We start from the raw sequence: 72,089 nt of genomic DNA, 5'->3' as shown, positions 1-72,089 counted from the left end.
GAAACAGCATACTCCTTCCCCTCCACCCCCGCCCTACAGTTAGTAACCTGAAACCCATACTGGAAATCCTGGGTTGGAGCAGAAATTCCAAAATAAACTTGGTCTTTAGAGTCTGACAAGAATGGGTGAAGCTCTGAGAGCTCAGGGATTCTGTGCAAATGAAGACCTGATATTCTTTACCAACTCCTGGGTCTCTGCAGCACTGCACTTGAGCCTTCAAAGACACAGTTCCTAGCTTTCCTACTACAGGGTACAGAAAACAGGCATGTGCACGTGCACACACATACACACACACACACACACACACACACACACACGCTCATTCAGGCCCTCAGCCATGGTGGATCATAGTTTGCTTGCTTCAGCTTGAGCCTAAATTTAAACCCTGAAAACAAAAAGTGTGGTGTTCAGATAGGCAAAGCAAAGCAGAAGACAAAAGCCCACTCTGGATTTGCCTAGTACCTCAAGACACATGATCCTTTTCAGTCCCTTCCCTCCTTTGATGCCACTCCCCAGAGTCACTCCTAGAAAGGCAGGCTCTCCCTTCATGGGACTGAACCAGGTCCTCTACATTTGGGAGACAGTTGTGTAGCTTTGTCTGAGGGGCCCTAGCACTGCGACCAGGATCTGTCCCTATGGCGGGCTGTCTTACTCAGCCTTGATGCAGGGAGAAGGGGGTTGGTCCTGTCTCAACCGAATGTACCAGACTTAGACTCCCCATGGGAGGCCTTACCCTTTTGGAGGAGTGGTGGTGGGGTGGGAGAAAACATGGGAGAGGGAGGCAGGGAGGAGTGGAAGGAGGGATGGGAGGGGAATTGTGGCTGGTATGTAAAATGAATTTAAAAAATAGAAAAGAAAGAAAGGCAGGCTCTCTCTGTGAGAACTTAGCAAAAAATGAGGATGATTTTCTTATGTTTAGCCCTTGCACTGACAGGAATAATAGACTAAGTAAATAAGTAAAAGACAAAGCAAATAAAAAAGTTCAGATAATACTAAAAGGTGCCTTCAGAACGATGGAACCAAACTGCAAACTAAAATTCAAAAGGTCAAATGTAACTTTTGACATTCCTCTGAGACTTCAAAGCAATGGCAGAGCCTTGGTCAGTTCAGCACTTGGAGGTTCAGCTGGGAGGCGAGGGAAGGCGCCCTGGGCCCAGAGCACAGCTCTAAAGGAGAATCTGGGATCAAGCAGGCAACTCCCTGCACAGCTGGCACTGAAATCCTGACTTCAGCTTCCACATCTGGGCAGCTGCAGTGCCTCTAGGGTAAATCTTCCGTGATATAGGTAGATTTTTTTCATTTACTAAACATTTTGAAAACAACTGCTAAATTATACTAGTTTTGCTTGGGCTTACGTCCCTATGCTGTTGTTACAAATGAGTGTGCAAATACCTCGTAGGCTCTTCGACTGCAGAAATGAGCAAATGGAAGTAGCCTCTGAGGGCTGTGGGAAGAATTCAGCATGATAATCTATGCAAAGCAGAGAGCATAATGATGCTCGACAGAATATGTTTTTAATTTTTAGTAATAAAAACAATATACAACGACTGCAGAAAATGCATCCAAGTGTTATAAAATAAAATAGCAATCATCTATAAATATATCCAATATAGTCACTGAACTCTTACAGGGTATTATATATTTCTCTAAATAATATTATGCGAAGCATTTTTGTGAATATTTTTCAGTTACACAAATATTAAGAGAAAACTTCAATGAACACTCTTATATTTTCTTCCCATAGTCCATAATTACACATTCTTTACAGTATTTGCTGTGTGCACGTCTGTGTGAGTGTGTGCAATGTGTGTGTGAGTAAGTTAATGCGTGTGAGTGTGTATGTGTGTGTGTGTGAAGATTTTTCCAATAATGTTCTGTGTTATTTATTGTCTGGGTGGCTGTTTAACGATACTAATTTCAACTACAAAATTTAAGGAGACTGTGAACAGAAACACGCATGTACATTACATTTAATTATAACATTTTGTCTATAAATATTTCAACATCTAGCTCCTAAAAATAAGAATATTCTGCCTCAAAATCATAATATAATTATCACACATGAATACCTATTATTTTTTGTTGTTGTCATTTTTAAAATGTATTGATTTTAGGTGTATAGGCATTTTTGCCTACCTGTATGAATGTGCACCACATGTGTGCTTGGTACCCATAGATGCCTAAGGACCGATGCCCTGGAGCTGGAGTGACAGATGACTGAGTTGCCATGTGGGTGTTGGGAACCCAAACTGGGTCCTCTGTGAGAGCAAGGGTTCTTAACCCCAGAGCCATCTCTCTAGACCCTCCTTGATGTCATTTAACATGCAATTTCTGCTCAAAACTTTAAATTGTTCCTCAAGTGACTTTGTTCTGTTTTGTTTCCCAAACCAGTTCAGGATGCTATGTTGATGCCGTTGTTCTAGGATGTCTGCACGGCTGTCACCCCAGGCATGTGACTTAGTGACGATGCACAGAAAAACCCAATGAAGGCGTCGTAGCCGCCCTTGGTCTGGATGTACAAATTGTTTTCTTTTCTTCTGTTACACAGCCTGCTAAGATGGGAAGTTTAGTGTGTTAACTTCTTTCACCTTTTCTAGTTAATCCTGAACATTAACATTTCTTACAGGATAAGAAAATATCCAGGTCTAGTTTTACATATAAGCAGGCTACTTTTCGAAAGCAAGCATGGCTGGAGAGCTGGTCCATTCAGCCGGTCGTCTTCCTCGGACTCTTTCCCCCAGAAAACATTTCTGGTCTCAGGGAACCAGCTCTTTCCCAGTGTTCCTGTGCTTCCCCAGAGTTCTTCCTCTGTCTTTCCTCTGTGGCTCCTCCCACGGAGCAGAGGACTCTCCCTGTGCAGGCTGTAGGTTTTTCTCGGAAATCAGGAACTGGTGATTGTGTTTTGAGTTATGCTGATTTTTTTTTTTTTACAATCTTTTAACATAAAATTCTGTTAATTTTTGCCAGACAATGCAGGTATTAGGCATCACTCTGAGCACTAACTAGCACTGTCAGTTTAAGGTGGGTGATGACACATCCCTTAGGAATCCTGTGAAATTCTTACTTTAAAATCCAGCAATCCAGATAACCAAAACTGTGCAAGTGGCCAGGTGACAGGCAGCAAGCAACAGACCTTTAAAATGGTGTTCCTGAAGACTATGAAATAGCACAGGAAGCATGGACTCGAACACACAGGGTGAAACATGGTGAATACAGCAGAGGAAAACTGGTAAGCAAGGAAAGACAGAGCCAGGGACAAGGGTGCTTGGCTCCTAGGTACAAAACCATCAAAGAAGAAAAGGGAATTAACTCATGGACACTTCTAACTTTCAGTCTGTACCACGCATTTAATATCAGTACTATTTCAACATATGAAAAGTCTGGCAAGAGTCAACAAATACATACCACAGTGTTTAATAATTCTCTATTTCCTTCTGAAGACTTTCAGGCACATTCTATTACAATAACATGGAGAACTATCCCATTTTTACTAACAATCCCCTTGACAGAGCTTATCAACACCTCCCTTAGGCGTGATGACACGTGCAGGAGTTGCCAAGCGTGCAGCAAACTCCGAGGCAGTTCTCTGTCTTCATTGTGAGCAGTCACTAAAGAGCATCGAGCACTTGAACCTGGCATTAAACTTGGCATTAAAACAGCTCGCCCTGCAGACCTGGGCTCAAACTACAGAGCTGCACAGCTAATGACTTGTGATCCATAGACTCATCTTTCCTCCAATCACATAACAAACCTCCTGGACCCAAAGCCAAAGGAATTTATGGTTTTCCAAGGAAACATGATATTCACTTTGACAGCTTCACATAGCTTTAACCTGAAAACAGACGAAGAGCTGAAGTTTCTCTTCAGTCGCCTTTCCTGGGATCAAGCCCTTTGATGGAAGGAGATCACTGGGAATCCATACCTAGGCCTGGAGGTGTCAGAGGCAGAAACCAGACATCCACATTCAGCTCTTCAGACCTCTGGGAAAATCCCTAGCATCGCTGCCCTGGCCTACCAGTCTCATCCTCCCTGTCGGTCTCTAATGTCAGCACGGTGCTGACTAGCAGCACCCAATGTGTCTGGGAGGGCAAGAGGCACGGCAGAGAGCCAGCTGGTGACGCCAGCTGAGAGCTCCAGTAGGTCTCACTAGACTCCAGCCACTCTGACCTATTTCACCCCTGCTCCTGCTGGCACCTAGACATTTAACATTTTGAGTTAATGTTCACACTCCGTTCTTCCCTAGAATCCTGCAGAGTGGGGTCTTTGTTTGCCTCATTGCTCCATCATGAACACTGCCTCCCTGCCCCCAGATGTAGATAGTCCTAGTGTCAAAGTATCTACAGTCAGAGTTAAACAAAGAAAGGAAGCATAAAATTCCGCGGACTGCAACCAGACACAATAAGCGTGTGTACTCAATGACCTAAACGGCCCGCACTGAACAGAGTCATTAGGTGCGGTGCAGACACAGACACAGAGGGGGAGTTGGTTTTTCTTAATTAGGAGCCCATAACCAAGTGACCTTCAGAAAGCAGTGCAGTTCAACGTAACAGAAGGGGCTGTGAGGCAGAATGGGAAGGGGCGTCTAGTTGTGCATCTCAGACACCTACTCAGAGAGAAGACGTGGCTTGTAGCATACTCGATATGATGTGGTCAGCCATGGAAGCTCCTCCGTCAGAGAGCAGGAGGAGGAAACAGAAGAGGCCAGAGAGGCTGGGATGCCCAGGAAAGGGTGGCGTAGGCGAGGTTGTACAGGCTGTGGTGGAAGCAGAGAAAGTTCAGCAAGAGCCCGAGGCTCTGCTCAAGAGTTCGAGGCTATTTGTATGTTCAACAAGTTTTCTGCAGAACCAGATCCATGCTTTTGAGATTCGACTCTTGTAGACATCGGGGAGTTGGAAACGCGAACAAAGTAGAAAAAAACCACTTGCCATATTGGAGAGGAGGTCAGCAGCCTGAGTGACGGCGATGACCATGAGGACTGAGAGGTATCAGGCCACATTAGGTAGAATAGGTAGGACTTGGTATTAGAGTAGGGAGATGTCATGAGGGGAACAGCGATGGATTAAAATAGCCCAGACGGCTGCTAGGTTTTGTTGTGACAACTGAGAGGAGCTGATACAGCAATGTAGGAACACCGAAGAAGGCTCATACTGAAAGAAACACTTCAGACTTAGGTAGGGTGCATCAAATGCATCTCCTGAAATTTTCAGTAAGGGTCTTCACTGGGTGCTTAAATATGTAATTCTGAAAAGAGTACTCAATATGGTACTGGAAGATGGTCAAGGAAGCTTTAGATGTATTGGGGGTGAAGATCTTGTCCTCTATTGAGAGAACAAAGGCATGCAAGCATGTTTGAATATTCCATTCATTCTTGGCTGCTTAGTGGAAATCTATTAGACTGATCCTGTCTCTGGAGGAAGATGGCATGTAACAGTGGCTCCAAAAATAAAGATAGCAAATCAATAAAGTAGGGGAAATAATCCTTAAAGTAACTTTCAATACTGAATAAACATGCCAGCCCCTGTGCTGAATATAACAAGCTTGCTAGCCAGCTTCCCAGTACTATAGCAACTAGCAGAAGGAAGCCCTTTGGAGAGAGGGGGCTTATTGTGGCTCACAGTCTGTGAAGCTTTAATCCATTCTTGTTGACCTGCTGTTCCAGGCGTTTGATGAGACGGGACATCCAGGGCAGGCAAAGAGAACAGGTACACCAATGTCCTTTGCAAGGGTAGAACCCCTAAATAAGCTAACTTCCTAAGATTTCCTAACAGTGCCACCATTTAGAGACTGAGCTTTCAACACATTGGAAGACATCCGGGATCCATGTGCAGCAATCACCGTACCATATGCCATTTAACTTCTACACAATCTAAATACAGGAACACATGGCTCGTGACTTTTAAAAAAAGCTACCTGTCTCGAGAAAAAAGCAAAACAAAACTGTGGCTTGAATAGTTCTGTGACCCTCTGAATTGTCCACCATAGAAGACAACTGTCAGTAGATATTAAAAACATGAAATATGCAATCAAGGGTAAATTACCTTAATATTAATTCAATTTTATGTCATTTTAATTCCTATATAATAACTAACAAAGGATGTGCTCTTGGAAAACATTTTAGAATGTTTAGAATGAACTAAATACAGATTAATTTTGATGAAAAATTGGTAGCTGCACTAACACATGCTCCAAGTGTTAAAATGTATACTGGGTTGTGAAGACAGCATGGAAAATATAAAATATCTCAATTGCTTACATAGATTGCATTTGAATGGCATTTTGGATATACCAGGTTAAATAAAGTTATTAAAATTAATTTCACCTATGTTTATCTTTTTACTTTTCTTACAAAACTAGTGGTGGTGGGGATTAATTCCCATGAGTGATAGCCACAGGTTCCCCCCTCACCGGCGTCAGCCTGGGCAGTCACAGTAAGCACGCGCTGGTTTGCGCCATTCCTGGGGTGGACTGACCCTCTTCAGTGCCCAGGACCAGCGGGTTTTCCTGTTTGCCTTTTTGAACTCTGTTTTCTCTGCGCCTTGGAGAGCCAGAGGCTGTGATGTCACTGTATAAACAGAGGGAAGGGTGGGGGCGAAAGAGCCCTGGAGAAGAGGGTGGAGGAGGCCGGGCTGGAGGATGCGGGTGGGGAGGGAAAAGGTGGCTAGGTCTAGAGCGCGGTGACTGCCAGGGACTTTGCCCTCCGTTTAAGAAGCAGGGAAGTATCCCAGTCCGTAAACTACGGGGCGGGGAGGAGGGGTTCGGAAAAGCACGGGTCGCCTAGAGCTAATTCCCCTGATTAAAAATGCATTAGTTTGGAGGTGTCAGGGACACGCAGCTGTTTTCAAGGCAAGCCTGGCTCCAAGAGGTCCTCCCCGGCCGGGCCGCCTGGCGGCTCCATCCCGGGCTGGATGTCAGGGAGCGCAGCCTGCCGACGCTTGTCCTCTCCCTGACAGGGCCCTGGCCAATGTCCTGCTGCTGAGGGTCGTGGTAATTTACATCCTCTCTGTGTACATTAACTTATCTGCAGCCGAGCTGGCTGCGCCGCTTCAGTCAGCCTGTCTCCTGTGCAGCCTGGGAGACTTCCCGCGACCCACCGACGGCCGGGGAATGCAGGGGGAGCTGGCCCCGCGAGCTCCCCAGCCCTGGGAACAGAAACCCACGACTGGTTCTGACCCGCAGCCCCGGGTGATGGGTCCCTCTGCAGGCCTGGCCTGGGGGACTAGGAGGGGACAGCCCGGACAGGGCAGGCGGCTAATTCATGACTCATGACTCATGGGCAGACTCCTCTTCAATGACAGCTGGGACAGTTCCTGGTTATTTGTAGCCCCCTCCCCTCCCACACCCCCACCCCGCTTTCTTTTCCCTGTATTAAACAGTCATTTGAGGGTCATTTCATACCGGTTATAGGTTCCCCGTTTTAATTATGCTCTAAGTTTCAATGGGGGCAACAGGGAGTGGAGGAGGAGGCGTGGAGGGCAAGAGGGTAATCGGCTCTGCGAACGCGTGCACTTTTCATAACTCTTTCTGGGTGACAGGCCCAGGGTGCAGGCTTGGCAGCCTGATGTTCTGTCTCAGCACAGGCTGAGCCCTCTTCCCTGACACCAGTGGTCTTCCCCGAGACAGGATCCGGCCCTGTTTGGAGGCAGATGTTGGATTTTCTTCTCTCCCCTCTGGCACCACACTAATCATTCTCTTTAATCACTGGGGCTTTTTAATGAGGCCAAGTAGGTATTTATGGAGCCGTCTACTCTTTAAATGTGGACGTTTGATAAGTCGTTTATAACTTATCGTGGGTCAAGCCAGAAGAAAGGAAGTGGGAATAAAATAGAGCCTGGAGCCTGCTAGGAAAACTCCGGCGTATCTTTACGTGCTAGACGGTACCAAGCCCTTGTGACAAATGTTCAATCCATCACGCATTAGCATCAGGAACGGCCAGGGTCTGTCCTGATTTGGTGAAAATCCCCTGGCTGGCATTCTTGAGTTTTGTTCTCTCTCCTCTCTCCCTTGGCTCCCTCATGAGTTCTTTGGACATCATTATAAACTTCCATCCTAAGGCCAATTCCACAAAGTTCCTCAAAGAATGCTGGTGGGACATGAAATAAAAGGTCTGGGGAAAACTAAAGCTGGGAAGTGTGATACGCCATTGCAGAGGATCATGGGCTCCACATTTTAGCCCATGTCAAAGTTAAAGCTGGAGTTAGCAGCAGCCGAGGTCAAAAGTGTAGTTACTTTGTTAACTCCCAAAACATTCTGTTGCTAAATACACCACACCTTTCTATACGACAACTCCTTCCAGGGAGGCAGCAAACAGCATATTGAGAGATCTTACAGAGTGAGAGGCTTGCGGTGGCTAAGGTTAAGTGTGAGTTAGGTGCACAGTCATCACCCCCTTATGAATTCTCTATGCTTCCAACATTTCTATTTATTATTAATAATAATGCAGTTAGTAACAATCATCAATAAACAGGATTTTACTTATGTGTTTCATGCAAGGCCCTGAGCATATAAAGACACAGCAGCATGAAGCCCCTAGTCCAGGCCTGCTAGGCCCTCGAAGCTTTGTTCCTTTACAAACATAGGGCTAGCAATGCTAAGACAAGGGAGAGCACCAACAAAGACGCCACTAGACCTCAGTGATCAAACAATGACGTGCATAGAAGAAAGCAGGGGACTAACCTGCTTCCTTTGTGGAAACTAAAGGAAATACAGGAGGCATCACAGACACCTCATTCAAATAACAATGAACTGTCTTCTTAAAATTTACCTGTATAACAGTGACAGATTATATATTCTGCAATCATAAAGGACTTACTGTGCACATAAGTCTGAGTGAGGAACAGGAGGTGGGAACTTTTTGAGGCAATTAGCAGGAGCTTATCCTTGTAACTCATGAGAACATGGCACAGCACTCAATAGATTCTCTAAATAATACACAGCTTCCAAGAATTTCTTTGTAAAGAACGAAATGCTAAGGGAAAGTCCCAGAGGACTATGAAAGGCTACCCGGATGCCCTCTACACCCCACCCTGACACAAATGTAGTTGAGGGGTGGCACAAACTGGAACACACACACATATACACACATACATATACACACTTATACACACACACACACACATATACACACATACATACACACTTATACACACATACACACACACATACACACATATACACACATACACATGCACACACACATATACACACATACACACACACACATACACAATCTGAAATCCACTGGAGTGCACCAAGGCATGAGGCAACCAACAGTGTTTGTTAAAGAGTTACCATTTCTCGTGCCAGTGATCAGAATCCAGACTCACATCCCACACATCTCAGTGTGTGCTGTGGTCCTTCCAGTCTTAGTCTCCCTAGAAAACAAAAACCTTCAGTTAAAGTTTCATATTGCCCTATTTTACTATAAATACTTGCTCTGAGGTTTATAATCCATAGCCCACATTTTACAAGTGTAAAAACTAAGTCCCCTCTGAAACAATTTACAGCAATAGCATCAAAGATCCACTGTCGTAGCAAGGAAAAGAAAGCTCTCGGCACCATACCATACAAACAGGGAAGAGCCAGTCCTTCTCGAAAATACAGACACATACATGTATACTGTATATACTTTCTTATAAACTTGTTTAATTTATATATTTATATAGATCTTTTTCTTAGCAAAATCAAAAAAGGAGGTACGACTCACGCCGTAAGTGTGGGGGAAATGTATAGTATACTCCCCTCCTCCTCTTGTGGGACCCCGACACCCAGCCATGTGCCTCTGCCACAGTCAGCCACCCCGAAGCCTATGTGCTTGTCACCCTCTAGTGGATGATCGATGACGATACTAGTCAGCCAACTCCTGTGGGGCACCGGCGTGAATCCCAGTCACCCAAGGCTGGATTATCTTAAAGGAGTTGATGACAGACAACTGTGCCGAAGCCCCTCAGTCCTGGGCACCTATTTCCTAGGAAAACGAGCCCTGAGCTCTTGATTCAGTGTTTACATTTCCTCCTGCTGTCCCTTTAAAGAACAATACATGTTTCCGTAGGCAGCCCTCTACAGTGGGATAGCCCTAGGCCATTGCTTCCCAGAGATTGTTTGCACTCAGACTGGCACTGGAAGCCTCTTTATGTGCAGGCCTACTGAGTGTGCCAACTATTTACACAGAGAGCTGGCTGAGTGTCAGTTCTGAGCTGAGTGATTTTATCGATGCACCCCCCCCCCCCATGCCAAACAATTAGTGCCTCAGTGTTAGGACTGTCCAAGGACCAAAACGTGACCTTGGAGACTCTGTTCAAGTTCTCAGAGGTAGAAATGACACTGTACATATTATCTTAAAGGCTTTAAGACTCCAGCATTAGATTGGAAGATGTAACTTTGTAAACTAACTCTAAAACCAAAGTGTGGGTTTACATTCCATTCTGTGAAATTCTAAGCACAATAGCAGTTTGCTTCCCTCCACTTCACCAGGTCACTGAAGAACTGGGTTTCTAAATCGGGGTGGGAAGTACATTTCTGTGTCGTAGACTGTTTCTCAGAGGGGAGGATTATGAGTTCAGGAAATACTCTGAGTTCTCAAAGGCCTGCCTTTGTGGAGGCTTGAGTTTGCTCTTGTGAGAACTTAGACCAAGAAACCCATTCCTCTGGAAGACAGGCTTAATTTTCAGATGATCCTGTTTATTCATCAGCAGAGGGCTGAGTGTTTAAGCCAAGGGTGAACTTGATTCTAAGAGTAAGTAAATCAAGAGCTAGGACATGCAGAAATGAAACGCCCCTCCCCGACCCTATCCATTTGATAGATGGAGAAATTAATGTCTGACCAGGTTAAGCAAAGTTCATGGGGCTCCCTGACCACAGCACTGCCACCAGACAGAAGCCCAGCACCCCATCTCTGGGCCCACACTCTTTCACCCACATCATTGGAGACTCATGGGTGGAATGTTCTCAGTCATTAAGTCAATTCCCTATTCCTATCCACAGAATCCAATATTATCTCGAAACAAACAAAATTTTTAAGTATGGTAAACAATAATGTAACCTAAGGTTAATCTGTTTTATAAACACAGTTCTGTGACTTTAAATGCATTCACACTGCTGTGAAACCACCATTGTCAATTCTTAGATGTTTATAAACTCTTTCCCAATTCTGCATCAACCAAACAATTTTCTATTCTCCTCTGTCCTATTTTGGGTAACCACCATTTTCCTTTTGGTGTCTGTGAATCTGAGTATTCTAAGCATCATGTATACATGGCATCATACAATTTTTTATATGTTTGACTTCCTTCAATTAGTCTGTGTCCCCAGGATTCATACATACTGAAGCATGTGTCAGAGTTCTCTATTTTCTTACAGTTGATTTTACTTACTATATATAATAAACTGATTGCTACAGTCAAATGGACGGAGCTTTCTCTTTGTTATGATTTATGGATATCTGATATATTTTCTCTAAGAAAACTTTTTATGATACAGGATTATTAACTGTGGCCATAATAGTATACATGATGCCTCTAGAATTTGTTTATCCTCCCCTATGTAAGAAAAATATTTTTAAAATTTTCATTTATTTCCAGTTTTTTGCACAAGTCCATATTGTATGTTGAGCATGCTCTCATGCTTTCCACACCCTCTCTTTCCTTACCCCACCTCTCCTATTTCTCTCTTTTTTTTCCCTTAAACGGCTTCACTTCTATCTTAATATATATATTCATGATTGTATACAATCACATAAAATCTAGAAACCAAAGATGAGGGGAAATATGTGGTATATGTCTCTTTTGTGACCGACAATACAGCTGATATGATCTGCAGTTGTATTAGTTTCTATGAAAATGGCTAACTTTATTCTTTTTCTGCCTAAGAATGAATTTCTTCATGTATATAAACTGCATTTTCTTAATCCATTTCTCTCTTATCAGACACCTTTGTTGATAGCTCAAAGTCTGTGCCTTTTGAACGTCTTCCCTCGACTCCTAACTACCTTCCAACTCTCTGCTTCTGTAAATTGGACCTTTTTAGACTCTATGAAGTCATGTTATGGGTTTCCTTTTTAAAATTTTTAAAAATTATTATTATTGTGAGTGTCTGTGCATATTGTTTCTTTGTGCTCGAACTATGTGGTACGTGTCGGAGGGCAGAGGGCAGAGGGCAGCTTGTGACATTGATTTTCTTCTTCCACCCTTTAGTGGGAGCCAGGGATTGAATTCAGGACATTGGGCTTGTGTACTGGTTGAGTCATCTTGCTGACCTAGGTTTTCCATTGATAATTCCAGTTTCCCAGACTCCCAGGGATCCCGAAAAAAAAAAAAAAAAGCAAGCTTGTAGAAAATATATTCTTCTGGAAGAATGATGTCAGCTAAGGTTTCAAGCAGCTAAGACCCCTTCTAATGCCTCAAAAGCAGAAGGAGTCTGCTGAAGGAATATTATGTAGTTCATGGAATTGCTGCATGTCTGGAAACAGGCTTGGCGGCCCAAACCTTGTCCAGAACTGACTAAGGAGGAAACAATGTGAAGATTGCCCTGTGCCAAGCAGTGGAGTCCTGGCAGCAGAGTTGCCAGGACTTCACTGTAACCAAAGTTTGCAACCCCTGCTGCCCTCCAAACTGGGGTCTGGTAACCTTGCCCACAAACCAGATGCGGTGCGGCCCTCTCCTCAAAACAACACAAGTAAAGTGATTGGTCAGGCACGGTCACACTCCTGTACAAAAACAAAATATTGGGAGGTACTGTGACATTTTTATTACTTGAGAAAAGTGGAACAAAGACAATTCTTCACTCACAGGAAGAATATTCAAGTATCGCTGAAGGTGAAGAAAATGTCTATCACCTCCAGTAAGAATCAGACAGAGAAGGGGATACAATCCTAGCTACAATGGTTGGATGAACAGAGATGAGCTTTTCAGATGGTTCCCAGATGAACCTAGTTCTTCCTGTCTTAGACCTTCCCTGCTTCCAACGCTGTCACACCCGCCAGGGAGAAAGCAGAGCAAGCTGGCGAGCCCTCAGCTCCAGCCAGCGCTGCATCGCAGCAAGACTTGATCCAGCCTAGACAGGGAAACCAGGCTCACAGACAATGGCCATGACCGCTGTAAGGACAGGAAGGTGCCGTAGCTGGTACCTAGATATCTGAATTACGGCTCTTATGTTAATTCTGTTTACTTTCTCTTATACTTTAATAATGAAAGTTAAGAAATGTATGCTTATGTTTCAAAAGTGTATTTGTTTTAGAAAAGAAGCTAGAGATGATATATTAGTCTTTTCTTCTATCTTCATATTTTATTAACTGATCCTTACAAATTCAACCAAATACTACTGGTACAGCAGATGCATATGTGATGGAAAATGTTCAAAGGTCCAGAGTTCCCGGCTGTAAACTACTAGAGATGACTAACACGACGGAAGTCTTGCTCGCATTAAAACAAAACTTGGAAAAATCAACATAAGAAAAGTAGTTGGTGTCATCAGAAAAGTGTTTTCCCCCAGATGACTTAAAATGATCTTGATTGGAAGCATCACAGGATCTCAAAAAGAAAAGAAAAAGAATGAATTGTAAGAAAATTCTGTATTCTAAAACCAATCAGAAAATCCCATCTGTTACCATTGCAGTCAGCAGCTTATCTAAGGTCAATGAAATCCTCCCACTGAGTGGTGCACTCAGATTTCCCCTTAGTGTCAGACCTTGTATATTCAAATAGCTATGATTATATATCCATAAGAAGGATTCATTACTTATACTAAATTTGATGGAGAAAAACATTTAAAGCTGTGTTTCAAGGGTATCGTGTATAAAACAAATTGATTGGCTTCATAAAATGCTTTTTAACAGGATTTTCTTCCTTTAAGAGCACTATATAAATTTTACTTTTAAAATATCCATAATCTAATATATGCACTAAAGAGAAAGGGGGAAGCAGGGAGAGTTTTACTGAGTAGGCTGAAGTGGAAAATAAAATTGTGGGTTGGGACAGCGTAATGTTTAACTTGAAATAAATCTTTCAGGTCATGGAATTCCAGGGCTAACAAATACATTGTCTAAAAATGGGCACTTTCCTCATTTCTGGCCAAGGCAGACATAAGTAATCAATTTCAGCAATTTCTAACTGAACCAAACATATACAGTGTCATAATTCTTAAGCAGAGTCTGGAATTTACAGAAGTGCGGTGGGACAGTGGTTACCAGAAGCTGGGGAAAAAGGTGGTCAAGAAAGGGGGGACCTGGATCAGTGGCTCCCAAGTTTCAGTAAGAACAGAGGCCTAATTTTGTTCTTCTGCACAGCGTGGTGACTGTAGCTGACAATTATATATCATTACTACATATACAATATTATATTTCAATATAATAAAAGGGGTTCAAATGGTCTCAGTACAAAGTTCTGATAAATATTTGAGATGCTGGATATGCCAATTAGCTTAATGGGGTAGTTTCATAATGTGTATTTAAATCAGTACTTCACACTATACCCCATAAACACATGTAATTATTACCTATCAATTAGATTTACAGTAATGGAGCCTGATCAACATCAAACCTTCACACAGCATTGGCAAGTGCAAAGAGACTATCTGCTGTGTGCACGACTTTCACCTCTAATTTGCCCCCAGGTGGAGACTGAAGAGGGCACAGTGATAGATTTGACGGATGGAGTCCTGCTGACAGCAGAATGACAACCCAGTCATAGAACACAATGCACAGCCCACCACCGTCCAGGTCCGAGCCAACACGTTCACGAGTGGTGATGTTCCAGGGTGTGGGTCACCAGCCTTCTATTTATCTTATGAAAGAAGAGACATAGACAAAAAGATTCTTATGGCTATGGCTATATATAAGTTAATTTATTGTTCATAAGAGTATAAGAGTATTTTTCTTATGATCAAAAGGAGAATGTTAAAGCATTTACTGCATTCAAAATCATGATTAAGATCTGATTACCAATGAAATGCAATGTCCTTAGAAACCATGCAGGAGATACCCAGAGGTTGAGGCAGATTTATTTTTTAAGAAAAGCTCTTTTGCAATAATTCCTCTTTGCAGCAGTAACAACAAAAATTCACAATGTGTCACAGTCCTCATAAATTAAAGCTGCTATTCACTTTCATAGAAAGGTGGTGACGGGTCTTCACTGGTGTCTTCCTCCTCTGGATGGCAGCGCTTAGCCCGTGTTCACGTGGGACAGACTTTCAGGTTCAGCTCACAGTGAAAGCAAACACAGAAATTCAATGCTTGGGAGTGAAAAATTTGGGAAAGAGCAAGAAGGGAGAGTGACCAAGGTCTGGGTACTATTTCTAGATTTTTTCCCCCTAAAATGCAAATTTTGTACATTTTAGTAAAAATATAATTACAGCACTTTCTTCCTCTCTCTTCTCCCTCCACTCATTCCAAAGTCCCCTCCCTCCAGCTCCTCCCATGACCCCTGCTCACTCTCAAACTCTCAACCTCTTCTTCCCTGCTTCTTAATATACACGTATTACATACATATACATATATACAAACAAACATAAACACATATATAAAATATATCAAAATAACCTGCCAACTCTGTTTTTGTCTGTGTATATATAATTTCAGGGATGACCACTTTGTATTGGACAATCAATTAAGAGGCTACTTCCAGGGGCTTTTGAGGACCTGGATCTCAGCAGAAAATCTGCTACTGCCATTCTGCTAGGCCAGCACAATTCCTTAGTAGATTCTAAATCCTATACTCAGATAGATGGAGCTGCCACTGAGCACCAAAGAAATGTCTCTTTCCATCTTTCCAGCCATGAGAAGCATCAGAGCAACCCCAACTGGACACTACTCAGCTCTCAGGGATGGTGGGAGCTCAGCATGCTGACCCTGAGGGGTGTGAGCCTCCAGGTCACACACCTGCACAAAGAACTATAGCAAAGATGGCTGCTGAGAGAGGAGAGGTAGCTTCTCCAGCGCTGACTTTTGTTTCTTTTTTATTTTTAATTATCAGTGCAGCTCATGCATTGTTTGTAACAAATTTTCTTTATAAGATTTTTTTAAAACAAAACAAAAAAAATAGCAAGCATTCCGTTCTCCCCGCTTACGCAGAAGCTCACTCACACGCAGATCTCGCGTCCCCGGTGGCCATTTCTAACATTTTCAGCTATCTCTCTGTCTGTGCTGATTCACCTTTGCTTTCCTAAACAACACAGCTATGCTTGTAGATTTGTCTATTTAGACGCTGCTCTTTATAGCAGTAGATATAAATTTAAACTTCTTTACATACTCATTTTCCCACCTTCCAACTTTGGTTAATGATTATCAATACCATGAGAAAACATTGTTTACTGTGCTTCTTGATCTCCCATGTTCTTTTCCTCGTTGTTCGGTCATTTCACACATGTGTGTAACACTTTTCAGTCATTCTCAGTCCCATTTCCCAATTCTCTCCTCGTCTTCCCCTGCCCTTAGAACTGTTCCTCCAATCGAGTCCATGTCCTAACATCAAACCTTCTTTTTGTGTGTGACCCACCAGGTTTAGTTAGAGTTTCCAGTCTAAGTGTGAGGAAGAAGTTCCGTTAGTGGCCTCATCACTGAATACAATTCAGCAGCCCTTACTAATCGGAAGCCTCCCAGGGAACTGTCCATGCTGACATGTTGACAAGCCCGGGCTTGTAGAGGTTTTGTGCAGACAGTCACAGTCGCAGCAAGTTCACGGGCGCAGCAGCTCTGTCATATCCAGACGTTTTTGTGCTGTGCATCTCTGTGTCCCCCGGTTTCTGTGATGTTCCCTGAGCCTTGGAAGCGGTGAGATAGACATCCTGTGTCAGCTGAGCTATCCAACATCACGTACTTTAGACACCTGGCTCAGTTGTAGATCTCTGTGTGGTGTCACCTGTTGTCATGATGTCAGCAGCACTAACCTCAGATGGCAGCAGAGTGTTGGGGCCAAAGTGTGGGAGTGTCCTCAGACATCAAATAGCAAACTTAACAATTGTTCTTTGACTTAACTTTCTGCCTTGCAAAATTTTTAAATTTTTACTTGGTTGCTTCATATTTTCATTTATTTAATTATTTTCAGTGCTCTGGGCTTCTACACTCTCCAAGAGCTCTACCAATCTCTTAGTACAGTCTTCCATCATAAAAGCTAGACAGTCTTCTATTTCCTGACCTTTCCCGGGATTTACTAGCTGTCAGATGGCCCCATGCTCCTGGCTTCTCTAGTGGAGATGAGATGGTTCACATCTCCCTGCCCCACGCTCCTTCCTGCCTTCTCTTGTCTCCAGTCCAGTTTTCACCTCTGTGTTATTGTGATTCCTCTCTTCAAAATTTTGTGTCCTTCTTCTTGGACTCCTGTGTTTCATCATGACATCCGTCAAGAGCTTCTTGAGAAAAAAGTGCAGGAGAAGCAACCTTTTCTAAGACCTTACTTGTATGAAAATACATTAATTCAGCCATTTTTCTTGATTGATTGGTGTAGGAGGATCTTCTATGTGTTGCTTTCATTGGTTGAATAAAGAAAACTGCCTTGGCCTTTTGATAGGGCAGCACTTAGGTGGGCAGAATAGAAAGAACAGAATGCTGGGAAGAAGGCAATGTTTGTAGCAGACGCCATGATTCTCCGGCCTGAGATGGACATAACTTAGAATCCTCCCAGTAAGCCACGACCCTGTGGTGATACACAGATTATTAGATATGGGTTAAAGCAAGATGTGAGAGTTAGCTAAGAAGAGGCTAGATGTAATGGGCCAGGCAGTGTTTAAATGAATACAGTTTCTGTGTAATTATTTCGGGAGTTAAGTTAGCCAGGTAGCGGGATGCAGCCCGCAGCTCCTTTTACTACAATTGATAATTTCACCAACTATCATATTTAAGTTAAAATTCTATACAAGAGGTAGTTCCAAAGCCACAGAAAAATCCTGTCTCAAAAAATCAAAAAATCATTGCTGACCACTGTTCCTCTTCCAGCCCAGGAATTGGCAAATTCATTGTCATCTTTGTTCCTGCAATTCTGAAAGCAATCCTCTATCTTTGGAAGATTTTAAAATATTACTTTTAATCCTAGAATTCTAAAGTTTCACTATGTTGTGCCATAGACGTAGTCTTCTTGTAACCTTAGGTTGTTGGCTTGACACTTGGTAATCTCTTTCTTACAACTTCAGGAAAGAAAATGCTGCATAGAGATGGTGTGCCAGTGTTCCCATAACGATTATTGATAGACTATTGGATTGCTTTTTTTCTTCTTCCCAAATTTTTAGATTTCCATCTTTGTGTTTGATTCTGTAGAGAAGCTGCGGGCTGTGTTCCTGCCGCCCCAGCTCCTGGTCGCCTGGCTAGCTTATGCCCCGAAATAACAACACACAAACTGTATTCTTTTAAACACTGCCTGGCCCATTATATCTAGCCTCTTCTGGGCTAATTCTCACGTATTAATTTAGCCCATTTCTAATAATCTGTGTAGCACCCCAAGGTGCGCTTACCAGGAAGATTCTAGCCTACGTCCATCCTGGGTTGGAGCTTCATCGCATCTGCCCCAGAGAGGAGAGCTATTGAGTCTGAGCTCACTTCCTCTTCCTCCCAGCATTCTGTTCTGTTTACTCCACCCACCTATGTTCTAACCTATGAAGGCCAAGCAGTTTTTTTATTTTTTAACCAATGACCTACCTCCATCATTTCCCCTTTTTCTGTTTAAACAAAAAAAAGGAAGGCTTTAACTTTAACATAGCAAAATTACATATAACAAAACAGTTATCAAGTAAAAATTACAATATTTACATCTATTTTATCTTTATCATAACTAAGGAGAACTATAACTATAACTAACTATTCTTCAACTCCATCAAAGACTCCAGAAAGATAAATATTACCTAAGCAAACAAGAAATAAGCAACTTTCAAACTCCAGAAATGACAGAGACATCTCGCTGCCTTGACAGTCACCCAAAGTTTCTCTGTACCATTGGGGCATCCATCTTCGGCCTACAGGCCCATAGTTTCCAGCAGACATTTCCATGAAGCAGGAAATTTCAAAGGCAGTTCAGTCACTATCTGCTGTGTCCTGCAGAATGTCTTACAGACTCTTTCATGAATCAGGAACCCCGAAAGATCATCTCACCTTTAGGCAAGTTCAGCAGTCCTCTCTCTGTGGGTTCTTTGTGTCCAGTTTATGCAACAGTCCAGGCAAGAGCAGTTTCTTGCCCAAATGGCTACCAAACTCCATAAGGATCCTCTTCGATGCCCATCTTCTTCTTGAAGTAGATTGGTGCTGCCAGGAGCAGAGTGTCTCTCATTGTCATCAAAAGTCCTAAGTTATTAAAACACTTAAAATGCCATATTTTATAATCTTTGAAAGATATGAAGAATGCCTATCTAAAATATATCTATGTACATCTAGAAAATCTAACTAACATGACTACAAACTTGACTATTATAGATGATTATCTATTAACAACCTATATACATTACATTTTTACATGAACTACACAATCACAATACCTTAATCAAGATCAGAAATACATATACCTATAACAAAATTGACCTTAAATTTAAATCACTAAAGCAAAATCCATATCAATGCAAATTATTCATATCTATATCATATCCCCCTTTAAATGTAAAAGAACATTTATAAACAATATATAAGAATGTGGGCACAGTTTTTCCTCTCCAAACTGCTTCTTGCTGAATGGGGGGCGCTGTATTCAGGTCTTTCACGGGATAACCTGTCTGCTAGTTTCATCTCAGTCAGCAGTTGAGCAAAGCAATTTTTTGAGGGTGTTCACAGCAACCTTTCAGGAGGGCATGGTCTATCATACCATATTGGGATAGAAACAATCCAGAGTCTCATCCTCTGTGAAAACAAAACAAGAAACTCTTTTCCAAATATCATATCCTTAGATCCAAATTCTGAAGTCAAGGTATTTTGAAAATATCTATGTTGGATTAGTTCAGCAGCATTTATAAACAAATACCTTTTAGCAGCTGTTGCTCTTTCCTCAGCATTCAAACAATAGCATACAGTATCAAAATTCTCTGTGTATTTTCCATCTTTGTGTAGTTTTGTTTTAACCTCTATTTCGTTTATTTTTACTTTTATTTTATATTCTCTGTATATCTTTGTCCTGGAATAACTCTGTAGACCAGGCTGTCCTTGAACTCTCAGAGATCCTTCTGTCTCTGCCTCCCGGGCATTGGGATTAAAGGCGTGTGCTACCACACCTTGAAGTCACAGAGGTCAATCTCCCTCTGCCTCCCAAGTGTTGGGATTAAAGGTGTGTACTCCCACACCCAACTACTTCCTTATTTTTGTTTTTTACCTTTAAGAACTTTAACTTTTAGCCTGCATATATTTTTAAACACACTGTAAATCATTTAAAGTTTCTTTTGTCTTTGAATCTCTCTTTACTGTATATCTCTCTTTTTCTGACCACACGAGTCTTTAATTTACCAAGCAATATTACTAGGACGAAAGCTGTGGCTTTGACGGCTGGATCCAGCCCATTCCTTAGCTTTCCAGCCTCATGGCGGAGATACTGGCTGTAGCCATTTTTATTGCCACAAGTCTAAGTCTATGGCGTTTCAAGGTCCCTGCCAGCAAGCAGGCTGCAACAGACAACACTCAAGTCCTCTCTCTGTAGTCGGCCCTTCTGCCTCAAACAGTCAGAGTTTGCCCTGGCAGGATGGCCCAGAAAGCCCGCATTTTAAAACAACACAACTTTTTTCCTGCTACGGCTGAAAACAAACAAGCATGCAGTCAGCTTTTATCAACACCGTTTTAAGTGTTTCGTGGCAGGACCTCTTAAAAGAGCTGCAGGGTTTTGCAGCTAAAGCTGAGTCAGGAAGCCTCTCTTATATGAGAGCGTTTGCTTGCCTCTAGCAAGCAGAGCAGACCCAAGAAATTGCTGCTACCACGTCGGGCACCATTCTGTAGAAGGAGCTGTGGTGGGCTGGGTTCTGGCCGCCCGGCTCCTGCATGGCTTCCCGCCACCCAGCTAGCTTTCCCCGAAATAATTACAAGGAAACTGTATTCTTTTAAATACTGCTTGGCCCATTATATCTAGCCTCTTCTTGGCTAATTCTCACGTATTAATTTAGCCCATTTCTAATAATCTGTGTAGCACCCCAAGATGCGCTTACCTTTACTCCACCCACCTATGTTCTAACCTATGAGGGTCAAGCAGTTTCTTTATTTTTTAACCAATGACCTTCCTCCATCATGATTATAATTTCTGGTTATGCTTTGTGATTGGACTTTCTAATTATTTTAAGTCTAGCATAATATTTTAATTAATTTTATATATCCTCAGCTGGTTCATGTATATAGTATCTGATAGTATTGATAATAATTGACTTTTCAGAAGAGCACTTCTCAATTGCTATGTGTTGTGGGCTCTCCAATTCTATTTTATTCCCAGAAACCACATCAGTTGGTTCATATGGTTCTGTAACTCCAGCTCCAGAAGATCCGATACCTTTAAGTTCTACAATCACTGGCTCTCTCTCTCTCTCTCTCTCTCTCTCTCTCTCTCTCTCACACACACACACACACACACACACACACACACACAGACACACACACACATACACACATACACACACATATACACACACAGAGACAGACAGACAGATAGATGATAAATAGATAGATAGATGATAGATAGATAGATAGATAGATAGATAGATAGATAGATAGATAGATAGATAGATAGATGATAGATTTTTCTCCTTACTTGTAAAGTAATAGGCCATCACCATCACTATCATTGTTGTCTTCCTATGCATCTGTATCTTGGTCAAACAATCCAGTGCACACAGAGAATGCAATACCGGGTCAGACAATTCAGTGTGCATAAAGGATACAATTCCAGGTCAGACAATCCAGTGTGCACAGAGAATGCTATTCTAGGCCTTATCTGTAAGTTAAGACCTGGATTCATTCTGAGCTTGAAAGATCCAGCTTTCCTTTCCCTCATCGCTCTCTGCTGGTTCTGTGTCTGTTGGTCTCAGATTTAGAACCTCTCCAATTCTGTTCCCAAGAGCCTGAACCCTTTGTCTCCTATTGCAGTAGCAAGTAGGGAAGAGACTATTGATCTGGCTATTGGCATTAGAAGAAGCAATTTTAGTATCCACAGATCCCCTTATGGATGTTTAAGGGATCTCTATTTTTATCACATTCCACCAAACTTTATCAGAACCTGGTGTTCCTCTCCCCAGTTTTCCTCTGGTGCTGTTGGGTAAATTGCCTTGTCTAATGAATGTAGACACTGCAAACACTCTTGCTTGCATTTCTGTCTCTCCTTTGCCAGGATTGATAGACTTAATCAGGTAGGCTCAAACAACACAGATGTGTTGACTCTCATTTTAGAGGGCTGGAAGTTCAAGTCTAACATAAAGACATTACCTACGGTGTTTTCTTCTGAGAGCTGTGAGGACCTCTCAGCCTTGTTTTCTGGAATTGGTGCTTTTTTGGCTGTCTTGAGTTTCCTTGGCTTGGGATGTATCACTTTGATCTCTGCCTTCATCTCCATCATGTTCACATTTCTCCTTTCGATTAGGACAGCATCATACTGAATCAGAAGCTATGCTGGTTTGAATGAAAATGCCCAACTGCAGGCTCAGAGGTTGAAGTCTTGGTCCCCAGTTTGTGGTGCTGTTTGGGGACCATTAGGAGGTTTGGTCTTGTTGGAGGAAGTGTATTACTGGATAAGGGCTTTGAGAGCTTAAAACACTTAGGGCATTTATAGCTCACACTCTTGACTTTGTAAGGTTCAGGATGTGAATCCTCAGCTACCTGCTCCTACTCCAATTTCACTCTGCTACTTTGAACTTTAATCTGCTAGATTCTAGAGTGTTCTCAACATGGGGGTCACGAGCCCTGAGACTCAAATGACTTTTCCACAAGGGTCCCATATCAGATATAAGTCAGAAATTTATATTATGATTCACAGCTGTAGCAAAATTAAAGTTATGAAGTAGTAACAGAAATAATTTTTTTGGTTGGGGTCACCATAACATGAGTAACAATATTAAAAGGTTTTAGCATTAGAAAGGTTGAGAACCAGTACCCTAGAATCATAAGTCCAAATAAACTTCTATAAGTTGCCTTGTTCACATGTTTTAATTACAGCAATAGACAAGTAGCTAAGGCAGAGTCCACTCCACACCACGATGAATTCATTTCAACTTTCTGTCTGCAGCAATGTCTATTTCCAATTCAGGCCACGTTCTGTAGCAGTGGGGTAAGTCTTGAGCACATGAGTATTTAGAATGCACAATTTAACCGATAATACCCGTATTTAATTTCTTCCAATTAGGGTCACCCTTAACCCCACACTGATCATCACAACATTAGCCCTACTACCTAGTTATTGACAGTACCTTCTACTTTCAGTAATGCTAGAATCCGAATTTAAAAAATTGTGTTCTTCATATATGTATATGTGTATATATATATATATATATATAGTCTTTTTCACTTGCATGAAACTATCAAAATTTAAAACCGTGCTGCAATTACCAGTATTCTGGAGCACAAATTTTGGGAAGTGACGTTTTTGAATTGTTCTATTTTCATTTTACATATGTATGTGGGTGTGTACATAATTTTATGAAATTATAAAATATACAATTTTATATAAAATATGAATATTCATATAGTTTTAAAAGTTACATTGACTTTTAAAAACCACCCAAATCTATTGTGATAGAATAATATGGTATCAAAACACAATTCTTAGTTTTTAAAAGCAACAACCTTTCTGAAGAAAATGAAAGCGAAATGAAACAAAGCAAAGTTTTGTGTTGCTAACAATAAACAAACAAACTTCCAGAAATTCAAGAAAATTGGAAACTTGGAACTCCCAGGATTCACAGAGGATGCAAATTCAGCCAGATCAACTGCTTTGAACCCACATTTGTTGTGGGACTGGGGACAGCTCAGTTCTTTCCATGGCAACCGTTGGTGCTGTCATCAACACCGCAGGACAGTCTCTAAATAACCCAGCAGTTCTGGCCTTGGAGGGAGATAAGATCTTATGGAAAATGCAAAAGTTGGAGCAGATGTGCTAGAGTATGGACATGCTGGCAAGGAGACTTGCATCATATAGAAACAGTACCTGCTCACCAGACCAAACATAACACAACTCTCTTTGGCAAGAACCAACTATTTCTTACATGAATGATCTCACAAGACAGGTCATACAATCAGATGACAATGGAGGTTGTCTGACTCAAATCACCACACTCAGAAAGAGGTTTCTTTGAAGGAAGGATGCTACTATTTCCTCTTGAAAAGACAGTCATTTTATTGCTTTCTAATTATGAAATACATTTCCACTTTATACATTTAGAAATACATAAAACACAGAAAGCAGAAAAAGCAATTAGAAATTTTATGTCACCTGAGAATTTTTAGAATGGAATCATGCTCAATGTGTTTATAATTCCCTTTTTCACATGGCATTGGTCATTATTAATGAGTTTTCCTATTACATGCCTTATAAACACGACATTTAATGATTGTTTAGAAGTCTAGCATGTGCATGACCCAGTTTTTTCACCATTTCCATATTGTGGAGGGGGTGTTTCAATGAGTGTAATATGTCTACATTATGAATACTAATCATCTTATAAACAAGTGTTTATTCAAACTTCGAACTATTTATTTAAATTTATTTTAACACATTGTTACAAATGAAATTACTAGGAAAGGTTACTTCAAGTTCTCTGATTTTAAAAAGCCTTTTCAGACATTTCTCTACCCTTGCTTGGTTTATAGTCCCATATGCATTTTATTTAAACTTTTCTCAAACTAGAAAAAGTCTTATAGAGTTTTTATTTGGATTACATTAAATCCATAAATTCAAATGCAAACAACTGACATTTTTACAATTTTTCAGAAACTTAATATGTGTACCCACTTATTCAATTATGACTGTATTTCTCAGTAAACCTTGTAGATTTCTTCATAATGTTCCTGCACACTCTTTGTATTTTCCAATTTTTGTTACTGTTGTGAATACTGTCTTCCTATTTTATTGCTTAATCAGAGATTGTTATGATATATGACATGGAGACTAATTGTAAAATAGTTACATTCTAACCTACCTATTCATTATGCTGTTTCATCAGTTATATATTTATAATTGGCTGCTGTGTGTGTATTACAGTCTCACTATTAGAAAATGTTAAGTTTTGGCTTTTGATTCCCAATAATAACTTTGAAAAACATCTTGTACCTTCCATTAGCCACAGTTTTCAGAAAATGTAATCTTTGTTTTTTCCAAAATAGGAACAAGAACAATTTCTTTCCTATTTCACTACTAAATACCATGCTGGATGTTTGGTGTGGCTTTGACTTACGACAATACACACTTTGGGGGGTCGCATAGCTAGCAAAAACAGGTAGCAGGCGTTCTGTGATACAGTGAAAGCTGGTGGCGACAACAACAAAGACTCCTTCCAGAGGGAGTCACACAGAAGGTGCCTGGATGAAGCAGATCACAACGTATACTAATGTGCACCCCCAGATCACACCGTATACTAATGTGCACCCCCAGATCACACCGTATACTAATGTGCACCCCCAGATCACATTGTATACTAATGTGCACTCCCAGATCACACCATAAACTAATGTGCACCCCCGCATTAATAATATCTTGGCCTCCACATTGAAAACCCAAAGCCTAGCCCCATTTCTTTTCTCACGTAAAGCATTTTGTTTTCGTATGCTCCATGTCAAGCGGTCCCCTGGGTAGAGTGGCCTCAGCCATCTGCTGTCAGGGCTTTTGACGCTGGCTTGTCCCAATGTTGCAGGGTCTTAATTACTGTAGCTGTATGACATGTCTTGACGTCTAGTCACATGGGATTTTTCTATTGGTTTATGATTGTTCTGAATATTCTTGGACTCCGCTTTATTTGCATGTTACCCCACTCCTTGATGAAAAGTGAATGCTACTGAATCTATAGATCAACTTAGAGGGATTGTTACTCACTTTATATTGGGAAATTACTATTTTAACAAAAGAAAAAAGAATTGCAGTCCACAAATACCATATAATCCTTAATTTATTTCAATTCCTGTGAAATCTTCTCAGTAATGCTTCATAGTTTTTAATATCTTGTCTCGGATTTCTCATTAGGTCTCTTTTATTTCCACTCCTTCACTGAAATTATACTTATCGCCTCTCTTTTAAATTCTAGAAGATTCATTCTCGACTAGAAGCTTCATGGCCATCTCAGGCTTGACATAATCTAAACTCCTAGCTCCCCATACAGAAGCGTTGCAAACAACAACACCAACACCCTCCGACCCCCGTTGGTCTTCCTTTTACAAAAGCGCCCTAATCAGAAACTGGTCTCTGCAAGTCTTTCTTGCTCTCTTTCCCTCCAATGTCTGACACTTAGTCCACCAGCAAGTTCTGCTGATTTCTTCTGAAGTTTCTCAAATTTGTCCGCTTTTCTCCTGCTCACTTTCCATCGCCTTAGTCTGAATCCATGTGCCTCCTGGCCAGCGTTTCTGTAGTCATCTCTGAACACTGTGTTAGCCCTATGCTATGCTCTTAGGCAGCTACTTCATTCCCCCTCCTCCTCCCAACATTCTTAGAATTCTTCAGTAACTTCCCTTATACTTCAAATAAAATTGATAATTTGTAGCTTGGTCTTCAAGGACCTGCATTATCTAGCCCTTACCCGCCTCCCTGATTCCACATTGCATGATAATTACAGATTTTATTTAAGTGCCTTAATTATACTAAACACTTTTCAGAACAGGCTCATTGCCTATATTTTGCCTCAGTCTAGAATCTACCTCTAATGGCATTTATGCCCAGCTCTCATGCTTTGGAAAGGAGTCTAAGCCCAGGTTTAAGGTCATGGCCTGAAAGGGCATCTTCAGCCCCCTAAGACAATATAGATTTCTCTGCTCCAGCGTTTGCAGGCTTAACTCCTCAACATGTTTGTCTTTCTTCACAGCAATCATGATGATTTAAAATGATTTGCATAACTATTTCCTTATCGTCTCTCTCCCACAACCAAACTCAATTCCATTCGGGCAGGTATCATGTCCTGTCTGTAGCCACTACAGCATTCTGGGGGGCCAGATATATACTTCATCAGTATTTGCTGAATTACCAAATGATGGACTCCAGAGACAGAAGCTGTAGACACAAAACAATATAAGATGTGCAATGAACAAAGCAAACTGATTGTCTTACATCTAAAATCAAATTCCAAATTGAAAATACACTAAAAATTAGTTAAGAAATTTAGTTTTACCAACTTAGTACATAGTTAAGAATAAAAAGAAGAAAAATTAAGGATGTATATTTCTTGTTTAGAAATACCTTGTTTAAAAATAGATTTTTTGAGAATAGTTCTGTTATAACTCATGACTATAAAAGATACCATGTGGCCAAAAATTTGTTTTTTACTCTAAATTTTATTGGCAAGTATTCAACAATAATTGACAAATATATATACATAAACATTTATAATATGGCGGTCTGCAAGCATAATGTAGATAGAAGTCCACATGTGTATTGTCAGTGGCATCTTGTAAGCTCTGAAAACAGTAAATGCTTATTTTTCCTCCAGACTCCATGGAGCTGTCACAAAAACAAACCTCTGCCTAGGTAGAAATCATAATTTCTAACCACAGTGCAATAAAACTGGAAACACCACTAAAACACAGACTTCTCTGTCACCTAGAACATTTTTAAAGATTTATTTAATTGTCTTTAGTATTAAGTGTGGGTCTGTGTGTGGTGTGGGCATATGAGTGCACATGCAGGGAGGTCAGAGCTGTGATGACTCTGCAGCTGGAGGAGTTACAGGTAGCGGTGGGCCACCCAGCATGGGTGCTGAGAACCACACTCAGGTCTCTGGAAGAATAGCAAGTGCCCTTACCACTAAGACATCTCTCCAGCCCCAACCCAGTAGGGTTTTGCTTCTCCAAACAATGTTAGGATAAAAAAAAAATCGAACCTGAATTTGTCACAAAAAATAGACATAAATAATGAAAACAGCAAATTCTTGAATCAAGATGCTACATTAAAGCTAGTACTTGCAGGAACATCTTAAATATTTTTATCAATAGACAAGATGGAATAAAAATTAAGAATCAGTTAAAGTAGAAAGCAATACCCTCACTATAACCTGCTGTAGCACACATGTGTACTGAGAGATGATGTAGTGCTGTGATCAGAGTAATGAAAAGCTGGGCAGGTACAGGTGGGACTTCTGGACAGAAAGGACTCTGGGAAGAAGGAAGGCAGAGTCACCAACCAGACACAGAGGAAGCAGAATGTACAAGAGGAGAGACAAGAGCCTCCAGCCTTGTAACAGACTCACATAAATAGGTTAATTTAAGTTAAAAGAACTAATTAGAAGTAAGCCTAAGCTATGGGCTGAGCTTTCATAATTAATAATAAGTCTTTTTGTGATTATGTGGGAGCTGGCAGGAGAGATAGAAAAAGACTTGTTACAAAAACCTCAAACGGAGAGAATTACAGTAAGTGAAGACAGAGAGGCACTGGGAGATGGGCTGGGAAGAACAACGCTCAGACATGAGCGTCACCACGTTGACCCACGGAGATGGTCAGTACACAGTTCATGCTCCCATCTGGTGACTGCCAGGCTTATTGGGATGCCCAGCAACTGAGTAAACCAAGTGACATTGGTTAAGGAACAACTTGAAAGGCAGCCTTGGAGAAGATTTCCCGCGGGAGTGTTCGGAAGGCAGAGCCGAGAGGAAAGCTCACTGACGAGCCGTGCTGTAGCCACAGCTGAATTTTACTACTCAGTTCAATGAATCGCGAGATTTCACTGCTAAGAGAAGAAAAAAGGGGGGATGGAAAGGAAAATGAAGAGATAACATTAACTGAAAGAACACAGGATGATCCAGAGTCGTTTTGACAGGTGCTTTGCTCTTGTACAAGCCTGTGAGAATCCAAGTTCTTTGTCCACTGAATGGGCAGTCGGAGCACTGAGATGATGGTAAAGGTTCCGTTATATGGTAGAGGACTAGTTCTGGAGGCCAGTGCTGTTGACCTCCACTGAAGGGGAAAACAAAGTGAACTGCCAACGGCCACGGCTCTTCCTTTCCATGTGTAAGCACACGGCAAGACTGGAAGAGGGGGTGAAAGTACTCAGCAGAGCATTGGCAGCCTTCATATGAGAATGTTTACCTTACTATAAATAAAACAAACTTAAATGGACTCATGTATTAATGTATCCAGAAGGGGGCTTCAAGGGTGGCTTTTAACTAGATGGAAGGATCTGTTGGTGTCTATCTGGACACACATTTAGTGAGAAATCTAGAGCGGTATTATATGGCAGTAGCTCCAGAAAACATGAAGTTATGTGCACTCAGAGTGGAAGAAATCACAGTCTTATTCCTTGTATGGGGCTATACACAAAAGCAGGCTGGCATAGTATAGCATATCTGCAATCTAAGCAATTGGGAGACTGAGGCAGGAGAATTGCCACTCAGAGGCCGAGCAGGTTTAAAGAATGAGAATATTTCTCAAAAAACAAAACAGAATGTCAGAAAGAAATGAACTATGCAAAGCAGTAGTGCCCAAAACAGTAGGAATCCCTGCTATTTTTTCCCATTTGGTAGGAAGAGTCAATAGTATATAACTTACATGTGCTTGAATTTCTAAGAGAAATTTTCACACACCAATGATCTTAATCTAACACAGCATCTCTACAGAAAGAGGACAATATCTGAACAAACACTCACAATGACCAAGTCCCTTTGCCGTTCTGGAAACTCTGTCAGTGCTTTGATGTAAACGTTATCTCTTTGGGCAATACACCAAAGGGTGATGTAAACAGAGAAGCCTGCCTGATAAGTTGCATCCTAGCCCTTTTTCTTGGAAAATTTTGCTCAGTCCAACTAGACTAATTTGGAGAAAATGCAGAAAGAGGGGATTTATTGACCAGAATAGTGAGCACTAGAACCAGAGAAACCACATGCTGAAGGAAGTTAAGAGTTCAAAACACTTGGTTCTATTAATTTATCTTAATTTAAAGTAATTCTCTACTACAAAAACATAGCCCTGAGGGACTAAAATAGAAAAGTTCTAGGCAAAGTGAATCTTATGAGAAAATCTGCTAATGGAGTTTCAACTTCATCTGCTTTTCAACTTTTCTGACTTTGCTACTAAAGTTAGGAAAGACATAAGGAACAGTATCCAGGAATGGTGCCCTAGACCTAAAATTCTAGAACTGTAATTCTAGAATAGTATGGAGGATCTATAATTCTAGAACTGTAATTTTAGAATGGTGTGGAGGAATGGTGCCTTAGATCTGTAATTCTAGAACAGTATGGAGAAATGGTGGCTTAGACCTGTAATTTCTGCATTATTTGGGAAGCTAATACAGAAAGTTCAAAAGTTTGAGGTCAACCTGAGCTACACAGCAAGTTCAAGACCATTCTGGGATATTTGTGAGAACCTCTCTTTAAACAAAGAAGGAAGGAAGGAAGGAAGGAAGGAAGGAAGGAAGGAAGGAAGGAAGGAAGAAGACAGCACCAAGGACCCGCTAATGAGGAGTAAATAATTTAGAAAAAAACATAATCAGGGTTAGGGAGATGATTTGAATGGTAAAGTGTTTGCCACATAAGATGAGGACCTGAATTCTCAAAAATGGGGTGTTGTGGTATGTTTATAATTTTAGCACTAGTGAGCCAGAGACAGGAGAATCTCTGTAACTCATGGACCAGCCAATCTAAGCAATCAGTGATTCCAGGTTCAGTAAAAGACCCTACCTCAAAAACAAAACTGGAGAGCTATGGAGGACAACACCTGATGTTGACCTTTGGCCCCCACATGCACATGTACACACACACAACATCACACACAAACATATATGATGGGGAATCTCCTTAAGTCAATGACCCTTGAGAGACTGGACCAGGTTGGGTGTGGCCTTGGGTACCAAAAAGCATGCAGGTCTGCCTGCTCACTCTCTCTCTCCCAGCTTGCCACACCTGGATGTTGGATTCCGTTCTTTTTCCTCATTGTGATCTGTGAGTTTCCCTTTAATAAAGAGCCCCTTGTCATACCCTATTCAGAGCTAATGTGGGATTCCTTTATTTACATTCCCCCCCATCTGATGCATTCCTCTTCAAATGGCTCCCAATGTGGGAATGAGTTCATGCTTACTGGGGATGACCCCCCCCCCACTGAACTCCTGGTTGGTCAACCTGGGCACGTTTCTCACCCACCCACAGACCACCTGCCACTGATTAAGACCCCAACTTTCTCTACTGTGGTTGGCCATTTTGCACATTGCAATTCATGACTGAGAGAAAGTTTGAGTTTCTTTCCTATTCTGACCACCAAAAAACTCTCTCTGTGTATGGAATTGTGTTAATTGTTCTTAATAACTGCTCTTAATTTGTTAAACAAAGCATATTTTTCAGTATCTAAGTGGGCAACAGCACATGAAACCAAAGAGGGACTGTTTGTGGCTGCTCACTTCTCTCTGCAACATGGCTGCAACCATAACACCTGCTGCCCAATAAAGATTATTATACCTATTCACTGAAATTTCATAAAGGAGGTAAGTAAACTGATTTGAAAGTGAAATAATTACTAACAATATTACCATTCAGGAATTCAATAACCATTTTGCTTATGCTATGGGTGGTATTCTGCAAGACTTATGTGATATTCTTTATGCATCCACTTATTTTATTTTGGGAATTATCTTTGTTTTTCATATTATATCCTTAATAAAATGGTTTGATAACAGAGCCAAGAATGAAACACTTTTAGAAATGATACAGTCTTTGCAGACTAATAATGAACAGCTAGCTGTAAAATTTAATACCATTTAAAAGTATAACATTAGTTTGACAGACAAAATTCAATCCATGTCAAAGGGTACTGAGAAAGAATTCATACTATTGAATTTAACAATTGGAATCTGATTAAAATGTTAAAAGGCTAACAGATAGGATATCTCCCCAGGAAGGCAATATGCATGCCATCCAAATAATGTCCAAGGATGAGACATTATCTTTACTCAACAAATTTCATACCTTTGAATCATATGTGCAGAATAAGGACTAGAAACTAAATGAATCAACGAGGGCACTAGAACTGTATGCTGGACAGGAGATTCAGACTCTACAAAAGGCAGTGGTAGAAAGATTTGAAACGAGAAAATTGTCAGAACTGATGGGCAGGGAGATAAGGTACAAGAACAAGATTTAGCCTCATCAGTAAGTGCCAAACTACTGATGACTTACCCAGAGTTTTAGCTGCTTATCTGGTAATCTTCCCTGAGAAGCCATCTGATACTAATTAACCCAAGGTATTAAAAAATGTTAATGGTAACCTATATGTATGAGTGATCTAAAGGAAATTAAGCAAACAATAAATTCTTATGGCTTACATTAACCATTTGTTAGGGAAATAGTGAAAACATAAGCTTCAAGCAATAAGACTACCCAACATGATTGACTTCAGTTAGTTTCAGAAGTCCTTGAAGATGAACCACAGCTACTATGGAAGTGCTACTAGTGAGAAAAGGCAAAACAAAAAAAAATAGAACAACTGGGAAAAACAAAAGGTTTTGAGGCTTCCAAAGGTCAAATTCTTGGTGAGGGCTATTACTCAGACCCATAGGACCAAAGTCTATATGATGAACACATCTTGTCCCTATGCCACACAGTAGCCTTAAATGCTTAGGACAGGATTCAAGAACTAGGAAAAATAATTGAATCATATACCAGAGTTAAACAGGACCAGGGAGAAACCTTTAGTGACTTTTTACAAAGATTAGCTAAAGTTACACAACTAGGAATAACAGACCCAGAAGCTAGATGAGTACTTATTGGATCTCTGGCTTTTGTAAATGCCAAGTTTGAATGCAAAACAATACTTGGGTCTTTAAAAGTTAGATCATCACCAATGGATGAATGGATCCTACATACAATGAATGTTGAGACATTTTGACAATAATACTGAGGCTTGGGTAGGAAAAGCAATTTCCAGTGGTACGAGTAGACACCAGAATGTCAAATGTTTTAGTTGTGATAGAATAGGACATCTGAGAAGGAATTTTAGAAAAGGAATTCTTAGAAATAATGTCTCCTCTGGGAATAGCAAAAATAGGCAATTTCAATCTTCTGGTATATGTGGGAGGTATTGGCAAAGGCTGACATTAGACAATGAATGTAGATCAACAAAAGACAGACAAGTCAACCTGATACCATTGGGAAACTCCTTGGGGTCCTCCCATAGACCCCCATGTCAAACATGAACTGGTCATTCCCAGTCACTGAAGAGAACATGTCTCACCAGAAAAATTAAAAAATCCAGTGCCTATGGTAAAAAAAAAAAAAGCCATACTGTTCCAGATGATGGACTAGACATGGAGGATGAATCAAAAACTCTAGTAACAAATAGGAAACATATATTTTGCAAGACTTCTATAAATGATCAAAGACCAAAGCTAAGAGTGCATATAAATAACATTGTAATTGAGGGATTACTGGACACAGGTGTTTGATGTGACTATCATTACTTCCAAATCTTGGCATCTGAAGTGGCCATCTTCTTAGGCAGATGTTCAGTTCCTAGGAAATGGAACTCTATCTCAAGTGAAACAAAGCATGAGATTAGTTGAATGCATTGAGCTAGAAGAACAACAAAAAGGAAGGCTGAAGCCATATGTAGCTAATATCACAGTGAATTTATGGGGTCATGACCTGCTGCAGCAATGGAATACTCAGATTAACATTTCTGCAGTCCCAGAAACTCATGTTTCTGGGAAGGATATTATAAGGTGCTATAAACAATGATCACCAGCAATTCAGGATGTACAAGAACACAAAGCAACTAACAAACCTTCAGTGGTACTAATGGTCCTACCTTTAAAATGGCTAACTAAGAAACCAATATGAGTTAAAAAATGGCCTTTGGCAGAAGAAAAACTGCATGCTTTAAAGCAGCTGGTACAGGAGCAACTAGATGCTCACCATATTAAAGAATCAGCCAGCCCTTGAAATTTTCCTGTATTTGTTGTTAAAAAGAAATTTGGAAAATGGATAATGGTAACAGATCTAAGAGCTGTCAACAGGTAATTCAACCTATGGGCTGGACCAGGTTGGCCATTGTCTTGGGTATCAAATAGCATGTGGGTCTGCCCGTTCACTCTTTCTCTCCCTAATTACCACACCTGGATGTTGGATTCCATTCCTGCACCCCATTGTGATCTGTGAGTTGCCCTTTAGTAAAGAATCCCTTATTCTACCACATTCGGAGCTAGTGTGGAATTCCTTTATTCATGTTCCTCCCACCTGGTGCATTCCTCTTCACATACACACACACACACACACACACACGTACAAATACACAGACAACATTACAAGACATTAACAAATGAGAACATAGTGTATAATAAATAGGAGTGGATTGCCATGGTATCTGAACTTGCACATTAGTTGAAGTTAAAATAAAAATATTCACAATTATCTGATCACATAAAAAGTTTATTGATCCACTGAAACTGATCCACTGAAACTGGTTCTGATGCTTCTGATACCTTGGGTGTTAGAATCAAAATCAAGATATGTTATAGAAAACAGGTTTCTGTGGCTATTCCAGAACACCTCACCTCTCTCAGTATTATAGTGAATAAGGGTATCTCAGCATAGGTAGGCTCTCTCTCTCTCTCTCTCTCTCTCTCTCTCTCTCTCTCTCTCTCAATAAAGAAGCAGTTAATAATTGTTTAGTTTATTAAGTTTACATAAGAGAATAAGTAAACAATGCAAATGAAACTTTCAGAATTAAGGAATTATACCCCAGTAAGCTATCTCATTTTAATGTTCCAAAATGGAAATGCAGTCTGGAGAGATGCCTCAGTGGTTAAGTGCGGTTAAGAGGGGTTCTTGCAGAGGACCTGAGTTTATTTCCCCAACACTCAAATGGTGACTCATAACCATCCATAACTCCAGTTCCGGGGGGTCTGATGCCCTCTTCTGATCTCTGTGGACCCCAGGCATGCCCACAGAGATTCACATACATACATATATTCAGGCAAAACATTCATGCACATAATAAAATAAATGTTTAAAAAATAAAAAATAATAACTGTTTTATTAATTCCTAAATGATGAAGACAAATTAGACAGTTTGGGAACTCATATTTGATATTTGCTTTGGACCCTACATACTACATTACCAACCTGCTAAATTAACTATGTTCACTGTTCTAATTGGATTTGAAGCCAATTTACAAGAGCGAGCTCATGAGCTTAATACTACAAATCTGGTAAAAAAAAAAAATAGGACTAGCAGTGACATGCTCTGCCTGTCCGGTCACCTTCCAAATGTTTACATCACATCTATGTTCGTCCATTAATACTGCTGTCAGCTCTGGTCAGGGAAGTGTCTTTATTTTTAGTTAGTAGTAGTAATTTCAAGGACTCATAATCGATCCAAATGCTTAGAAAGCTCAGCTCTAAGTGGGACATCTTTATCACCCCTTCAAATGCTCTAGAGACAATGACAGAAACTAGAAATTTCCTCCAGACATAAGACCTAATGATGATAAATTTATATAATTTTAATAAATACCTGACAAAGAAATTAATAGACACATATAATAATTACCCAAAGAACCAATAGTAGGGTGAGGCAGGGAGAGGAAGTTGAAGACAAACAAACCAACAAACCCTATCATTTGGAAGCAGAAGACTCCTAAGAGCCACCATCTTCCATTTGGCTAACTCACGGCTTCCCCATCTTTGCAGCTGAGACAGCAGATGCATCAATGTAAGAAGCATGATTTTGATATCTTTCTCTCTGTGAAGATATCAGACTAAATTCTTTTCCATGGGAGGTTTTTAGAAGCGATCCTGGTAACCAATTGAATATGGGACTTGATGGTTCTGTCATTTTGCATCAGGTAAGTCCATGGAAGAAGGAGACCCATTATGCCTTAACTATTCAGTCACCACTATTATTTCAGTGTCACAGTAAAGAAATGTCCGTAGACTATGATATCCATCACCATAACAAAGACACATCAGCAGACAAAGTTAGGTTCTGACAATGAAAGGCCTGGGAAACTATGCTTGGGAGAAGTAAGGGGTTACTGTTTCATATACATAGATAGATAGATAGATAGATAGATAGATAGATAGATAGATAGATAGATAGATAGATAGATATAGATGATAGATAATAGATAGATAGATGATAGATAGATAGATAGATAGATAGATAGATAGATAGATAGATAGATATAGATGATAGATTCTTTTTTTTTTGAGACAGGATATCACTATATAGCCCTACCTACCCTCTAACTTCCTATGTAGACCAGGATAACTTCAAATTCTCAGAGATCTGTCTGCTTCTATCTTCTACCAAGTGCTGGGGTTAAAGGTGTGTGCCACTATGCCCAGCCTAACATTTTAATTTAAGGGTGATTTTAAACATTGTTTTAAACATAACTATGACCTGCTTATTTCTAGACATCCAGCCTTTGTTATTTATTATTTACTCAAAAAAATTAAAAGAATGTTTCTCTCAGTATGGCATGCTTTAATGCCACATTTAAAATACCCGACCACAGTAGGCACTTCCAACCACTGGCTAAGACTCCCATCCAAGGCCTTCATTCAGCAGTAGGGGGCTGCACTACACTCCACACTCACAAGGACTGTGTGTACACTTGGGACCCTACAGACCAAACAGGGAAATAGGAGAGACAGATATGAAGTCACCCAGTTACTCACAAAAGGTATGACTATAACTCAAAGAGCAAAAACTTCAACTCCTTAACCAATCTTAATTTACCTGTGCCCTGGTCTTTTAAGAGAGACATTTTCATTTCAACATCTGTACAACCTAGGAAAAGTGAATTGGCTATCAAAACTCAGTTTTCCTAATTTCCACTGAAGCATAGTAGAAAATGAATCAGTCATACTTTGGGGAAAGTTACCAAATAGATCTATTTTTACTTAAATAGCTGCCTGTAAAACAGCAACAATAGACTGCCTTATCATCCCAGAAAGAGCTTTTAATGCCTTCATAATCTCACATTTGACCCCTTAACTGTCTTGATCTCTCTATAACTATCATCAATTCTTCCTGCTTTACACCAGCTCTCTGTCCTGAGTACACATTGTCATCATGGGGAGAACCTTAAGAACTTACTGATTTTGGCATTCCACACTCAGATTCTGGTATAATTTGATGAGTGCTGCTTGGGAGCTGTAATGTTTGTGTTTCCCAAGATGATCCTAATGGAGCCAGGAGATGACCTCTGCTTTTAAGCCAGACACTAGATACATCCCTCATAGACAATGCTCATCTGCACCTTTCTGTCTGTTACTTGTCACCTTCAGTTCACTCATGAAGTTGTGCCCATGACCACTGACAGGGGCTTCCAATACCTGAGCTCTTGCCATCAAAATCAAGCTCCCCAAATTGCCTTTCTTGACACCTACATTTTGGTTAAAATTCATGCCTATTCATAGTCAGCCATCTCTAAACCAGAACCATTGAAAAGTCTAGATTCCCAGGCTGTTAGCTCCACCCTGTGCAACCAGAATTGGGCTCTTCACCTTTCTCTCCTTCCATGATCTTTCAATTCCCTGTCTACCCACTCTGCTCTCATACAGCCTCCAGAATATTCCTCTCCTCTCCCATACTCAAGCTCACACTCCCTGACTGTAAATGGGTTTCTTCTCCCACTGACATGGTGCCTGTTAATAGGCTTCAAGTGGTATTCACAGAGAGAAGCAATGAGAGCCATGGGAGTATTGCAGGGAGTTATTTTACATTGAATATCTCCACACACATCATCTAGATTGCTCATCTACCTCACTGTAGTTATTGCCCAATTTCATTGTGTGTATGTGCATGTGTGTGCGCGTGCATGTGTGTATGCATGTGTGTGTGTATGTGTGTGTGTGTGCATCCCATTAGTGGCATCAGTTATGTGAAGACAGGGGCTTTTGTTTGTTTAGTTTTTCAGCAATGAGGATTGAGCCCAAAGCATCATATAAGAAAATTACTTAACTAGGTCTACTCCTAGCGCTAAGATATTTTTCTTTTTCTATTTTCCTCTAAGAACCCAGAGGAGCACATGGTTCTGCTACTGTTTGTCAAATGAATTACTCAACTTCAACCATAGTCAATGAGGAAGAGACCTGGTTAGTTAATAGTCCTGATCAACTTAGACCATGAAACCTAATATGAACAAGTTCAACAGAACTGCTATATCGGGCTGCCTGAGCATGCTTCAGCATTGTCAGGGCATAAATTTTAATGTCTTTAAAACAATAGTCAACAGTGTATTTGATAAGTCACAAATTGAGTAAATCCAGTCAACCAACTCAGGAGTATGGAAGATCCTTCTGTCTGTGTGTTGCTTTTATTGGTTAGTGAATAAAGAACTGGCTTGGTCTATAGTATAGGAGGAGAAGGGCAGAGTAAGAGAGAAGCAATGGGGCTGCAGGAGACAGACCATGGGAACTTTAGCTGATAAGCCACTGTCACGTGGCAATACACAGGTTATTGTTTTCTGCATAGACAGGTAATCTTCAACCACTTCAAAGAGCTGTAGAATATGCCTGCAATAATCTTTGAAGTTTCCAGGAAGAAGATGAGGCCCCACAACAACAACTCCACCTGGGTGATATGACTCCATGGACTAATAAAACCTGTTTTGGGTACCAGCTGCTCAAGATGGTTCCAACTTGATTAGCTGAAATGGTGCAGTTTTTTACAACATTCTGACTAGAAGTCCAAATAGGATCCTCAGAAAAACCCTACCAAGCACTCAGAGACTATTTGCAGTTATACCAGACAGTAATCTTAGAACTTAACCATTATTTTTCTTTCATAGGATCCCATAGAAAGAACGTTGCCCCCATGAGAACTGGAAGTAATTCTAGAAGACAACATTCCTTCTCCCAACAAAGTTTGTCCTCAGGGTGAGGGACATCATTTAGAGGTTGATCATAATTGGTATAGGGTTAGGGTTTGTAGAGTAAATTATGTAGGCTAAGGGATCTTTTTGAAAAAAAGGGAAAATTCAATGGGATAATGGATTAGTATGAGCTTACTCACACTAATAATAATAGTGAGTAATAGAGTGAATACTTGTGAGCTATTATTTATAGACAATTTACATTGGTATAGATTCTTGTATATTGATACAAACTTAAATTATATTGAATATGTTCCTATTTTCATCCACCATATTTGTATACCTAGGCAAAGTTATTTTGTCATATTGTATGCATGCTTGCTTCTACCTCTGCTTAAAGCATTCTTGTATTTGCTGTTTCTATAACCAAATACTGCTATCTGCAGGGACTAAGCCAAAGGGCACTCAAAGGGATGAAATCTGGCAGATGGGTATGTTCCACTTTATAGAATTTGAAAAATTAAAATGTGTACACCACACCATTGACACTTATTCAGGTTTCCAGTGCACAACTGCTTTAAGCTCAGAAAAGGCTGATTCAGTAATCACACATTTATTAAAAGTTATGGCCATCATGGGTATACCTACACAAATAAAGACAGATAATGGTCCAATATGTGTCTCTAAGTAAATAAAACAGTTTATTCCTTATTATAATATTAAACATGTTACAGGTATACCACATATCCCTACAGGTAAGACAGTTATAGAAAGATCAAATCAAATTATAAAGGATATGTTAAAAAAAAAACAGAATGAGGTGGAAAATAACCCAAGAAATAGATTACATAATGCTTTATTAAGCTTGAATTTTCTTAATGCTAATGAGAAAGAGAAAACAGCAGCAGAGAGCCATTGGACAATAGAAAAGTCTTCTGAATTAAATCAACCAGTTTATTTCAAGGATGTGCTGCCCTCACAATGGAAGCCAGGAGATGTGCTATGTTGGGAAAGGGGTTTTGCTTTTATTTCCACAGGAGAAGAAAAACTATGGATACCATAAAAATTAATAAAGATTCAATTCAAAAAGGAGAAACCTCTTGAAAAAGAGAAACAACAATTCATCCACAAGAGTAACAACCATACAGATTGAAAAAACCCTCATAAGAGTCAGGGCAGGGTTCTGCTCTTATCTTTATAGGAAAATACACATCTTCAAAAATTCATATAGAGCTGGTTTTGGAGTTGGACAATGGCTCTGTCCTTCTCTACATCCAAGCAGGTTGTTCCAATTTCTGTGTGGTTATTTTGGGGCTAAGCAGCCAGGAATGAACAAGCATCTCCTCCTACAAATTGGCGCTCATGTGTCCAACTAAATCCACATAAAACCTGGGAAAGCTTGAAAAGTAATTCTAGTCAAAAAAAAAAAATACAGAGTTTAACGCAGCTTCTTGCTGTTTGCTGGTGGCTTGCCACAGCTCCTTTAAGAGAGATTTTCCTGATTCAGCCATAGCAGGAAAAAAGCAATAGCCATTTAACAATGTCAGCTTTGTGGGCTCTGCTGCCAGAGTGGCCTCTGACTCTGGAGACAGAGCATTTGGATGGGGTTTGTGAACAGCATGCTACAGCTTATTTGATGGCAACTTGGACTAACTGTGTGCCTGGAAGTAGGGTGGTGTGCTTGGCAGCTGTCAGAGGCAGGAAATGGTTCCACCATGCCAGACTGTGTCGAGCAAGGAGACAGAACCATATATATCATAATAATGGTGCAGCTTAAGTTTTAAACTAGACAGGCAAGCGAAAACTTCTGTACTTCCCCTAATAATGGCACAGCTTAAGTTTTAAGAAGTACTTAGCATTATAAAAAGCACCCCTGGACAGTAAAGAATTACAGATATGCAATAAAAACTAATCCAGATGAGTCATAGTGTTGGATAAATGTATGAGGCTTGGAAAAGAGAAGAAAAAGAGTGTGCAGAGTCATAAAAAAGGGCTAAAGCCTTTAAAGAGACAGAGTACAGATAGTCATAGATTAAAAAGAGTAAAGAAAAATAAGCCATGTAAAGATGAAATATACACAGAGAATCTGGATTATATATATTATTGTATTTTCTTTGAATTTTTTGACTGTGAAGGAGCTAAGTACAGAGAGACATTTCATTGTATGGGCTGCTAAGCTAAACCAGCATGTATATTACAGTGGCATCTTGACTTCAAAATTTTAATCTGAGGATTTGTTGCTTTGGAAAAGCGGTTCTTCTTTTGTTTCCACAGACGATAAGAACCTGTGGATTCATTTCAGACTAATGTGGTTCAATGAAACAAGACCCCTGAAAGGTTGCTGTGAACACCCCCACAAAGAAAATACTTCACCCCTTTGCTGACTGAGATAAACCTAGCACATATGATACACCATGAAAGACCTGATTAACAGTGCCCCCAAATAGCAGGAAGTAGTATGAACAGAACTATGCCCATATTCTCAAATATTGTTTATAATTGTTTGCTTATATTTAAAGGGGGATATGTTATAGAGATAGATAATTTGCATTGGTATGGATCTTGGTTTATTGATACAAATTTAAGGTAAATTTTGTTATACTGTATATGTATATTTCTGCCATTGATTAAGGTATTGTGTTTGTGTAGTTCATTTAAAAGTGTAATGTATAATTAATAAATATAGGTTAATAGATAATCATCTACAATAGTCAAACTTATAGTCATGTTAGTTAGGTTTTCTAAATATATAGAGATATATTTCAGGTAGATATGTATTCTTCAAATCTTTCAGAGACCTTCAGAATATGGCATTTAAAGTGTTATAAGAAGTTAGGACTTTTCATGACAGTGAGACACATCTGTTCCTGGCAGCACCAATTACTTCAAGAGGATGATAGGCACTGAAGAGGCTCCTTATTGAGTTTCCTAGCCATTTTGGCAAGAAATTGCTCTTGCCTGGACTGCTTGATGCTATGTTGTATGAACTGGATATGCAGGACCCACAGAGAAATGAGTGCTGAACTTGTCTAAAGGTGAGATGATCCTTCAGCATTCTTGCTTCATGAAAGAATCTGCAAGACATTCTGCAAGATACAGAAGAAAGTGACTAAACTGTCTTGAAATTTCCTGCTTTACGGAAAAATCTGCCAGATACTCTGGGCCTGTAGGCTGAAGATGGTTACCCCAATGATAGAAAAAAAACTTTGGGTGACTGTCCAGGCAGCGACATGTCTCTGTCAATTGTAGAGTTTAGAAGTTGCTTACAATGCACTTCCTGTTAACTTAGGTAATATTATATCCTTCTGGAGTCTTTCATGGAGTTGAAGAAGAGATAGATAGTAATAATATAGCTTTCCTTAGTTATGATAAAAGATAAAGTAAATAGAAATATTGTAACTGTAATTCTTGCTTGATACCTGTTTGTTATATGTAATTTTACTATGTTAAGGCTTTCCTTTTTGTTTAAGCAGAAAAGGGGAAATGATGTGGGAGGTCCTCCTGTCTATGTGTTGCTTATAAATTAGCAGTTGAATGAAATCAGGCTAATTTATCCCAATTTTTAAAACATTTTAGTTACATTTATTCATGTACATATGTATACATATATTATGACACCTATGCAGAGGTCATAGGATAGCTTGCAGTTAGTTCTCTTCTTCCACCATACTATCCCAAGGGATCAAACTTAGATCTTTAGATTTGGTGGCAAGAATTGGTACCTACTGAGCCTTATCACTGGCCAGTCTTTTTCATGTCCTTGCTGTAGCTAAGCCACTGAGGTGGGTATCATGGAGGACAAAAAGATAAGTGAGAAAGAATGCTTACCTTTGGGAAGTAGGAACTCCTTAGGAATCCAAGATAAGCACATAGCAGCTTTCTTTCTTTCTTTCTTTCTTTCTTTCTTTCTTTCTTTCTTTCTTTCTCTTTCTTTCTTTCTTTCTTATTGAAAATAGATTCTTCTTTCATACCTTACATCCTAACCACAGTTTCCCCTCCCTCTACTCCCAGTTTCCTGTCACCTCTTCTTTCCCCAAGACCTAGATCATCAATGAATGGCAGCCAAACAGGACAAAACAAGATACATAAGACAAGATAAAACCCTTCATATAGAGGCTGGACCAGGCAACCCTACAAATAGGAGGAAAAGAGTCCCAGGAGCAGGCAAAAGAGTCAGAGACACACCAGCTCCCACAAATCCGGTTACCAAGCTAACAGCCATAACATATACACAGAGGACCTGGTGCAGACCCATGCAGGCCCTGCGCTTGCCACTTCAGTCTCTGAGTCCTTGTGAGCCCTGCTTAGTTGATTCAGTTGGCCATGGTCTCCAGGTGTCCTCTGTCCACTCTGACTCCTATAATCTTTCCTCTCCCTCTTCCATGGGGTTCCCCACTCTTAGGCACATACCCAAAGGATGCTCCATCACACCACGTGGACAATTGCTCAACTATTTCATAGTAGCTTTATTTATAACAGCCAGAAACTGGAAACAACCAAAGATGTCCCTTAACTGAAGAATGGATAAAGAAAATGTGGGACGTTTGGCACATTTTAATGTTTTAACCCAGAACATTTTAAAGGAATAAACTAAGCACATGGGATCTGTTTATGCTATTGTAGGAGACATAAAATAAGAGGGATGTTTAAGAAACACTAGCTTAGAAATTAAAATTATCTAAGATAAGTGTCCAAACATTTTGCTCTGTCAGCCTGGACAGAGCAAGCCCCTTTCTCTCCTGGTACCTTATTCGTGGCAGGCACTTGATTTATCCCTTGTTTAGGAAACCCATGTAGACAGGCTGTGATGAATCAGTCTCTCTGGAGCATAAAATTCACATGTGGTTTGACTCTTAAAACCCTTTTGTGTGGCTTAAGTGTGAGCCCATTAACATGACTGAGGGCGAGATGACTGAGGGCGAGTGCTTGTTTCCCCCATCCTTTCAAACTTCTATATAAAAATAAACTTTATTATCCTTAATTACCTTTATTTGTCTCATATTTGTGCCAAGTATACCTATGTTTAGAAAAACACTTTAAGTACATTGCAATGTTATACACTTTACAGAATAAAATATCTAAAAATGAGACAAAGCTTTGCCCATAGGTTGGAGAAACCTTTATCAGACACCTGGAAACAAGTGTTTTTTCTTGTAGAGAACTTGGCTTTCAGGCTCTGGCATGAGATGTAACTTTTAAGTGTGTGCAACTGTTATGCCATCACCAGTCAGACTTAGAATGAGGTCCCAATCCTAGCAAGAGGCAGAAAAGAAGAAAGTATTTATTGGCACATTTTTTCCCAAGTCAGGGTTTCTCTGTAGCTTTGGAGCCTGTCATGGAACTCGCTCTGTAGAGTAGGCTTGCCTTAAACACTCAGAGATCTGCCTGCCTCTGCTTCGTGAGTGCTGGCATTAAAGGTGTGCACAACCGCTACCTAGCTTACCAGTACAGCTTATGGTTGATCCCTTAAGTTTATATTTTAACTATTTTTTGAGAATTTTATACCTGAATACTGTGTTTACATCATTTTCCATTACTCTTCTTCCAAGACCTCAACCTATGTCCTTCCCTACTCAATTCCTCTTAAATTCAAGGTCTCTTTCTTTAATTACTGTATATACACAAACATAAATATATGAATACAGGCTGCCAAGACTATTTGGTATTGCTTGTGTGTATCTGTATTTTGGGTTTTGCCTCTCGGTGTTGCATGGCCACTTAGAGAGCTTTTCTCTGGGAGTGGATCCCCTTCCCATTAGTCACTGATTGCTTGTAACTCCTCCTAGAGATTGCTCTGGGAGACTTCCCTCTTCTGCATTGGCATGCCAATTGGTATTGTCATTGGTTAGATCTTGTTTAGGGACTATTATTGAGATCTCATGACTGCAATTTCACCTTTTTCCTTTTTTAAATTTTATTGAGCTATATATTTTTTCTGTGCTTGCCCCCCTTCCTCTCCCATTCTCTTCTACCCTCTCCCATGGTTCTCATGCTCCAAATTTACTCACAAGTTTCTTTTTCTACTTCCCATGTAGATTAGATCCATGTATGCTTCTCTTAGGGTCCTCATTGTTGTCAAGGTTCCCTGGGACTGTGAATTGTAGGGTGATTTTCTTTGTGTTATGTCTAAAAGCCACTTATGAGTGAGTACATATGATATTTGTCTTTCTGGATCTGAGTTACATCACTCAATATGGTGTTTTCTAGATCAGTCCATTTGCCTGCAAATTATAAGATGTCTGGAGTGAGAAGTCCTTCTGTACATGTGTTGTTGTTGTTGTTGGTTAATGAATAAAGAATCTGCCTTGGTCTGTGATACAGTAGAGTAGAGTTAGGTGGGGAAAACTAAACTGAATGCTGGGAGAAAGAAGGCAGAGTCAGAGAGATGCCATGGAGCCACCAGAGGGGAAAGATGCAAGCTGCCAGCTGGAACCTTGCCGGTAGGCCACGAACCTCAGAATAAAATATAAATTAATGGAAATGGGTTAATTTTAGATGTAAGAGCTAGCCAATAAGAACCTAAGAAACTAGAACTAATAGGTCAAGCATTGATTTAATTAATAGAGTTTCTAAGTGATTATTTTGAGTCTGAGCATCCAGGAATGCATGAGCAAGCTCCTGCACCAAACTGGTGAGAAAGCTTAAAAAGTAATTTTAGACACAAAAGAGCAGAGTTAAGCACAATTTCTTGGTGGTCAACATTTTGTTGGCTGTTGTCAGCTCCTGTAAAAGAGGTCTTCCTGATTCAGCAGCAGCAAAAAACAAAAAACAAAAAAGCACACGAGTTTAAAATGGAGGCACAAACCACTCTATTTCAGGAAGTCGAGTCGTTGAATGACATTTGTGGGCCCAGGCGCTTGTTTGCCCAGTCAGGGTCATGAGGAAAGTAGCTGAGACCATGTTCACAGTTCAGTGCTCCCCACCTGGGCAGGCAGCAGAGTCAGATCTACTAGGCACAAACAGGAGAGCATGGCAGATTCCTGCCACCATACACAGAGCTATTTCCGGGCCATGCAGTGCACTGCATAGCAGATTTAGCTATTACTTAGATTAAAAAAGGTTTGTATGCTGCATGTTCCTTTTCAGAGTTAAAGTTGTGAGTGCAGCTTCTACCTGGTGGTCCCAGAGATGCCAGTAATGCTACCTCTGCCACTTTGAAAAACAGAAAGAAGCAGAGCCAGTACCCAGGGCTTTGGTGACTAAGCTGATTACCATTTTAAAAGCTCTCTAGGACAGAAAAGGATTACAAATACAAAATAGGGCAGATTTAGACAGAAAAGAACTCTAGCCAGGCACCCATGGCCCTGTGAGGGTTGCTGGCGGGAGCCTCTCTGCTCTGGCCTCACATGTTGCTTTTCGGGGACTCCATCACTCAGTTTTCTTTCCAGCCGGGTGGATGGGGCGCTTTGCTGGCTGACCGACTTGTCAGAAAATGTGATGTTCTGAATCGTGGATTTTCAGGTTACAATACCAGATGGGCCAAGATTATCCTCCCAAGATTAATAGGAAAGAGAGCAGTATGGAAAACCCAGTGCTAGTTACCATCTTCTTGGATGCCAACAACTCTTAAAGGTGAGAACCCCAAGCAGCACATCCCACTGGATGAGTATGGCGCGAACTTGCGGGACATGGTTCAGTACCTGACGTCTGTGGGCATTCCCCAGGAGCCAGTCATCCTCATAACCCTGCCCCCGCTGCACGAAGCAGCCTGGGAGAAGGAATGCATCCTGAAAGGGTGCAAACTAAATCGCCTGAACTCAGTTATCGGTGAATATGCTAATGCATGTCTATAAGCAGCCAGAGACTGTGGGACGGATGTCCTCGACCTGTGGACCCTGATGCAGAAGGACAACCAGGACTTCTCATCCTATCTATCAGATGGCCTGCATTTATCACCAATGGGAAATGAGTTTCTGTTCTTAAACCTCTGGCCACTGCTAGACAAGAAACTCTCCTCTCTGCCATGGCTGCTTCCCTACTGGAAGGACGTGGAGGAAGCAAAGCCCGAGCTGAGTCTGCTGGGGGACAGAGACCATTAGTCGCCCTGTGAAACCTTCCCAGCTGGTAATTCACAAAAGTTCCAAGAATCCCTGTTCATGTATATAATCTCAAATTGGTAATTCACAAATATCTAGAAGCTAATTAAACATTTTTTCAAGATTAAAAAGAAAAAGAACTCTAAATAAGTCACAGTGTGTTTAAAAAAGGTATGTAGACTGGGGAGAGAGAAGAAAAAGAGTAAAGAGATAGTAAATGTAATATAAAAGAGAAAAGACAGTCATAGGTTAAAGGGGTAAATAAAATAAAATAAATATTAAACTTGTAGTAAAAAAAAACAGTGTAAGAAAAACAAGCCACATAAAAATGGAATATACACAGACAGTTCGGATTGTGTATATTATTGTGTTATCTTTGAATTTTTTGACTGTGAAAGAGCTAAGTACAGAGAGAAATTCCATTGTATGGGTTGCTAAGATAAATCAACATAAAAGTATCTTGACTTCAGAATTTGGGTCTAAGGGTTTGTTGCTTTGGAAAAGAGGTTCTGCTTTTGTTTTCACAAAGAATGAGAACATGTGGAATCCTTCCAGCCTAATGTGGTTTGATGAACCAAGACCCCCTGAAAGGTCACAGTGAACACTCCAAAAACTTTCTTCTCCCAACAAAAAGCAGGAAGCAATTGAGAGAGAACTACACCCAAATTCAAATATTGTTTATAAATGTTTTTTTACACTTAAAGGGGAAATGTTATAAAGATTTGCATTGGTATGGATATTGGTTTATTGATACAAATTTTAGGTCAATTTTGTTATATGTATATTTCTGCTCTTGATTGTGTTTGTGCAGCTCATTTAAAACTGTAATGGATAATTAAGAAATAATTAAGAAATACAGGTTAATAATAATCAAGCTTGTAGTCATGTTAATTAGATTTTCTAGATGTACAGAGATGTATTTCAGATGGTTAGACATTCTTCAAACCTTTCAAAGACTACAGAACACAGTATTAAATATGTTTAAGAATGTAGGACTTTTTGTGACAATGAAATACATCTGCTCGTGGCAGCACCATTTACTTCAAAAGGAAGATGGGCATTGAGGAGGCCACTTATAGAGTTTGTTAGATATTTGGGCAAGAAATTGCTCCTGCCTGGATTCCTTGATGAACTGGACATGTAGGACCCACAGAGAAATGACTGTTGAGGATTCCTTTGGGCTTCCTGCTTCATGAAAGAGTCTGCTAGACATTCTGCAGGACACAGAAGAAAGTGACTGACAAATTCCTAATATAAGTGGAACTGTCTTTGAAATTTCCTGCTTCATGGAAAATTCTGATGGATACTATGGGCCTGTAGGCTGAAGATGGATGCCCTAATGTTACAGAAGAACTTTGGGTAACTGTCCAAGATGTTGCTCTCAATTCTAGAGTTTTGGAAGTTGCTTACAGCACTTCTGTTTACTTAGGTAATATTATATACTTCTGGAGTCTTTGACAGAGTTGAAGAATAGATAGCTATAGTTTTCCTTATTTATGATAAAAGATAAAGTAGATATAAATGTTGTAACTATAATTCTTGCTTAATACCTTTTTTATTATATGTAATTTTACTATGTTAAAGTTAAAAACCTTCCTTTTTATTTAAATAGAAAACGGGAAATGGTATGAGAAGTCCTTCTGTATATGTGTTGTTGTTATTGGTTAAAGAATAAAGAATCTGCCTAGTCTGTGAAAAGGTAGAGTAGAATAGGCAGAAAAAAACTAAACCGAATTCTGGGAGAAAGAAGGCGAATTCAGGGAGATGCCATAGAGCTGCCAGGGGGCGGGGGGGGGGGAATGTGAGCTGTCAGCTGGAACCTTGGTATGCCATGAGCCTCTGTGTAAAGTATAAAATAATGGAAATGGGTTAATTCTAGATGTAAGTGCAAGCCAGTAAGAAACTAGAGCTAATAGGCCAAGCATGGATTTAGTTAATAGAGTTTCTGAGTGATTATTTCAGGTCAAGAAAAAATAAAGGAAGAAATTAAAGACTTTCTAAAATTCAATGAAAATGACCACACAACATAACCAAATTTATGGGATACAATGAAAACATTAAGAGGAAAGTTCATAGTGCTAAATGCCTACATAAAGAAGTTAGAAAAATCCCACACTGGTGAATTAATAGAACATTTGAAAACTCTAGAGCAAAAAGGAACTCCCCCAGGAGAACTAGATGGCAGGAAATAATCAAATTGAGAGCTGAAATGAACAAAATAGAAACAAAGAAAACAATACAAAGAATCAAGGAGACAAAGAGTTGGTTCTACAAGAAAATCAACACATAGAAAAACCTTTATCCAAACTAATCAAAAGGCAGAAAGAGAATATCCAAATTAACAAAATCAGAAATGAAAACGGGGACATAACAACAGACACAGAGGAAATTCAGAGAATCATTAGGTCATATTTCAAAGACCTGTACTCCACAAAATTAGAAAACTTAAAGGAAATGAACAACTTTCTGGATAAATATCACTTACCAAAATTAAATGAGGACCAGATAAACAAATTAAATAGACCTATAACTGCTAAAGAAATAGAAACAGTCATCAAAAGTCTCCCAACCAAAAAAAGCCCAGACTCAGATGGTTTCAGCACCAAATTCTACCAGAATTTTAAAGAACTAATCCCAACACTCCTCAAATTGTTCTACACAATAGAAACAGAAGGAACATAGTCAACTCTTCTTATGAGGCTACAATTTCCCTGATACCCAAACCACATAAAAACATTATTAAGAAAGAGAATTATAGACTAATCTCATTCATGAACATTGGTGCAAAAATACTCAATAAAATACTGGGAAATCGAATCCAAGAACACATCAGAAAAATCATCCACCATTATCAAGTTGGATTCATTCTAGAGATGCAGGGATGGTTCAACATACAAAAATCAGTCAACGTAATCCACCATGTAAGCAAACTGAAAAATGAAAAACACATGATTATCTCATTAGATGCTGAAAAAGCCTTTGATCAAATACAACATCCCTTCATGATAAAGGTCTTGGAGAGAGCAAGGATGCAAGGAACATACCTAAACATAATAAAGGTAACATACAGCAAGCCAACAACCAACATCAAACTAAACAAAGAGAAAGTCACATTGATTCCACTGAAATCAGGAACAAGACTAGTTTGTCCACTCTTTCCATATCTATTCAATATAGTTCTTGGGGTCCTAGCTAGAGCAATAAGACAACAAAAGGAGATAGAGAGGATACAAATCAGAAAAGAAGAAGTCAAATTCTCACTATTTCCTGAGAATTTGTTCCCCCAAAATTTTACCAAGGAACTTCTACAACTCATAAACACTTTCAGCAATGTAGCAGGATACAAGATTAACTAAAAAAAAAAAAAAATCAGGAGTCCTCCTTTACACAGATGATAAATGGGCCAAAAAAGAAATCAGAGAAACATCATCCTTCACAATAGCCACAAATAGCATAAAATATCTCTGAGTAACTCTAACCAAACAAGTGAAAGACTTGTGTATGACAAGAACTTTAAATCTTTGAAGAAATAAATTGAAGAAGACAACAGAAAGTGGAAAGGTCTCCCATGCTCTTGGGTAGGTAGAATTAACATAGCAAAATTGGCAATCTTATCAAAAGCAATCTACAGATTCAATGCAATGCCCATCATAATCCCGGAAAAATTCTTCACAGACCTCAAAAGAACAGTACTCAACTTCATATGGATAAGCAGAAGACTCAGGATAGTCAAAACAATCCTGTACAATAAAAGAACTTCTGGAGGCGTCACAATCCCTGACTTCAAACTCTACTACAGAGCTATAGTACTGAAAATAACCTGTTATTGGGATAAAAACAGACAGGAGGACCAATGGAACTGAATTGAAGACCCAAATTTAATCCACACACCTATGAACACCTGATTTTTGACAAAGAAGCATATTTAACAAATGGTGCTGGCATAACTGGATATCAATATGTAGAATTATGAAAATAGATTCATATTTATCACCATGCCCAAAACTCAAGTCCAAATGGATCAAAGACCTCAACATAAAGCCAGCCACACTGAACCTCATAGAAGAGAAAGCAGGAAGAACACTTGAACTCATTGGCACAGGAGATTACTTCCAGAATATAACCCCAGTAACATAGACCCTGAGAGAAACAACTAATAAATGGGACCTCCTGAAACTGAAAAGAAAGAAAACCAGCCTACAAATCACAATCCCAGAGAACCTAGACAACAATGAAGATCCTAAGAGGGACATACATGGATCTAATGTACATGGGAAGTAGAAAAAGACAAGATCTCCTGAATAATTTGGGAGCATGGGAACCATGGGAGAGGGTTGAAGGGGAGGGAAGAGGAAGGGAGGCAAGCAGAGAAAAATGTATAGCTCAATAAGATCAAAAAGAGAAAAAAGAAAAGGGTCTTGGTATTTGTGTGATTGTTTGGAGAACTGATTGTTTGGAGAACAGAAGTGAGGCAGATAGAGGTGCACAGCAAATCACCAAACAGAGGAGACTACAGATCCCAAGAGAGGGCCCAGCTTAAATAACTATACCTGGGACAGGGGATCTGAGAGAAGATGCAATCATGCCTATGAGCTTAATTTTTGTTTAATGTGTCCTTACTCCTGGCGTAGAAGGCGACTTATATGTATGTAGGAGTCAACATCTGAGGAGAACAGACCACCAGTGTTACTATGTATGCATGCATAGGAGAAGCCTGGAGTTAAATTCCTAGAATAGTAGGTCTAGATATCTATAGATGTATAACAGAGGAATATTGTTATGGGATTATGCTACCTAAAGCAATTTATATCCCAATGGCACACATCCTTCCTTGTCTTGGCTTCTCATGTAAATGAGAGCTACAGAGAGGTGCATCCATCTTGGCAGAGTTGCCACTTAATGGACTTGACAAAAAGCAGCCATCCAAAGTCTACTCTCAACCAGTACCCAGATAGCCAGAGGCAGAGCCGTGGAAGGTGCGTGGGGAATGGTCGGGGAGCCATGAAACAGTACTATGGAGGCTCGGCTGAAAGAATTGGTGAGAAAGAGCACACTCCAGGGCACTCACCATCTTAAGGCACAGTCCCTGGGAAGTGGGAAGTGGTTCAGTGATCCCAGCTCCTCACCAGACTTGGTCTTGGCAGCTCCATTATGTGTGCTGATGATCAGTCTGTGAGCCCGTGAAATGAGGGTTCTCCAGGGCCTTGGAGCTGAGCAGATGTGGTTTCTACAGCCAGTTGTAGTCTGTCATTTATGTGAGAGTAAAAGAAAACCCTAGGAGACCCATGAGCTGGAGCACTACTACCGAACTGGAAAAGGACTTCTGGGTAATTTATAAAAGTACTAAGGACACAAGACAGAAACTGGGACCCCAGTGGAGTCCTGGGGAGCCTCTGGGTCTTGGACCTGAATCTCAGTGCCACCCTTGATACTAGGTGATCTCAAGCAAGTGAAAATGTATCTCAAGTTTTCCCCATTAGTAAATGAGGCAAACACCCCAGGAAGTTTTAGTGGTGGCCACATTTGAATGAACGCATGAATATTGATAAAGGGAGCCTGTATGAGTTTGTCATTATGAGAAACCTTCTCCTGAGCTGTCTGCAGCTCATCATTGGGCAGAAACCTTAGGCAACACACTTGCTGTGCTGTGCAGGTTGTAAGGACTCACTTGTGACTTCTGTCCCTTTTCCTCTCTGGGGACATTCTCATGGCTGGCAGCTTTGCCAAATGACTGGCTTTTTCTCGCAAAGGTCAGTGAAAGCGACCTTCCTTTCTCCTGGAGTCCCACACCTCTGTTTTTCTGAGGAAAAGTCCTTTGACCTGCCTTTCCGTTGGCCTCCCTCCTCATCTGGTCTGGTCTCTGTTTGGACCTGGGATGGAGGTAGCAGCGGGCATGTGGCTGGAGAGAGACCAGATGGGGAAGGAGGAGGGAAGTCCCTGGTCCTCTAGCTCCATGGGGTGTGGTTTCCACGGAGTGCCAGAAGCAAGGACACACAGATTGAAGTCATTCAGCTCTGAAGACTTCCTGTACATTTTCAGACTGCCCATGACAACATTTTTTGCTGGGCAGCTCAGAACAATAGGCGGGGGTGGGATGAGATGAATCAATTTACTAAGTGACGAGAACAGAGGGAATAATAGGTTGACATAGAAATGGCCCCAGTCTATGTGACTTTTCTCCCCCTAACTGAGAAAGGGCTGCCCACCCTCCCTCCCCAACCTGAGTCTCCGGCATGACCTGAGAGCACCCCCTCAGCCTCCCAGGTCCTTCCTCTCCAGTCCATGTGGAGCCCCAGCTCCTTGTTCTTCCACAGCATGGTGACCTCTGTGTTACAGGGGACAACAGCGCAGACAGACAGGGAAAGTCATGTGACTTCCAAAGGGTTTCCTTATCCAAGTTCAATAAATTAGCAGCCAAAAATTTTAATCAGATATTTAATCTCTCCTTGCTGTAAGGGAGATGCAGTGTTTACTGTGGCTCTAGGCCAGCTTAATATCAGACAGGAGAACCACTGCATCCTGGGTGCTGTGGGAGGGCCTGGAAAGGAGGCTTCGCCTGTGGAAGCCTCTTCATCTGGTAAGCAGTCCCTGTCCATTGACACTTTCTTCAGTTTAGTGCCAGAGACAAGCGAGGAGGAAAGGCTTTCGGCGTGAGGGGACAGTTAGAGGAAGCTCTATAAAGTCACTACACTGCGCTCTGCTGACACTGTAGGGTTGAGAACTTCTCGAGCATCTACACCCTCCGGCTGCTGGAAGCCCAGGGCTTCCCATACAGAAAAAAGGCTTGAGAGGGTGTTATCGAGGACTCCTATGTAGAAAGAGCCGCTTGTTCATTCCCTGCTGCTCAGCCCAGAAATAAACACACAAAAACTGTATTAATAAAAACATTGCTTAGCCCATTAGCTCTAGCTTCTTATTGGCTAACTTACCAGCAAAGTCTCAGCATGTCTATCTCCAGCGGATTCAGAAACTTTATTCATGTTTGTGAGAATTTTTCTTCCAACATCACTTTTACTAACTTTATCGCATTCTTCACAAACCTAAGGAGGAGGGGGTTTTGAAGTAAAGGTTTAGAAAAATTGAAAGGAGTCCACTGATCTCTACAAGTGTAAGATATGATATACCCAGACGATATTCAGCTTGCTCACCATCTGCAAATTGGGATTAGGGGATTCTGAGTTCACTAAAGGGTTCAATCCTGGGTTTTCATGTAGCTCAAAACACCCCCAATAAACAGAGCCTGCTAGCTGCCAGAATAACTACATAGACATTGCTGGGGTGATTCTTACCGTGGGGTAACCCAAGGAAATGTGCTGTTTCCTTGTTTTTATCACCTCCCCTTTCCACTGATAGCCAGTAAGAGAGTCACATACTTGCCACAAGCATTCCCTCTGCAGCAGTTACCAGTCAAAGGGCCTTCCAGACCTGTGCCTGTACAGGGACCTAAGCCCAGGGTAACAGAGTAACAGGAACCAGGGAGGACTTCATCTGACCAGCTTGCACTAGACAGCACTAAGGAGAATGCTGGAAAACTTGTGATGGTGGAAGAGAAAGCAGTGGATCTAAGCAGAGTCATGTGTGGATGCTGGGCAAAGTTTTCCTGTAATGACAATGACTGGTTTAGTTCATTTCAAGCTATTCATATCCTTGGATTTTTTTTCTTTAAGAGGAGGAGCAAAAAGAGTATTGTGGGAAGGAGGGAGAAAACCACAAAACAAAACAGCACCCAGCCATGCTTTCCCAGTGTATCCTGACACATTCCTCTCAGTGGTGACAGGCTGGCCAGTCAAGGTCATCTCTGGAGGAGATGTCCATCTAAGCGGCGGTGAATGGCCCAGATGAAGAGTATCAGCATCATCTCGTGAAGAAGAAATGGGCAGTAGCTTGGGTCTGTGTTGGTTGATACATTGTACACAGCGAGGAAGAAACATAAACTCAAAGGTACAGAGCAAATCAGATGAAGAATTATATTCCTCAAGAAACTGCAACTTGAGAGAGCTGAGCAATGCCTCTGGCAGGCAGCCGTTACCTTTGAGAAAATGTGAAGTATGCACAGTGCAGACAAAGGCAACGCTCTGTAAATAGGACGAGAACTCTCCAGCACGGGGAGAGGGGTTTGTATTTACCTTTCAGAGATGCAGGGTCCACCCTGCCTCACATTGAAAGAAGGGAATGTTTCTGACACCTTAAAATCTTGAGTGCATACTGCATACCACAACACAGGAATCCAGTCCACAGTGGGCATGGCAGGCTCTGTAAATTGACCAGTCTAACACTTCAAGTGCCCAGATGTGTGCGTAGCATCTTCCAGTGAATTCCAGGGTCATTCTTTCTGAAGGAATCAGGCTTGGTTCATCTTCATAAGAGGTCACTCTGTCATTAGAATCAGTCTCATTTTTAACCTTCCTGTCAAAACCAAAAGATGCAGAGAAATTTACCCACCTCCATACTGTACCCCAGCTCTACATAGCCTCAAAGACTACCAGTAACTAAGGCAGCTCACCAGATGTGTTTGAGACGAGGCAATCTCTGGTATCCTTTGCAAGGGGAAGGGAGGCAGTGAAGAACAAGGAAAAGAAGGAATTCTGAAGACTAAGAAGTGAATGGTTGGTTTGGCTGGCATTGTTCAGTACTGTGGATGCTGCTCTTGTAAGGAAAGACCACTTCAAACACGAGGACATGGCTTCCTCCTTTACAGTTCTTTAATAGGACTCTTTTGTCTGTTTTCCATGGTCTGCCCCACAGTGGAGAAACTTACTTGTGCTCCATCTTAGATAACACAAAGTTTCAGGTTTGTCTTCTTCTTTCTTCCAGTGTCAGGTCCAAGCTCCATCACAGGACAGATGCTCAGAGAATACTATCTGCTTTAACACTGGCTTTTTTTTTTGTTTGTTTGTTTGTTTTTTTGACAGGGTTTCTCTGTAGTTTTTAGTGCCTGTCCTGGAACTAGCTCTTATAAACCAGGCTGGCTTCGAAATCACAGAGATCCGTCTGCCTCTGTCTCCCGAGTGCTGGGATTAAAGGCGTGCGCCACCACCGCCCAGCAACACTGGCTCTTTAGGAAAGGGGGAAAACTGCGTGGAGATAAGAGGACAGTTCAGAGGGTTTACAGACAGCAGAAGCAGGTTGGTCCTCTCTAGAAAGACCATTTGCAAGTCAAGATCTGTTGACGACAATATAGTCAGAGAGAACCCAAGTCCTTAGGAAAAGAAAGCTAAGAATCTGAGTGAAATGAGGTTATCTGCTTATGTATTACAGAATTATCTCTGCTCTGGACAAAAACTGTTCCACCATCACAACACATTGCTTCTTGTTCTCGGCCCTTTGGCTAAAACCAAGTGTGGTGCCATCCCTACACACACACACACACAAACACACACACGTACACACACATGCGCTCTAGAGAGGGCATTGAGAGATTTGGGATGCCTCAAAAGCCACACACACACGGTAAGAACCACTGGGGAAACCTAAGATTCTTTAAGGCTCGCGGATTTGGTGACGATGCACCTGTGACAGTAGCGGTGTCAAAGCACACTAGCAGTGGTGGCCACTGCGGCAACCTCTGAGGACACTGTCACAAGACATTGTGTAGGACACGCCTACCGAGCAAGATGTGATAGTGAGTAAGGCCTAGTCCGAAAGGCTTGGTATTTCACCGTAGAGACAACTCAGCAGAGACGTGACATCCTGGTCAGAACGGATCGAAATCAGCAGCTGAGACAATCCAGACAGAGTTTCCACTAGCTGCACTAATCTGATGTCTCAGATGGAGGCACAGTAAAGCACCAAGCTGTGGGAAAATCCAGGAGTGGGAAAGTCAGTTTGTCCACCTCTCCCGCCATCAGCACCTAGACAGGACCTCCCATATGGAAATAATCACGCATCCATTAAAACACACATTTTGAGAAGGAGATGGAAGAAAACATTACCACTTCATGGAAACACGGTTGCTTTAATTGTGTGGGAAGCCAAGGAAACTAAGAGATGGTTACGTTTATGGCACATTGTAAAATAATTATTGAGAAAAAACGTTTATTGATATGTTTTAACTTTCTAAGGAACATAAAAACAATGAAAACATACTTCTCTGCAAAAAGGCAGACCTTCAATTAGGTATTAAACGCTTATGAATAACTGTAACAGCAGGTTCCTAAGAGACCTAATTTGCCATTATTCTCTATAAACGTGAAAAATAATTATTTTTCTTAGTCGAATTACGTGTAGACGTACTCAAGGCCAGAAACTGAGCCAGGAGCCACTTCTGCCTCCCTTCTGATCTCTGATTTTATCCCATTTTCTTTCGCTTATCTTCTAAATGTGCTTGTAATAACCTGCCCTCTCGCTAGCACCTTCTTGTAAATGTGATGCCTATCTGGTTTATTCTAGCTAAGTAAACTTGATTCAATAAAACCATCCTGGCTTACGCTGCAGAAGACTTATGCTGCACTGACATGCTACTGTGGCCCTGTTACATAAGCCCCAGGCTCTCCTTCGGGCTTGAGTTATGCTGCGGTGCTGTATATCTAAGATAAGAGGCTGTCTGCCGTCTGCGCAGTGTTATCACAGAACACACAGGGACTTTTTTATTGAAGGCACTTCATGAGAACCGCCTCACAGATGCAGGTTTTCCTGAAACTAACTCAGTGGCCTCGTATATGTGTGCATGCGTATGCACACTCACGTGTGTATATACATGCACACATGCATACTTCCAAGCATGCATAAAGATGCACGCTACACTGAAAACAAAGTGAGCTACTTTCCAGAGTTGGCAGATTTCCTCCAGTAATCCTCCTTGTACTTACCAAGGCCGAAGCAGGAAGAGGAAAGCACTCTGGCAGCCTGCCAGCCCCCAGCCCCCAGCCCCACCATTCCACCCTTCTCCACCTCCTTGAAGATGCAGGAATTCCAAAACTTAGGTTGCTCGGACCCACAGCCTTCCTTTAGTTAAAAGTGTGGTATCCGGAGAGTACAACATATCAAGGAGCCTTCAAAACTTCCTGAAAGGCCTGAGAAGCTAACTGTCTGCTTTTGGCTTTGGATGTTCTCTTTTCCCTGAGGATCTGTTTAATCCAGGCTTCCCTGAAACGTTGTCTGATGTCACACATGATTTTGATGAATTGATTATTGGTAGAAAATAATTATTTTAAAAAAACTAGCTTAATAGGGGAAAACTATTTCAAACATGACATCAAAAAACGTATATTCCTGGTGATAAAATGTTGGGTATCTCAGTCATGAGAGCCATGTAATTTCCTTACTATTGGGGAGAGCACGCCTGTGCAGCTCAGGAAACAGAGAGCAGCGCTGCAGCAACAGCAGGGAGGAGAGACATGCACACCAAAGTTCTTCTTTTTCTTTCTTTCGCTGCTGGATCAAACCAGGTGAGCACTCTGCCACTCAGCTGGTCCCGCCCCTTCCTACACTCCATGATTCAGAGCCTGAATTCAGCATGAACTTAGAAAATTTCTACAGTGTTTTCTTTACATAGATACAGATTGTGAATCATCTATGGAAATATTCCACATTTCTTCGTCATGTCATCTGATATTCATTATGATAATGGACTTTCAGGGAAGAAATTATGTGGTAAGTAGGTGGAAGATTTGCATTAATATTTCTGTTCTTCCAACCAGGAGCGAAGGCTAAAAAACATCTGTAGGCTTTAACTATGGGAGTTTGGTGTTAGTGTAGCCCATCAGCTCTGTATCAAGTAAGCAAAAGGTTAAAAATATAATAAAAGCAGATACTGAAGTAGGTAGAGATATTTCTTGGATAAAGCAACACTTTACAGAATGTCAAAGAAGCTGGAAAGGTGAATGACATGACTCTTAAAAGCTAGTCTTCGAGCTGTTTGTAGCTAAAAATTAAAGGGGTGGGGGAGTTCATCTCATGAAAGAGAAGAAAATCTTCACAATTCATCCCTCAGGAGTGGAAAGCTCTGTACATTAATTAATCCTGGCATACACTTCATCCATCGAGGTCCCAGCTCGCAGGGGCCTGTGGCGGCCTTGCTGACCCTCCAGCTGGCCTTACTGAGAGTGAAGCATCAAGAGCAGTGATTGGGTCCGCATGATAATGGCTTGAAAGCTAAAGACATCTAAAACCTAACTGCTGCTAGAAAGGACAAAACAAGTCACCTCTGTGACATGGGACTGGGCTGAGAAATGGTGGCAGCAAGGGTGGACACAGGACGGCAGCAGCCAGTAACACCGAAGCGGGAGAAGAAAGTCAGGAAACCGGCTTTGAAGGAATCAACTAGATTTAAAACATACTTGGTAGAACTGAAAACTGGAGATCAAATATGGAATATGATTTTTCAGAAGTTCTCTCAGAATGAAAGCAAACAGCAGAAAGAAAAAAATGATTTGAAATAAAATAACAGAAAATACGGGGGAGGGAATCAAACGACACTCAGTTGTCATTTCCAAAGTTGGAACGAGAGTGAACAGACCAGGAGACCCAGGCACTTGTGTGATGCTAGATTATAAAGCCCATAAAGATCGCAGCTTGGGTCATTAACAAACCTCAGCCAGTCTTCAGGTGGGGGCAGAGGCAAGTGGGTCACAAATCGTGGGCCAATGTGGGATTCACTGTGAGAACCTGTCTCAGAGAAAAGACACGGCACGGCTTGTTTGGGCATGTAGAAGATGCAAAATGAGTAGACAACATACACCGAGTCAATACAAATTTAATAAAAATTTCAACTCAAAAGCTGGAGTGGTGGTGGCACACACCAGCACTCGGGAGATTGGCACGTAGATCTCTGTGAGTTCGAGGCCAGAATAGTCTACAAGAGCTAGTTCCAGGACAGGCTCCAAAGCTACACAAAGAAACCCTGTCTTGAAAAACCAACCACCTCTCCCCCTAACTACCCATCCCCGCAGAAAAAACAAAAACAAAAAAAAAAAGCAAAACAAATAAAATCCTAACCCAAAATACCAAGAGGTGGGTTTTATTTGTTTGTGTTTGTTTGCTTGCTTTTTGTAGAGGAAAAGGACATGGAGACGGTTGTTTATTTAAAAACTCAGCAGGAGAAAGAAAGACGCCATGCAAAGGAGTTCACGTGGAGGGGTTTTTATTAGCGCAAATGGAACATAAAACGAGGAAAGGGGAGAGGGGAGACTGGTGTCTGGAGACAGGAACAACAGAAGAGAAGACAGAGGCGGGGGTGGGGGGACGGGGACGGAGAGACAGGCAGAGAAGGAGAGACAGAGACAGAGACAGAGAGATAGGAAGCAGGTAGGCAGGGCCCTTTTTAAAGGGAACCTAGTGAGTGTGCACAGACGGTGCTCTTAGTGGTTGCCGCTGAGGATGAATCCTTTCAGAACCCCAAGGGCAGGCCGGTGCAGGTCACTGAATACTAATAGTCTTCGCTCCTTAGTTATTAAGAAAGTGAGGCATTAGAACGGGGTGAAAGGGGTTAGAAGGTGAGGCAAGGATAAGGACACCATGTTCTCAAGACTGCTTCTTGGGGAGTGTCGTTCATCTCTGGGGGAACTGAGAAAGCTGGGGTGCTGGCCACATCCTGGAGAATCTACCTGTTTCACTTCCCTCCCCAGACTCTGTGGAACGGTCAGGCACCGCCTGGACCTGGCAAAATGCCATTCAAGGTGGATCCAAGTCAACTCCCTAGACACCTGGTCCTTTTCCCATCACCACAGCATCGTGTTTGGCGATCTTACACCTCTATCCCTACCGCCAACAGCTGTAGTCCTGCACCAATAACTGATTGGGAATGGTCAATGTGTCTCCAAAAATCACCCCAATGGGAGCAAGGAAGATTAGACGATGACACAGCTTCCATGAATGAGGCAGAGAAGTAAGACCCAAGGGTCTGCAATTCCTAGCATTCCAGGAATTCAGAGAGGGTCAATTTCGAGACAGCACAAGCTGCTTTGTGTTTCATCAAAACCAAGGGCTCTGAGCCTGAGAGATACACACACAGTCGCCTAGTCTCAGGACTTCAGAAAAGCCAGAAGGCAGGGAGAGGACTATGCCTGAGAAACGAAGCCTCACGAATGGTCAGAGGCAGGTAAGCCTGCCAGAGATTGTTCAACTGCCAATATTGAATGGATGGCAAAGCCACCAGTGAACGAGGAAGCAGATTTGTTGCAGGTGGGAAAGAACAGAGTAGAGCAGGTGGGTAGGGTCCCAGATGAAATGAGTTTACCTTTCCGTGAGCATTCTGCGCACAACAGAGTTAGTGTGAGGTTTACTGGGAAGGGAAAGCAGAGGAGTGGAACGGTGATGCCTCCTTCCATCTGTCGGGATCCCTGGCAGAATGTTGCAAAGGTGCCATAAAATACAGAGTGCCTGGAAGCAGATTTTTGGTAGGCTTATTCCCCATGAGTGAGGCAGAACAGGATTCAATGGCTTTTTACCAAACTAGGATAGCAAGAAAGGCAGGCTCAAGCTGCCCCAGAGTTGCCAACTCAAGGCATGGGGCTGTAGAGCAAAGCCTGAAGAACCCAAGGGTCCAAGAAAGGCACAGGCCACCCAGTGAGTCATCATCCAAAGGGTGGGGGCTAAGGGCTCTGAGCCCAAGAGAGCCTTGATTGCCTGATACCAGGACTTACAGAGGCCAAAAGGCTAGAAAGAAGTCCTCACTCGCCTTGCGCCTTGCTTAGGGGGAAATAGCCAGAGGTGGGGAAGGGGGAGGGAATCACCAATTGTGTTGGGTTAAGGAACCCAGAGATCTGGAGAAACAAGGCTGTAGACTGGGTTCTAGGATCCTGGCATGCCTCAAACTGCCTGCGGGCAGAAGGAAGCACCAGGAGAAACTTTCCTGGTCAAGGAACCAATGTTGCTCTTTATTTAAAAATGCGGCAGAAGAGAGAAAGACGCCATGCAACAGAGTTCGCATGGACGGGAAAGGGAATGTAGAAAAAGGGAAGGGGGGGGACCGGTCTCTGGGGACAGGAGCAGCAGAAGAGAAGGGGGAGGGGATGGAGGGCTGGGCAGAGAAGGAGAGAGAGAGGGAGGGGGGAGGGAGGGGGGAGGGGGAGGGGGAAGGGGAGAGGGAGAGGGAGAGAGGGGGAGGAAGACAGAGAGAAAAAGAGAGGAGGTGGGCAGGGCCCTTTTAAAAGGGAACCTAGTGATTGTGCACAGGAGGAGCTCTTAGTGGCTGCTACTTGAGGACTCACCCTGTCGGAACCCCAAGGTCAGGCCAGTGGGGATGTCTGAACACTAACAGTCTAGAAAAACTGATTTCTAAAGTTCGTGCTAGGCTGAAATGTGGCTCAGTGGTAGAGGGTATGTGTGAGGCTCTTGGTTCAATCCCAGCACCACTCAGCATTAAAATAAATAATATAAAATTCATATTTAAAATAATCAGTAGCCAGAGGGAATACAGAAGACAAAGAAGCTATGGAACAGGAATGCTTTGGGTCTCCTGATTATAAGACATTATTTATGTTATACACATTTATCAGTTTATTAAAAGGGGGGTCTGTTAAAAAAAACACTGCAACAAATTCAAACAATTCAAGTTTATTTTCTAAAGGTCAGAAGACTGAATTGGGTCTCACTGAGCTACAGCCAAGATGTAGGTAGGGCTGTGTCCCTTCCTAGCTCTCTGCTGAGGAGTAGGTGTCCTCTCCTTTAGTAACTCCCGGAAGTCATTTTTTTTTTTTTTTTTTGTCTTTAAGACTCCCTGCCTCCATCTTTAAAGCCAGGTTTCTCTGGAAATTCAGTCATGTTTCTCCACCTAATAATCTTTAAAATATTCCCAACACAAAGGTTTTAATTTAACTATATCTGTAAGATTCTTTTGCCATACATATAAAGTGTTTGTAAGTGCTAGAAATTAAGATTTGGGTAAAAGGACATATTTCTGCCTACTATGCATAATTCAGATTCATGTATACATAAAGCAATTAAAATATAAGAGTAAATATCACACAAATATCTTAGAAAGTCTAGTATTAGACTACAGTAAACCAAAGGAGTTAATTTATTATAAATTCCATCTCATCTGTGGGAAAGATGACTTTTTCAATATTTGCTGAAGTTACCAAGTTATTGTTGAAAATGGATCAAATTGAACACCAACCCATGTCTATTACATCAAAATTAATTAAAGATGAATTAAAGATTAAAATAAAAAATGAATCTATAACAAAAATAATATAAACTATCGAGAAGCTTTCTATAACCCTTAAATGAGGAAATCCTATGAGAAAAATGTTAATTAAATAGCATAAATATAATACACGTGGTTATACATTAACAAAATCAAAATGCAAACAGTGAATAATATTTTTCAAAATATTGTTTTTCAATATTTTTCAACTTATCACTGCCTAAGGTAATGTCTCAGGGTTTCTATTGTTGTGAAGAGACACCATGACTGTGGCAACTCTTATAAAGGAAAATTTAATTGGGGTGGCTTATATTTTCAGAGTTTAGACCATTATCATCATGGTGTGACATGGTCATAAGCAGGCAGACATGTTACTAGAGAAGTAGCCAAGTGTCCTACTTTTCGGCTTGCAGGCAACAGGAAGTGATCTGTCTCATTGGGCATGGCATGAGCATATATGAGACCTCAAAGCCCACATCCACCGTGACACACTTCCTCCAACAAAGCCACACCTACTCAAACAAAGCCACACCTCCTAATAGTGCCACTTTCATTGTGGCCCATTTTCTTTCAAACCACCACAGTTAGGTATCCTCACTAAGTGAAGAGTCTGGGCTAAAGAAATGTCTCGGGAAATTGAAAGAGGATCCAACTTTGGTTCCTGGAACCCATGTGGAACACATATAACATTATTAAAATAATAAAAATAAGTCTTAGAAATACATGAAGAGACCCTACACACCAATTAAAAATAATCTACCCCCCAAAAACAGATGGTACATATAAATAGTTCATAGAAAAGGAAAGGGTCTCAATGTTAAGTCCTGACTGGCTTGTAACTCTCTCGAAAGATCCATCTGCCTCTGTCTTCTGAAAGCTGGAATTAAAGACATACACCATCACTCCTGGCTTAAATGACTTTTAAACATGCAAAAATATGCTCAGTCTCTCTTAGGAAGAAATTGAAAAACACTGACTTTTTTATTATAAAGCACACTGACAATGATATATGAACACAGAATACTGGAGTAGATATTAATCAATTAAAGCCCATGAAGATTAATTGGCAGCACCTAGTAAAATTTCAGATGCACATATATAGGTGAGCACGGTGGCCCAAGTTTGTAATCCCAGAAGGCAGAGGTAGGAGAAGTACAAACTCAAGACCAACCTGAACTACATAGTGATTTCTTATCCCAAAGAAAAGAAAATCTAAAGTAAGTAAAAGGGATGGGGGACAGGGACAGACATCGGATGGAGCAATTCTGTCCTCTGAGCTTACACAAAGACGCACATGTGCCTAGCCTAGAACAGACGCAGGGACACCCAGTCTACGCGCTGCAACAGCGATTCTGTCCTCTGAGACGCATGTGTGCCTAGCCTAGAACAGACGCAGGGACATCCAGTCTACCTCTGCTCTAAAGGTGAAGCACACCTGACACAAAGTGTTGACTTTAAGCCTCTGGTTCATTAGGGTATTTCATGCACTAAGACAGGTGAGTAATCTTGGGCAATCCAAAATGAAGTAATTTCCACATATGGATCATCTCAATAATTTTAAACTTAAAATGTAGGCTAGTAGACAAGGGATCTCTCCAGCGCTGTGTTAGAGTACTACTCCCCAGCACCATAAAAGGATACAGAAAATCACATTGAAAACTTACAGAGTAGTTGCTAAAGCCAAGTAGGAAAGATTTTAGGCTCTCTCTCTCCCTCCTCCTCCCCTTCTCTTCTCCTTTCCCTTCTCTCTCCCTCTTCTACTCTTTCGTTCCTTGAGTCACCAAAAGTTAATTATAAATAAAATTCTAACATGAACTGTGACGGGTGTAAGTCACCTCTTAGGTATGAAAATAGAATGCCAAGAGCAAGGCAGCAGATTTTGTGGGAGTAGTTCCCCTTTTCTTCCACTTTCCCTAGCAAGTATTCTGGGAAACGAGGCATATTTTTTTTCCTCTACATGAAGTATGTCTCACTGTGAAATCATTCTCTTCATTCATCAGACACCCCAAACTTGACCTACAATCCAAACTATGTTCTTTTCTCATTGGAATGTAAGGTTTCTCATTGGAATGAAACTGTTATTTTCACTAACAAAATAGAGACTTCAGTCTAAGTATTACTGTGTGTTGTTTCCTTAAATAGTTTTGCAAAGTCTTCTGGTAAGTGTCTGAGAACACCTATAAGGTCCTTGCCTATCAGCCTTCTTTTTGCTGTAGTGTGTGGAAACTGTTGCCATAACAACAGAGAGCCAGTATTCCTGCTCACATTCAGAGAAACAGAACTGTTCCGTCCAATGCATGTGTATGAGTATGAAGATACACTCTCTAAGGTTGTCTTCAAACTACAGTTTCCAGAAGGGCTGCAGACTCCTTGATGTCTGCTGCCTTCCTTCTCTTATTAGATATCCTGCATGAGCTCATGATTCAACAAAGCAAGACAGCTCCAGTAAGCTCTCAATCTAGGTCTGGTTGTTATCTGTGTCTGCCAGGAATACAGCAACTGAGACAAAAGTCCTGGAATTCAGATCTGTAGCGGCAGTTGCCCACAGAGGTGAGCAGTATACCAGCTTGGTTTGTAGACAGCAAAACCTGATTTTCTGCAAATATTTTGAACTTCTTTATTGAAAACTCATTTCACTGAATTTTCAAATCTGTGGCGCTGCTGTTGCTGGAACACAGCATTCTCAGTTGGCTGGGAGACGTCGCTCTAGTTGATTTTGATACTGGCTGTTTAGCTTTCTACATTTTCCTGATTATTTTTCCCAAACTTTAATAACGCTATTGGCTTTTACAAATAGAGCCCTTTTGCTTGTTTTCTCTTTCCTAGTTTTATTTTCTTATATTTATCACCTTATTCATTCTACTTTCTTTGGTTTCATTTTATAATTATTTTGTTAATTAAATAAAATAAAATAAAATAAAGAAAACTAAACGGAAGAAATAAGACTCCATTGGTTTTTGGGATTTTTTCTGTTCTCCAGTGTAGTCATTTAAGAGAATAATTTCCCTCCCTGGACTTAATTACATTCCTCCATATTTGATGCTATCGTTTCATTATCATTTAACTCAAAAGTGGTTTGCTTGTCTTCGAAATCTTCGCTTGCTCCTATAGTGCGGCCCCTTACCTCCCTCTCTTCAGAAAAACAGATGTCTTGTTAGTCACTGGGACCCTTTACAAAAAAGGGTTTCTGAGCCTACACATAGAAAGGACACCAAAGATTCTTCAGAGGTAAAACCTGCAGACATGAGGACAAAATCACCAGTGTCCTGTAAAATAATAAATAACACACCGGTGTCACAGACAGCGTTTGTATTATGTCTTTTATTTTTGTTATTATAATTACATCATTCCTCCTTCCCTTTCCTCCATCTGAACCCTCCCGTACATCCCTCCTTGCCCTTTCAAATTCATGACATCTTTTTTCATTAATTACTCACACACAAAAAATTATTCACACACACATGCATGCAAGCACACACACATCCTAAATACATAAACAAATCATCTCAGCATGTATAACACTGCACGTAGGTATTGAATATCCAACTGGTATTGGCTAACAACCTGGTGTGCTTCCTCCTGAGGAAGACTGTGTCTCCACTGTCTGCACCCCTCAGCTGCCTGTAGCTCTCTGTATAGGGTTGAGGCCTCCTGGGTTTTCCCCACAATCCTCAGCACATTTATCGGTACTGTCTTTATTCAGCTCACATTGGGGCAGTCATGCTTGTGAGACTTTGTGGGTGTAGCGTCTGACATCCCCGGGAAACACAATCTCAGCCAGTTTCCTGTTCCTCTGTCTCTCACAATCTTTTACTCCCTCTTCTGGAACGACGCTTAAGCCTTGGGCGCAGGAGTTGTGTTGTAGATGCATCATTTGGGCCTGGACTCCGTGATTCCTCACTTTTGTTTGGTTGTGGTTTTCTATAATGGTTTCTGTCTGCTAGAAGAAAAATTTCTTGATGAGGGGTAAACTATACCTATCTGTGGGTATAGACACAAATATTTAGAATGCAGTTAGGGATTCTGCTGGTTTAGCAAAGTGCCAGTTATAGGTCCTCCTCTAAGATTCACACTTCCTTTGCCCTGGCTAGTCGGCTAGGTTTCTAGCACCAGGCCTGATTTTCTCTCTTGTTGAGGAGTGTTAAGTCTTATTATAGAGTTATTGGTTACCACCAAGGTATGTGTGCCTCTACTGCCCCCTTAGGGTTATCATACCATGTTGGTCATTCCTGGGGTTCACAGGCATCATAGCTGGGGAGGACCTGCTGGTTGTTTTCCTATTTTGGAAGCTTCTACAGTGCCTTCTGGACCATGAAGGTGAATCCTCAAGGAGAGGACTTACAGCTCAGTTCAGCGCAGGAGCCTCTGGAGTGCATGGTGTCTTTAGCAATAGGAACTCACCTTCTACCTCTGGGGGCAACCAAGGGAAGTAACAATAGCCTAGAATGTCTGGGGAGTCTCTTGTACAGCCCATACTAACAACTCAAAAGAAGGATTCTCAAATCGGTGTTGGGGTTTTTAGAATGGTCTTTGTCTCTTGGAGGGAATCATTGTGTCTGCTCAGATGGGGAAATCTCGTTAAAAGTATATATTTATTTATACACAAGCTTACAGGTGTTAGAGGTATTTTAAAATAGACTAGTTAAGAGTATGATTCTTTAAGACTTTGGAATATTAATCATCTATAAAGAAAAATGAAAACACAAACTTTCCAGGTAAGAGCATTATTGAGTGAGGTAACCCAGCTCCAGACAGACAGACATCACATGCTCTCTCTCAGCAGAGGCTCCAGGCTCAGTCTTCAGAAGTGAGCCCATAACCTGGAGTAACTGCAGAAACCAAGAAAGTGAAAGGGACAATTGCTGCAATAGCCTGAAGGGATATGATAGTGGGGGGGGGGGTTGGTTACAGTGATCTCATGTGGAAATGAGAAGTGGGGATCTGATTAGGCAGGAAGAAGGTAGATACAGGAAGAGAGGAGAAGGTAAAATATCCCAGACTGTGATCCAGGCAGCGCCAGGCACAGGCTCCCTCTCACTGCGTGGACCTCAAGGTGGACCAGTCATGGTTCGGCCACTCCCACAGTTTTGCCCTACCAGGACCCCATCTTGGAGGCAAGACAGATTGTAGGTAGCAGGTTTTGTGGTGGGTTGATATCCCAATCCTAGCTCTGGAAGCCTTGCCTGGTTATAGAAGATGACCAGTTCTGACTCTGTATCCACCATTACTAGGAGACTTCCCTAGAGTTATTTCTGGTAGATTCCAGGGAGTTTCCACTGTACAAGAATTTTACACCACCCCAAAAGCTCCCTAATTCTAGTCATCTCTCCCAGTACTCTCCCCTTTCATCCCCTGCAACCTCACACCTGTTCCCATCCCCACCCACCCCCAGTACACCCCAGAATCTATTCTATTTTCCCTTCCCAGGGAGATCCAAGTGTTCCCCTTTTGACCCTTCTTGTTACTTAGCCTCTCTGGCTCTGTGGATTGTAGCTTGGTTATCCTTTACTTTACAGCTAATATCCACTTATAAGTGAATACATGCCATGTTTGTTTCTCTGGGTCACCTCACTCAGGATGAGTTTTTCTAGTCTCATACATTTGCCTGCAATTTTCCCATTGCTTTTAAGAGCTGAGTAGTACTCCATTGTCTAAACCTAACACATTTTCTTTATCCATTCCTTGGTTGAGAGGCTTTCTGGCTATTATGAGTGAAGCAGCTATAAACATAGTTGAGGAAGTGTCCTTGTGGAAGTATGGGACAGTGTTCTTTGGGTATATGCCCAAGAGTGGGACCAGAGTCTGGGCAGTCCAGAGACCCAGGATAAAACCAAACATGATGGGCAAAAAACAAAAAAACAAATAAATAAATAAAAATAAAAACAAAAGTCAATGAAATGATCCCTAATGATATTCTGCTATACTCCCAGATCAGTGCCTAGTCCAGCTGTCATCGGAGAGGCATTGTAAGCGACTGATAAATGCTAGGCGGAGCCAGGGAGAAGAGTGATTCTAGGACCCAGAGGGGTAAAGGACACCATGAGAACACAACCCACAGGACCATTTAAGCAGGGATCATAGGGCCTCCCAGAGACTGAGATAACAATCATGGAGCCTGCATGGGTCTGAACTAGGTCCTCTGTGTACATGCTGTGATTGTTTAGCTTAGGGTTTTTTGTTGTTGTTTTGGGGTTTTTGTTTGTTTTTGAGACAGGGTTTCTCTGTAGCTTTGAAGCCTGTCCTGAAACTAGCTCTTTTAGACAAGGCTGGCCTTGAATTCACAGAGATCCAACTCTTTCTGCCTCCCCAGTGCTGGGATTAAAGGCGTGAGCCACCATCACCCGGCTTAGCTGGGGGTTTTGTGGGACTCCTAACAGTGGAAGTGGGGGTGTCTCTGACTCTTTTGCCTGCTCCTGGCACTCTTTTCCTCCCACAGACTCACCTCATCGTCTTGATGATAAGAGGGTCTGTGTCTAGTCTTAAGATAAGAGGGTCTGTGTCTAGTCTTAAGTAATTTGTTATGCCCTGTTGGCTGATGTCCCTGAGAGGCCTGTTCTTTGTTTGTTTTTGTTATTGTTGCTATTGTTGTTATTTTTAAGGAAAATGGAGAAGGAGGGGGGATCTGGGGAAGAGGGGAGGTCATGTGGGACTGGGAAGAGTGCAGGGAGAAGAAACTGTGGGTTGTAACGCATGTAAAGAATAAAAATTAGAACAACAAACACCCAGACTGCAGTGTTTAGGCAGAATGCCCAGCTCACCGTGGATTTCAGCTGACCTTATACTTCTGGAAAAGATTTAGAAAGCGGGGGACGAGGGAAGCTAGGGAGTGCAAAGACCTAGGGGATGGAAAGGAGACGTTTAAACAATGAGCAAACTAGATTGCTCTTACTGAAGAATTTATGTTATGAAATAGGTCATTTTAATGATTGGGTCTCAGAATTAAGAACCATTACAAAAGTGCGTTGGAAATTTGTATGAAGTGATTATTATAGGAATATTTATCAGGAAGTTTAGTTAGAAGAAGGAAAAGACCTGTGAGAGCAGAGAGCAGGCATGCACTCAGAGTGAGGGCAGCGGGAAGAGGGCCAGAGGTGAGTTTGCCCAAGCTCATTAATCCTCATCATCCTGGGAATTCGGGCAGTAAATGCACAATAACCCTCCAACCACATCAAAGAAACTGCATTCCATTTTGGTGTAGAAAATAGGAGTCAAGTTAGAAGACTTTATCATATGGTCAAATGCTTCTCCCTTTTTCCTTTGTTGGGGGAAGTACTTCCTGGTGTTGGTTGCCATTTCACTTGGTCGGTCACTTTGGATCAGTGCTATTGTGATGCGCTTCACCCTGATACCGTCCACATTTATACAGATCCCAGATTCCATACTTTAACCGTGAGCCAAAATCATGCCACATCTGCTTGATGCTGCGGGTCACTCCCTTTGGATGCATCATACTGAAGAATCCTAGGCCTGCCGAGACCTCTGCGGGGCCTGTCGCAGAGTCCGTCTCCCTTCTAGCAGTGCCATCATCGTCATATTGCATGTGACATCAGAGACAGACTCCCATGAGTGCTTCTGTAGGCCACTATTGCCATAGTTCCCATCTCCTTTGATTATAGATCAAGTCATTTTCTTTATAAATCTCCCTTGAACTCTGCTCACCAATAAAAGCATTAATTCTCATAGCAGAAAACATTTATATTTGAAACTACCTACATATCCTGTATCAATTGACTTTTGTCTTCTCTAGTAGAAAAGTTATAAAGTGTTTTGTCTTTGCTAATAAAGTTTTCAATTTTTATGAATTATGACAATTTGACATGTGTCTCAAACCTGAATTATTTGATTATGACTATACATGAATTTGTCTTTTTTAAAAATAACTTTATTCTCTTTTTCCAAACCATAGTATTGGAATATGTAGCCAGACAGTTCTTGGTACTGAAGCATGAGAACACAGCCACAGAGGGGAAATCGGTGTTTTCAAGTATCTGCTTCTCCTTCTGCTGTTGTCTCCCAAACCTCCCCGAGAAGCCACAACATTCTTGCTGACGGTGTCAGTTATGAACATTATAATGTTTGTACTAAGAGAACTCAGGGTTGGAGAGATGGCTCAGTTGTTAAAACCACTGTCCACTCTTTCAGAGGACCTGGGATTTAATTCCTAGCACCCACATGGTGGCCAACAACTATCTGTAACTCCAGACCCAGGGGATCTGATGCCTGGCCTCCAAGGACATCAGGTACTGTGTGATAAACAGATATATATATATGCAGACAAAACACCCAAACACATGAAATAAAATAAATTTCTTTTGAACCTTGCTATGAAGAAGGATGCTGTCTATTCTGTGCCTCTGATTTTTTAGTCATTTCTCCCTAAGCATTTCCTTGCACCATGCCCAGCGGCCTGATGAGTCTGAGACAGGAGCTGGTCGTACACACCTCAGCATTTCTTAGTCTTCCTTCTTTTAGGAGCAGGGACTCAGCAGCATCTGCCATACCGAAGGCCAGGGTCCACCAGAGAGTCATCTGCAGATGTGGGCAGTTTAATTTCAGAAATAAGCTATTAAGACATCCCTTTCCTGTACAGTGTGTGAAAGCTGCTACTGGCTGGCATGTTAACTTCCATCTGACTTACTCTTTTTCTGTCATGAAATTAGTCAAGAAGCTGTTGGTACCCAGTCTGCTGCACACTGCACTTGCTCCACTGGACACTTGACTGGTGCAGACAGAAGAGCTAGGGGAAGGCAAGGCTGGCTGCGCTCTGAATGTGGGTGTGAGCAGACATCCATTTCCTTCCTGAAAGCCTTTGTTCTAGCTGACACTCACGACAGCCACTGCACTCCTCCAAAACTTCGGTCTCAAATAAACTTCCAGGATCCTTTGATTCTTCTGTCATGTAGCCTGAGACCATAAACCAGGCCTGGGCACATACGGCAATCAGCTGATACATTCCCTCATGGAGGCAGAATTTTCCTTTCAATGGGTGAAATTTTTCCCAAAAGACTGCTTTCCATGTCTCAAAGCAAAGGAGTCTTCTCATTCAGATGTGCATCTTGGGGCTTCTGTGGAGACTGGCAATGCTTCTTCTAGTATAAAAATTGAGAACCTAG

At 41.3% G+C, this 72,089-nt stretch overlaps 1 pseudogene; it reads left to right on the top strand.

Moving 5' to 3' along the window:
* Positions 1 to 46,151: 46,151 nt before the first annotated feature.
* On the top strand, positions 46,152 to 46,892 carry LOC130887067 (isoamyl acetate-hydrolyzing esterase 1 homolog; annotated as a pseudogene).
* The last annotated feature ends 25,197 nt before the right edge of the window (positions 46,893 to 72,089 follow it).

Source organism: Chionomys nivalis, chromosome 14 (genome assembly GCF_950005125.1).
Source record: "Chionomys nivalis chromosome 14, mChiNiv1.1, whole genome shotgun sequence".
Taxonomy (NCBI): domain Eukaryota; kingdom Metazoa; phylum Chordata; class Mammalia; order Rodentia; family Cricetidae; genus Chionomys; species Chionomys nivalis.
Note: the sequence above shows the minus strand (reverse complement) of the source record. Positions and strands in the feature narration are given on the sequence as shown.